General features: G+C 45.6%; 3 protein-coding genes across 5 annotated transcripts; 1 reads left to right on the top strand and 2 right to left on the bottom strand.

Moving 5' to 3' along the window:
• Positions 1-30842: 30842 nt before the first annotated feature.
• On the bottom strand, positions 30843-51921 carry Resf1 (retroelement silencing factor 1). Of its 3 annotated transcripts, XM_048367050.1 has the most exons (5): positions 51721-51920; positions 41825-41961; positions 35268-39748; positions 32826-32903; positions 30843-31593 (listed from the first exon to the last, which is right to left on the bottom strand). In XM_048367050.1, the coding sequence occupies exons 3-5, from the start codon at positions 39712-39714 to the stop codon at positions 31433-31435; spliced, it is 4686 nt and encodes a 1561-aa protein (XP_048223007.1). In that variant the 5' UTR covers positions 39715-39748; positions 41825-41961; positions 51721-51920; the 3' UTR covers positions 30843-31432. The 3 variants fall into 3 exon arrangements, with proteins under 3 accessions (XP_048223007.1, XP_048223022.1, XP_048223014.1); XM_048367065.1 differs by lacking the exon at positions 32826-32903 and having other exon boundaries at positions 51721-51921; XM_048367057.1 differs by lacking the exon at positions 51721-51920 and having other exon boundaries at positions 41825-42108.
• A 227-nt stretch (positions 51922-52148) lies between these two features.
• On the top strand, positions 52149-52739 carry LOC125350049 (translation initiation factor IF-2-like). Its single transcript, XM_048344304.1, has one exon. It carries the CDS (start codon positions 52149-52151, stop codon positions 52737-52739), a length of 591 nt encoding a protein of 196 aa, XP_048200261.1.
• Positions 52740-57902: 5163 nt separating this feature from the next.
• Positions 57903-64228, bottom strand: LOC125350038 (protein NYNRIN-like). Its single transcript, XM_048344300.1, is given in 5 exon segments — positions 57903-59444; positions 59447-61521; positions 62194-62469; positions 62563-62745; positions 64189-64228. Coding segments are annotated over 5 exon segments (4116 nt in total).
• Positions 64229-71023: the final 6795 nt, after the last annotated feature.

Below are 71023 nucleotides of genomic sequence, written 5' to 3'. Positions count from 1 at the left end.
TCACCCTAATCAATCCCAAGTTTCCCACGAGAGTGGGTTGGCCCCAGCAAACCACGGGACCCTATGGGTCAACTCCTCCCAAATTCGTATAGCACAGGATTCCGAAATACTCATCCCAGAGTTTTGGAGGGTGAACCTCAGGATTTTAAGAGGCGAATTATTCCACCTACTCTGAATCTGTCCCATTGTCTTTGCTGACCTGATGGGAGAACCACGTGTCCCGGAGACTCTGCTCTAATTCCCTTAGGGCTTGTCGGTAGCTGCCGGACTCCCTCCCTCAGGTTCAAGCCCCACATTTGGGCCGCCAATTGCCGGGCTAGATTTACCTCCCCCGGTGCGGGGATGCTAAGCTTACTCCCTTATCAGTGCTCCCCTTTTCACCCTCTCCCCTGGGCACCTGACCAGCAGGCGGCCAAGGTGCAGTGAAGGGACACGGGCTAGCCTAAGGTGCACGCGGCCGTATGAGATCCCTTTTCCTCCCTCCTTACCCATGAAGGAAGCCAGGCACACGGAGTCTCGGAGACAGCTTCAAGAGCAAATCTGATTTCATAAGGGAGTGGCTAACAGTTGATATAGTAGGGGTGACGAGAAAAGGGGTGATAGACAAGGAGCTGGTGATAGGCTAGCGAGCTTGTCATAAGACCCCCTCATGAGCTAACGTTACCTGCATAGCATCACCCCATGGGCAAAGCCTGCGAAAATGGGGAGCACATGGGCTGGCGAGAAAGTTGGGGGGCTGGTCGCAAAGCCAGTTCTTTTGGTTCCAGACCCAGAGAATTGTGGCCTGCTTCTGCATTCCCCCATGGCTAGGGGAAGGGCGGTGTCTCGGGAGCGCTCTCCTCCGCTCTTCCCCCTCAAGGCCAAAGCTGAACCCCAACATTTTCCCACTAGGTACCGTGGTCAAAAGAGCTCACCTTGGGGCTGGGGATATGGCCTAGTGGCAAGAGTGCTTGCCTCATATACATGAGGCCCTGGGCTCAATTCCCCAGCACCACATATACAGAAAATGGCCAGAAGTGGCGCTGTGGCTCAGTGGCAGAGTGCTAGCCTTGAGCAAAAAGAAGCCAGGGACAGTGCTCAGGCCCTGAGTCCAAGCCCAGGACTGGCCAAAAAAAAAAAAAAAAAAAAAAAGAGCTCACCTCTCAGATTGAGAATTGCCGCTGAGAGTCGTTTTTTTCTTAATTGTGCCACTCCTGAGGCTTGAAGTTATTTGGGGTAGGGGTGAGAGTCAAACCTCTTTATTGAGGCTTGAAGATGGGGAGGGGTTGAACATGAAGACAGCAAACTCACATCCTCAATGGAACAGGCCCCTGCCAAACCCATTGTCTCAAAAGAGGCTTGAACTTATCAAAACATAAAACAGAAGACAGGATTTCAGGCACGGTGTCATAGCTATTCCATCCAATGCTCCCATTTTACCATTTGAGCCATACCTCCACTTCTGCATTTTGCTAATAATTGTAGACTAGCCAGTTAGTTGGAGTTTCCTGCCTGGGCTGGCTTCAAACCATGATTTTCAGTATTATATCCAAATACCCAGAAATAGGACCCCCAACTCCTGTAACAGGGCAAGGAGTCTTTATTAAGCTGCAGGATCTGCACTCCACTACTTTTTTTCAGCAGGGTTTTTAAAGGAATAGCCATACACAGATGGTGATATGTGACCACAGACAGATTTACAGAAGTAAAGTCCTTAGTTAGTGATTACAGATAGCAGTCCTCAAGGCTACAAAATAACTACATCACAACTAAATACTACAAGTCATTAAGGTTACATAAAAGCTACATCAAGAGTAATGGTTGGGGCTGGGGATATAGCCTAGTGGCAAGAGTGCCTGCCTTGGATACACGAGGCCCTAGGTTCGATTCCCCAGTACCACATATACAGAAAAGGGCCAGAAGTGGCGCTGTGGCTCAAGTGGCAGAGTGCTAGCCTTGAGTGGGAAGAAGCCAGGGACAGTGCTTAGGCCCTGAGTCCAAGGCCCAGGACTGGCCAAAACAAAAAGAGTAATGGTAACAAGACCAATAGCTACAAAGTAACATTCGAGCAAGTTTACCTTTTGGGTTCTCCCATACCTTATCTGGTTTTTGTATTTGAGATTTATTCCTGTTGACCAAATGGGATTTATTGCTCTTGACCTCTCCCAAAGGTGCCTGCCATAAATCTGTCTGTTTTGAGGATTTTTAAAGGCCTATCTCTGCAATGTTCTTGTAATGGCTGGTCTGGAGTTTCCTTCACTATTCATTCTATTTCTGATATTCAATATTTTTATCCTGCCTCTGATTTCACACTCAGATCTCAGCTTTCTAAGTAGCTAGAGGATTACAGTTGTGAGCCACCAGCACCTAGCTTGTAGATTCATTCCTCTACAAAATCAATACAAAGGCCTGATATAGATGTTGCTGCTTTCCAGAACCACCAGTGCCCACCTTGCTCTGGGTGAACTTCAATTTTCTGGAAGTTGCAATGGAGCTTTACCAACCTATCAGTTCTGAAGTGATAGCTTTTCACATTCCTAATTGCTAGCTTATTGCCAGCAAAGATTTATCTCTTGTCTCTGTCTCCTGGCTCCCAGACTTTCTGGGTAGGTTGCAGAGGCAAATCTTTTACAGTTCCATTCCCTTATAGCAGCATTTCCAATTCTGTACTCCCTAAGCCAGGACAAGCGTGGTCCATGGGACATTTATATACATTGTCCACAAAAATGCATGAGAGGGGGCTGGGAATATGGCCTAGTGGCAAGAGCGCTTGCCTCGTATACCTGAAGCCCTGGGTTCGATTCCCCAGCACCACATATATAGAAAATGGTCAGAAGTGGCGCTGTGGCTCAAGTGGCAGAGTGCTAGCCTTGAGCAAAAAGAAGCCAAGGACAGTGCTCAGGCCCTGAGTCCAAGGCCCAGGACTGGCCAAAAAAAAAAAAAAATGCATGAGAGGCTGAGAGTGTGGCTTAATGGTAGAGTGCTTGCCTAGTATGCACAAAGCTCTGGGTTTGATTCCTCAGTACCACATAAACAGAAAAGGCTGGAAGTGGCCCAAACCCTAAGTTCAAGCTGCAGAACTGTCAAAAAATAATAAAAATAAATGCTTGAGATCCTACAGTATTTGTCTTCATAGATGGCATATTTCCAAACATGTGCCTATGTGTGTGTATGTGAGTGCACTTGTGTGCCATGTCTGGGGCTTGAACTCAGTGCCTCATGCTCTTGCTCATAGATGGTACTTTACCACTTGAACCATGCCCCCCGTCCAGCCTTCTGTTGGTGAATTGGAAATGGGGTCTCTCAAAGACTTTTCTGCTCCACATGGTTTCAAACTGTGATTCTCTGTGTCTCAGCCTCCTGAATAACTAGGACTTGCAGGCCAACCTATGATGTGTCAGGTTCTTGTCTATGCAGTGTACAATCAGGATCAAAAGTATTGTCTGTTAGGTTTTTTAAGTAGGTAGCCGGTAAAGGAGACCACCATGCGGTATTCAGGCAGGAGAGAAAAGTTTATTACCAAACTGCTGGCCTGTGGTGGAGATGATACATGGCTAGAGAGAAGGGAGAGAAAGGGCGACCCCCACCCAGCCCTGTCTTATCTGGAGCAGGGGCTGGGTGTGTGGCCAGGTGGATTAGGATGTGAACTCAGGGAAAGGGGAGGTAACTGCCTCCAGGTCTGCTGGTTACCCAGGTGACTGGGTGGAGACTTAATAGGAGGGGGCATCTGCATGGAGCCCTCAGGGGACAGATCTTACGTTGCCCAGTCTGTCAGTCTTCCAGAATGAAAATCCCAGCACTGCCACTTACTCCTGTGTGAGTTTGGACAACACCTTCAGCTCTCTGTGCCTCCTTTGCTCTAGCTATGGGAGAAGAATAAAAATTACCATTACTAAGCCAGCACCAGTGGCTCACACCTGTAATATTTTCACTGGACACAAGTGAAAAATTAGTGAGGTTTTCCTTTAAAAGAGGGACTCTTCACTTAGGGTCCTTGACTTCAATCACAGAATAAGAATTTCTGGACAAGTCACAACAGTAAGAAAACCTGGTGGAGCTTTATTGAGCAAGTAGGTAACTAAAAAGGCAGACACAAACCAGACAGACAAACAGAAGGGCAGGGGCACACTCCAGCAGAGCTTGAGTGCTCTCACAGGGAGATAGAGAGACACACAGCTCTTTGGCAGTTAGGGGGCATTTGTAGGGTAAAGGGGGTCTGGCTTCAAAGTCATGCACACATAGGTGTTTGTCTTTGCTCAAATCACTCCTGGTGTTACTTCCTGAGTTTCTGGATGTTTGGGGTAAGAATGCATCCTGCCATAAAACAGAAAGTCTATATTAGCTGGCTGGGACCACACTGGGCAGTCAGGTGCCCAAATCTATTTTCAGGGCCCCATTAAAACAGAAAAGCACCTCCTTATTCGTTCAGAGGTGGAAAGTCCTAACAGCTCTTTCCTGTAGTGCAAGCCATGTGGAGAGTTACAGAAGCCAAGCACAGCATGGAGCTAGGGTAGCATGACCTGTTTCTATGATCCGCCTCTATGACCCATTATCTAGGAACATAAACAGAACAGTGGACACATATATCTTTAAATGTCAAACCATAAGGAACTAGTCTCATGGGTGGGGTGCAGTCCTTTCTTTAAGATGGAGTCACAAAAGCAAAATGGAGTTACAGAAACTAAGAGTAAACTCTGATGATGAGGTTGGTAAGCCCTATCACACAGAACCTCTCTGTGCTCAAGGCTACTGTTCTACCACTTAAGCCACAATGCCAATTCTGGCTCTTTCTGAGTTGTTTATTAAAAATAAGAGTCACACAGACTTTCATGCCTGGGCTGGCTTCGAACCATGATCCTCAGATCTCAGCCTCCCAAATAGCTAGGAATATAGGGGTGAGCCACTGTGCACAGCTGGCGTCTTATTTTTGTTGCTGTTGAATAAATTAAATAGGTGCTAGGAACTGAAGCCCACTTCCTATTTGCATAAACTAAAAATTTTACAGAACTCCTAAACGTATTTTATAATGGAGGATTGTGAAAGGGGAGAACCAGGAAAAATAAATCAGCCCAGAGGATGAAGATTTAGTGTGGGGAAGGTGGCCAGGGGTATTAAGAGGCAATGATCTATGTAGTTCCGGGTTTTTGTTTTTGTTTGTTCTGTTTTGGTGATGGGGCTTGAACTCTGGGCCTGGGTGCTGTTTTGAGCTCTTTTGTTCAAGGCTCTTTTGCTCTACCACTTTGAGCCTCAAAGCAACTATGGTTTTCTGGTGGTTAATTGGAGATGAGAGCCTCAAGGATTTTCCTGTAGGGGCTGGCTTTGAACCATGGTCTTCAGATGTCAGCCTCTTGCGTGACTAGGATTACAGGCATGAGCCACCAACACCCAGCATAGTCCTAGTTTTTGAGACCACTGCAAGTCAGATTCGTCTAATTTCATCCTTAATGTAGAAACTGTGGGCCATCTGTGTATAGTGTCCTATCAGGGCATTTTAAAGGATAATCAAACTAAATCAAGTCTGGCTGCATAACTGCAGGAATAGCTTCTTACATGAGTGGAAGGGCCCTGCATCCCCTTCTGGTAACAGGAAGCCAGGATTTAAGTCTTGCCTTTTTCCTTTCTTTTTCTTTTCTTTTCTTTCTCTCCTTCTTTCTTCCTTTTCTTCTTCTTCTTCTTCTTCTTCTTCTTCTTCTTCTTCTTCTTCTTCTTCTTCTTCTTCTTCTTCTTCTTCTTCTTCTTCTTCTCCTCCTCCTTCTTCTTCTTCTTCCTTTTTGGCACTCCTGGAGCTTAAACTTGGGCCTAAGCTTCTTTTTGCTCAAGGTTGGCACTCCACCACTTGAGCCACAGCGCCACTTCTGGCTTTTTCTGTGAATGTGGTACTCAGGAATCGAACCTAGAGCTTTGTGCATACTAGGCAAGCACTCTACCACTAAGCCACAGTCCCAGCCCAAATTTTTACTCATTTCATTTCTGTGGTACCTAGGAATTGAACCCAGGGCCTCATGCTTGCTAGGCAAGCACTCCACCAGAATATCCCCAGCCACTTTTCCTTTCTTTTTTTGTGTCAGTCCTGGGACTTGAACTCAGGACCTGGGTTTATTTGGGGGAGAGGAAACTGCCAGTCTGCAGGAGATGGAGGTGTGCAGAGACAGGGGAAGGAAGAAGAGAGCCAGATTATATAGGGAAAGGGGGGAGGCAAGACCACAGCAGATGCGGAAGTGATCTCAGAGCTTGAGAAACCTCTCACTATTCATGGAAGGCGTGGCCAGCACAACCCAGGAAATAATATCAGCAGATGAGGAAGTGACCTCAGAAGCTGGGGTCCTTTACTGTCTCACAGTCAGGTGATTGACAGTAAGGTGATTACTGGTTTCCAGAAGGTGAAAAGGAAGGGGGAGGGGCTGTTCTGGGCAGACCTAACACAGTCAAGATTAGGATTCCATCCTTTGAGCCACAGCTCTGCTTCTGGCTCTTTGCTGGTTAATTGGAGATCAGAGTGTCATGGGCTTTCCTGCCTGGGCTGTCTTTGAACACTGATCCTCAGATCTCCTCAGTAGCTACGGTTATAGTTGTAAGCCACAGCACCCAGGCTTCTGACATGTTCTTTATGTGATCTTCAGCCCTTGCAGGAATTGTGCTTGAGAAAGAAGAGAGAGAAAGAAGAAAGAGACAAAGAGACATAGAGAAGGGAAAGAGGGAGGGAGAGAGAGAGAAAGGAAAAAGGGAGAGATGGAAAGAGGAAGGAAGGAAAGAAGGAAGGAGGCAAAGGAAGAAAGCAAGGGAGAGTGAGAGAAAGGAAGGAGAAAAGGAAGGAAGAGAGAGCAAGAGAAGGAAAGAAAGAAAAAAGGAGAAAGAGAAAGAAAGAAAAGGAAGGAAGAGAGAGAGAAAGGAAGGGAGAGCAAAAGAAATAAAGACAGAAAGGAAAGAAAAAGAAAGGAAAGAAAGATAAGATGGAGTATGTATAGATACTGATAGATGATGGGTGGATAGGTATGATTGTAATGGGGTCCCTCCAAGGGAGGGGATTCCCCATCCCTCCAAGAGTCTACCACTCAAACAGTCTTCAGCAAGAAGATGATAAAAGAATGAATTTATTGGGGAAGTAAAAAGTGAGCTGACCGGCCAGGGCCACAGCCCAGACTTGGGAGGTGGGCCGTACTTGGGGCCGGGTTATAAAGGCACATGGTCAAGCCTGCCACACGCAGGTGGCCAATGAGGTTACAACACTTACAGAGCATGCCAGGCCACTCACAGTGGCCAATGGAGTTACAGTCTGCCTCATAGCAACTGTTTGAACCAACCTTGGCGCTTGGATTTGGCAGGGCTCACATGATGAAGGCGGATATGCCTGCCTTGGGAGGTCACAGGTTTAACCTTGGAAGTTCCACAACTCAGGTGGTCAAGTTTACACAATCTTATCACAGCGAAGGGGAACTTCCCTGGATTCCGAGCAGAAGGGCACACTCCCAACCCTGAGACTCAGGGGCGGGGGAGATCGTAGTGAAGATGGGGTCAGCTTCTGCTCTCTTTAACTAATCTGTGATGGAGTCAATCTGATACCCCTCAACAGGTAATGATGGCGCTGGCCAGATCTGACCTCCATATTACATGATGATGGACTGATATGATAGATTGATAGAGATGGTAAATAGAAGATGGATAGAGACAAAGGTATAGGCACACGTATATATCAGAAAATTAGCATATGAATAATTTTTTTTTGCTATTCCTGGGGCTTGAACTCTCCACCCCAGTGCTATCCTGAACTTTTGTGCTCAAGACTAGTGCTCTACCATTTGAGACACAACTCCATTTCTAGGTTTTTGTGATGAACTGGGGATAAGAGTCTCACATGAAGAACTTGCCTCTCTCCTATAGGCCCATTTCTTTTATGTATCCAAAGATGAAATATGAAGGAGTGACTCCCACCCTATTGCCTCAGGCCCACACAGACACCAGGCAAAACCTCAGGTATGAGCGTACCTGCTTTGATGTGCAGGCAGGGCATTGTGAGCCAAATGGAAAAGCCCCAGCTTCCTAGACCTAGTGGCTCCTTCATTAACCTCTGCCTCCTTGCTCAGACCCCATATAAACTTGGTCCCAAATTCACCCCCTCACACAACCTCCAAACCTGCAGGAAGGTCTCTGCCCCTCCTTGTTCCTCAATAAACAGTCCTAGCCTGTTGAGGATCAAGTCTGGTCTATCCCTTTTTGGTTCTCCTCCATTTTCCCAACATATGGTGCCTGACACCAGGGAGAGGAAAAAGCGCCTGGAGTGACTGGGTCCCTCCACCCACCTCCTGGCGGCCTCTCATGGAGCCTTTTTCCTTCTCTTTCCGAGGCCTTTCTCCATCGGGACCACAGAGCCCACTGAGCTTACTGTGGGCTAAACATCTGCCTGAACCGACCTTGTGGCCTTTGCCTCTGTAAGCAGTGCAGGCCTCGTGGATAGCCACCCCACATTGCTTGAGGTATTATTGGCCCCCTGCGTAAACCCAGAAAAGGCCTCATCTTCCCCTGTTCTTTCGCCCTCACCTGTCCCCAGACTTCACCACCACTCAAAAGCCTTCAGGATGAGGTAACCAGCCGGATCTGTGGTGAAGGCACCCCAACTTGGACGTGAGGACCCCAGGAGTCCCCCACCTTTCTGTCCATAGGGTCCCCAGAGACTCCAGGAGTCTCATCTATTGATGACTCTCTGATACCCTTTAATTAGGACCTTTGGGAATGCCCTCTCCTAATTATTGGGATCCTTCCTTCCATTCACCTTCCCAAAGCCTCAGGGATGCCTGAAGCAGCGGGACAGGCTCCATTAGCCCTACCAAAATTTCCAAATTGTCTCCCAGAGACACCCCATTGACATGCCTGAGGTCTAACCTTGAGACCATTGGCTGACTGATTTACAGTCAAAGAAAACTGACTTGTTTACCTACCACAATCTGGCCTCGCTAAACCATGACCACCATTGACCTAAATTCCAAACCTTCGATTTTACTCTTACTGATTTAAACACTTCAACAAAATGGTGAGGGGTCTGAGGCCCCCTAGACCCAAGCCCTCTTCTGCCTCCACTCCAGAGACCCCCCTGCTCGTCCTATTCTGCCCACCAAGTCCATCCCCTCTGCTCCCCTGCCTGGCTCACCAAGTCCTTCCCTGCTGCAAGCCTCCCAGCTCTCTTCTCTAGAAAGGGAACTTTCCTTGCTTTGTAGTGAAATGATGTAAATGTAGATAATTGACCATCTACTGCAACTAACTCTTAACAACTATGATTGATTGGTATTGTTTGGTGTAACCTGGCCTGAGCTCACTCACCAGGCTTGTTTGCCTAGCACTCCCCACACCTATAAGCCCTGCCCCTGCCCCCCATGTTTCATCCTGTTTTATCACCTGATAGTCAGATGGGTTCCATTATGGTCAAGACCTGTTTGTAACTGGTTTCTGGACATATATCAAAAGAAGTGAAGTGGTTCTGGGACATTTGTTTTATAACACCCGGTGGCCACTATTGGTGATGTTGTCTGTTACTGTCCTATTTTTGTGGGTTTGTCTCTACTCTTCCCAATACCAAGCAGGGCATCTGGGTTCCTTGAAGCCGCTGGCAGGTGGCCTCAACAGACTGACTGCCAGGGGATGGAAATCTCCACAGGGAAGGATGCTCAAGACATTTCAGGGCCCTGTGGTCTTTCCATCACTGGCAACCAGCCGGTTGATGTTGGACATGCCATCCAAAGATCTTTTTGAGAGTTACTTACAAATCTTTAGGAAGTAAGACTGTTTCTCTGTTCTGTCTTGTCTTGTTCTATTTTTAGACTTGGTACCATTTTAAATGAGGATCCTTGTTTCCCATGTTTTTTGTTGTTCATTTGGACATCTCTGGGGAAGTAAAAATTCCAGTCTCTGGCTGAGCCTGGTCACAGGCCTGCTGTGTCCCCTTCTGCAAGAAAGCAGCTGAGGACCTGGTTAAGACAGCTGGCTAAAATTGGCAAAAGACAATCAGGCCACCAAGTGGGCTAAGATCAGTTTCAGATAACCACCTTCTTCCCCCAGCTGAGGTATTCAAAAGGTAAATTGAAATTTTTAAATGCTTTAGTCAAAATTGGGCTAAAACTAGAGTACTAGTGGTGGGCTGAGTGTAGCTCCAGGGGATCCCTACCTGGCTAACTTCAGCAGAAAAGTATTTGGTGTGTTAAAATGCCTTGCTAACACAAGCAAGCCCTGGTAAATGAGGCTGGAGATAGCTGTGTTCAATGCCTCCTTACCTTAAAAACCTGTTCAGCCATCCCTCTCCCAATTCTCTCTACAGGCCTTGGTGACTGACACCTCGGAAGAGACAAAGGACACATGGAGGGGGTTCTGCAACTCCCCACTCTTCCACCGAAGCTTACTCTTCTTCTCTCTTCTAGGTGTTAAAATATCCAATTCATATACTAAAGTGCCTCAGCATCAAAATTGTTTTAAAGGTTTTCTGTTTTTGTTTACCAATGTTTAAGCATGGAGATTCTGTTAAATTCTGTTTGTTGTTTGCTAAATCTAAGTTATGTCTCCTGGGCTGGGGATATAGCCTAGTGGCAAGAGTGCCTGCCTCGGATACACGAGGCCCTAGGTTCGATTCCCCAGCACCACATATACAGAAAACGGCCAGAAGCGGCACTGTGGCTCAAGTGGTGGAGTGCTAGCCTTGAGCGGGAAGAAGCCAGGGACAGTGCTCAGGCCCTGAGTCCAAGGCCCAGGACTGGCCAAAAAAAAAAATAAATAAATAAAATAAAAAATAAAACTAAGTTATGTCTCCTATTTTGTTTGGTATTGCCTGTTTGTCTAAAACTGACAACGTGGTTCTATCATATTGGGCAAAATAATATTTGCCATTGGAATTCCAAGAGAATTTATAGCCAATTTTCATTTTTTAAAAAAATTTTTTTGGCCAGTCCTGGGCCTTGAACTCAGGGCCTGAGCACTGTCCCTGGCTTCTTCCCGCTCAAGGCTAGCACTCCGCCACTTGAGCCACAGCTCCACTTCTGGCCGTTTTCTGTATATGTGGTGCTGGGGAATCGAACCCAGGGCCTCATGTATACAAGGCAAGCACTCTTGCCACTAGGCTATATCCCCAGCCCCCCAATTTTCATTTTTTAAACCTAGATGTGCCTTAAAACTTTTATACATGCATACATATATGTGTGTATGTAAACATGTTCAAAATTATCTCATTGTAATGCATAAAAATTATCATAATGATGTAAAAAGTAATCTTTTTTCTACATTTTTGGTATTGATACTTCCTGAAAGTATTTGTTCCTTGACTGCAATTGTAAATCTTGTAACAGTTAATCATCAAATGTGCTGTTTCTTAAAGGGAAACATCTTTCTCAAGGGAAATAGCAAAAGGAATGAGGCCCAGCTCCTCTACTAGACAGCAGAGATGAAGAAAACCATTAAGGAGAAATGTAAACTCAAAAGGAAGTTAATAAAGAAAGCTTTGGGGAGGGAATTGAGAAGTTCTCTGGATAAGAAAGGATTTGGAGGGCTGGGAATATGGCCTAGTGGCAAGAGTGCTTGCCTCATATACATGCCCAGGGTTTGATTCCCCAGCACAACATATATAGAAAATGGCCAGAAGTGGCACTGTGGTTCAAGAGGCAGAGTGCTAGCCTTGAGCAAAAAGAAGCCAGAAACAGTGCTCAGGCCCTGAGTCCAAGCTCCAGAACAGGGGGAAAAAAATAAGGATTTGGAAAGTAAAGGTGTGTTCATGAAAAAAGGTAGAAATTAAGACAAAACGCAGAAACTTGGAGTACGTCTTAAAAGCCAGAGCTTGAGTAAAGTTGGTGTGTAATTAAGTTGACTATGATTTATAGTAAAAACTACCATCTCATTCATTATGACCCATCTATGGAAGTAATTATTTGTATAAACAACTCACTTAAGCATTTGTTTATGTCAAGGTCCTTCAAATGAACACCTTTTAACTCTGTAAGCCTGATAGCTCCCTCTCCCATAGCTTAGCATGCTCGTTCCCTAGGCAACACGAGGCCCATCTAGTAAAGGCAGTAAATAACTGGCCTCCACCCCCTCTTCCTTGAGATAGCATTCCTCTAGGGTAATTATGACCATGTAAGGCAACAAGATAACCTTACAAGTGACCTCCAGGGACAAGGCAGCTGCAGGACCCCCTACCCACAGCAGCTATCAATTATAGCCTGGCATGGTGAAGCCCCTGGGCTGCTCGTCCACACTGAGGTCCCTGCCTCTAAGACCTCCTAGGTTATTTAAGTCACCCCAGACAATAGACCACACTTCTTCTCACTTCTCTCCAGTGAAAAGGGGTCTTGCCTCCCTTTGCTGGCAATAAACCTTTCCTTTGTTCTCTTGTACCTGGATGCCTGTGTGGTTTCTGGCAATGTCTAATATATTCTAACAAACTCAAATGCTATTTTTCCCTATTTAATATGTAAGCCACCTTGGATACAAAGCTAAAAGGACACTAGCTCCTGCATTCTTTCTTTCTTTCTTTTTAAATTTGTTTTGTTTTGTTTGCCAGGCCTGGGCCTTGGACTCAGGACCTGAGCACTGTCCCTGGCTTCTTTTTTGCTCAAGGCTAGCACTCTACCACTTGAGCCACAGCGCCACTTCTGACTTTTATCTATATATGTGGTGCTGAGGAATTGAACCCAGGGCTTCATGTATACGAGGTGAGCACTCTACCACTAGGCCATATTCCCAGCCCCCTGCATTATTTCTTGTAATCACCTTTTCTTGAAATCTTGAAATCACCATTTCTTGTAGTAACACCTACAATGTCTTAACCTCAATTAGTATCTTAATGTGGTATATGCAATTCAGAATAACTATTTCTATTTGATCACCTTGTTGCTTTAGTTGGACATAAAAAGTTTTGTTTTGGGGCTGGGAATATGGCCTAGTGGCAAGAGTGCTTGCCTCATATACATGAAGCGCTGGGTTCGATTCCTCAGCACCACATATTTAGAAAAGGCCAGAAGTGGTGCTGTGGCTCAAGTGGCAGAGAGCTAGCTTTGAGAAAAAAAAAAAAAAAGAAGCCAGGAACAGTGCACAGGCCCTGAGTTTAAGGCCCAGGTCTGGCAAATAAATAAATAAATAAAATTAAAATAAAAAATAGTTTTTTTTTTTTTTTTTGTGGCAAAGGTTGCAGTTCAAAGCCAGCTGGGGCTGAAAAATCCCTCTAAAACTCTATCTCCCAACTAACCAGCAAAGAGCCAGGCTTGAAGCATGGCTCAAGAGAATTAACCAGCCAAACGCTGGAAGTGGCACTGTGGCTCAAAGTGGTAGAGTGCTAGCCTTGAGCAGAAGTGCTCAGGGACAGTGTCCAGGCCCTGAGTTCCAAATGGAATGAACCATCTCACAACAAGCCATCCCAACAACATCTTCAGGCCAGTCCTGACAATAAGGGGCCCTGGAGAGGAGTTAGAGGAGATGTTGTCCCATCCTACTTTGTGCTTGCCCTTTCAAAATTGACCAGAGCCAGGAGATCAAATGAGAAATAGTTGCTTGCCCATCTAATGTCCACACCTGTCTACCTTCAAATTGGACAGGAACTTCCTTTCTTGCCTTTTTTACCTGTTATTTCTGTTTCCCATCCATATTACATAGTCCAGACATCTATAGTTCAATTATATGGAAATTCCTCCTTCTTTGTAATAGGCCAAACTGGGATTATGCTCCCAATGGAATTTTCCTGGCATGTGCCTGGGTGTGTTTTTCTGTGTCATTCTTATCAACCAGTCCTGCCACCTTGTTAGCCTTTTGCCTGATCTCACCCTTTTCAAGTTTCTCTTTAACAGGATAACAGCCCTCACTCAGGACACTACCTGGGAGCACATCAAGGCACTGCAGGCAACTGGACACTGCCCTTCCCTGCCCAGCGCAGACCTGCACCCTGAAGACCCTAGCCCCTGTGCCTCCTCGAAGCCCCCATGTCAGCAGGAAGTAGCCAGAAAAGACCACGACTTCCCTCAACATTTTATACTCCTTCAGGGTTTCAAATGATGGGAACCTGCTTTGTTCTCTTAACTCCATGTTGCTCTCCTCTAAGAACATTCCTTTTAAATATCCAAAGATCCTACATGAAGGACTTGCCTTGCTTCTCCCCTCTAGGCCCATTCCTTCCTTCTATGTATCCAAAGATGGAATATGAAGGAGTGACTCCCACCCTACTGCCTCAGGCCCACACAGACACCAGGCAAAACCTCAGGTATATGTGAACTTGCTTTGATATGCAAGCAGGGCAATTCACCTAGGCCAGCTGTAAACAATCCATTGTGGGCCAAATGGAAAAGCCCCAGCTTCCTAGATCTAGTGGCTCGATTAACCTCGGCCTCCTTGCTCAGACCCCATATAAACCTGGTCCCAAATTCACCCCCTCCCACAACCTCCAAACCCAGGGGCAGGTCTGTGTCCCTTACTGTTCCTCACCTGTTGAGATGAGTCTGGCCTTTTCCTTTTCCATTCTCCATTTTCCTAATGAAGTAGAGTGAGGGTTCACTACAATGAAACAGGGTCCCCCCCACAAAGGGAGGGGATTCCTGGTTCCCACAAGAGTCCACCACACAGTCTCCAGCTACAAGATGACAAAAAGACAGATTTATTGGAGAAGTAAAAAGTGAACAAGAGAGAAAGATGGTGCCGACAGAATAGGGAGGCACCCTGACTCGCTCCAACTGAATAGCGAGCTGGGAACTCCAACACCCAACACCCCATCAAGAACCCAGCAAAACCAGCAGCCAGAAGCAGTGGAGATACGCAGGAAAACAAAAAGGAGCAAAAAAGAAGAACCGAAAACCGACATGGAGCTGGAGAATCTCCAGGGCACCCTCCCCCCACCAGCCGACCCTGGCCCAAACAGGGTCAGGCTGTGAAAGGGGAACCCGGCGATCGGCAGACTGGCTGCCAGGAGCGCAGAACTCAGATAGCTGGAGACCCCACGGACAAAAGGCAAGGTGCGGACCAAGACACACACCGGCAGCGACAAGAAGTTCGGGTCCACACCGAGTTCGGACAAGGGAACCCAGCGCGGCAGAAAGAGGGAACTGGGGAAGCCACCACGACACTTTGCCAACCCCTGAAGGGCCAACGACTGCGCGGGACACACACACAAAGCAGCAACTGTGAGTCCCCAATTATCCCCTCCCCCAACGGGAGACCAGCTATCAGAGACCCAAGCCCGACAAAGAAGCTAGATCTCCCTCCCTTCCTCTCCCCACCCCGAGGGAACAAAGAACCCCCAAATCAGGCAGGGAGCTCCCATCAGGCGCTGGGAAGTCAGTCTAGCAGGGGAAGGGCGGAACAGCCCCAAGGCCCCACAGGTTCCTGAACTGGCAGAACTGGCCCCGCCCCCTTCCCAACAGGGGCCGGGGGACGGCGGGCAGTGCAAGCCCCACCCGAGGCACCTGGACCCCGCAGACTCTTACAACTAAAATCACAGGCGCTGGTGGGCAATACCAGCCCAGCAGGGTCACCTGATCCTGATCACGTCCCCCCCTTGCAGCAGAGGCGAGGTCTGAGGGTGCCAAGCCACACCCGGACAGTCGATCCCACTGGGCCCCACACATACTGCCCCCCCCCAACGGACTCGCGGGAGGGCGAAAGCACAACCCAACAACCCAGAGCTTGCTCTAGGAGGCAGATCCCGCTGAAGCGCCTGTTGTAGTCACGCACAGCGCACATGAGGGTGGGGCCCCCGGCGAAAGCGCCTGCTCTGGTAGGCGTACCCTGCACTGGTGGGCGGGGCCACAGCGACAGCACCTACTGCCATAGACACGCCTACACAGAAGGGAGGGAAGATCTACACAGATCTCCAGATGCGCAAATCACAAAGAAACATAACTCAGTTCATCAAAGGGCAAGCCAACTCGCCAGCTCCAAAAAGCAGCATGACTGAAGAAGAGATGGAGACTAAAAAAGCAAATGAGGCCATGTTAACAGGAATGATCGAAAGCATCAGAAATGAAATCAGAAAACAATTCCAGGAGTTTAGAGCGGAAATCTGGAAGGACACCCAGGAAGGCAAGAAAGAAATGGAAGCAAAAATGGATACAATGCAAGCCTCGTTTAAAGAAATGGAAGCAAAAATGGATACAATGCAAGCCTCCTTTAAAGAAAATCTCCACATCCTGAGAATTGAAATGCATGAAAAAATAGATTTAAAATACAACTCTTAAAAGGAAGAAATTTCCACGATCAGAGCTGATATGACAATCATAAATAGCTCTCTGACATCCATAAACTCCGCAATTGAAACCATAACACAAAGAGTGGACCATATAGAATCCAAAATCTCTCGCCTGGACGATGAAGCAGCTGACAACAACCAGAAAATGACCACACTCCAAGAAAAGGTGAAGCTTCAGGGAAGACTAATCCAGGAACTAATGGACAAAGACAAGAGATATAAACTGCACATAATTGGAATAGAAGAAGGAGCCGAATGCCAGGACAGAGGGCTTAATCATGTTCTCAATAAAGTCATTGCAGAAAACTTCCCCAATCTCACAGGGGACCCCATCCAGATAACCGAAGCCTATAGGACACCTGGCAGGCCAGACCCCAGGAAAGCCACCCCAAGGCACATAATATTCAAGACTACAGACCTCAAGATTAAAGAGCAAATTCTGAATTCAGCCAAAGAGAAGAAGGACACTTTCTTCAATGGGAAGAGGATTTGAATAACATCCGACTTATCCACACAAACTTACCAAGCTAGAAGTGAGTGGAAGAACACCATCCAAGTACTTCAGAATAACAATTTACAACCTCGGATCAAATATCCAGCGAAATTGGAGTTCACATTCGAAGGGAAAACCAGATCTTTCCATACCAAAGAGGAGCAAAAGGAGTATGTGAATAAAAAACCAGCCCTACAGTGAATTTTAAGAGGGGAACCCCACCCAACAGAGATCGTAAAAGACACACAGACAGAATCAGAAAGAAACTTCAATAGCCAAAGTCCACCAGAAAGACCAGCTCACTAAAGACAAGGAAAAAAAAAAGAGGAAAAAACAGCCCAACAAGAAAATGGAAGGAGAAAAAACACCCTTATCCTTGATCTCTTTAAATATAAATGGTTTAAACTCCCCGATAGAGAGGAGCAGACTAGCAGAATGGATTCGCAAAGAAAAAGTTGACAGCTGCTGTCTACAAAAGACCCACCTTACAGCAAGGGACAAAAACAGGCTTCGAATGAAAGGATGGAGCAAGATCTACCAAGCAAATGCACCCACCAAAACAGCAGGTGTAGCCATTCTGATCTCAGACAAGCTGGACTTCTCATTAAAGTCCACTCAAAAACACAAAGAAGGACACTACATATTAATACAAGGAAAAATCCAGAATCAAGAAATCACGGTGATGAATGTATACTCACCGAACAAAAGAGGCCCTACACATCTATCCTAAACAGCAAAACCCAAGATATCAAAAGGACATTTGTACTTCCATGTTTATCGCGGCACAATTCACAATAGCCAAAAATTGGAAACAACCCAGATGCCCCTCCACAGACAAATGGATCCAAAAAATATGGTACTTATACACAATGGAATACTACATAGCGATTAGGAATGGTGAAATATTGTTATTCGCAGGGAAATGGTCAGATCTCGAACCAATAATGTTGACTGAGACAAGCCTAGAACACAGAAAACAAAGGGGCATGATCTCCCTGATATATGACTGTTAACAAAGGGAGACGGAGAGACAGTAGAGACCAAGTCTGTGAACACTGTATATGTGCTTGATACATTGTATATTGCATATGGGTATACCAGACCTAGACAAGGGATGGAAAAACAGGTTGTAAGATATCCCAAGAAATGTACACACTGCCCTACTATGTAACTGCACCCTCTTTGCACAACACCTTGTAAAAAAAATTTATGTTCAATTAATCATAAAAAAAATATTTAAAAAAAAGAGGCCCTACCTACGTCAAGCAAATTCTCACAGAATTACAGAGCAAGATAGACGCAAACACAATCATAGTGGGTGACTTTAATACTCCTCTCTCTCCAAGAGACAGATCCAACACCCAGAGGATTAGTAAGGGAGCTGAGGACCTAAATAACACCATTTCCCAAATGGATCTAACAGACCTATATAGAACCTTCCAACCTACAGAGACCCAATACACCTTCTTTTCAGCAGCCCATGGATCATATTCCAAAATAGACCACGTCATAGCCCACACAAAGAGCCTCAGCAAATACAAAAGTATTGACATCATCCCATGTATTATATCTAATCACAGTGGATTAAAGGTAACCCTCAACAACAAAGGAAACCACAGACACTATACACACTCTTGGAGACTAAACCCCATGCTGCTATCCAACACTTGGGCCACAGACCAAATTAAAGATGAAATCAACGAATTCATAAGCCACAATGACAAAGAAATCGCATCACAAAGAAACCTATGGGATACAACTAAGGCAGTACTGAGGGGCAAGATCATTGCACTCAGCACCCACATTAAAAGAATGGAAGCAGAGCAGGTGAATACCCTCACGATGAAACTAAAACAACTGGAGAAACAAGAAATGACAGAATCTAAAACGACTAGGAGGGGAGAGATCACAAAGATTGAAGAAGAGATAAATCTGATTGAAAATAGAAAGACCATTCAACAAATAAATAAGACTAAAAGCTGGTTCTTTGAGAAAATAAACAAAATTGACAGACCCCTTGCAAGACTTACAAAAAAAAGAAGAGAAGAGACTCATATACCTAAAATCAGGGACTCCACAGGAAAAATTACAAGTACACACGATATTCAAACAATCATAAGGAGCTATTTCCAAAACCTCTACTCAGCAAAAAACAATAATTTTACAGAAATGGATCAATTCTTAGAGAAGTACAAACTGCCCAAACTGAACCAAGAAGAAATAAATCAACTAAATAAACCAATAACTTACAGTGAGATACAGGAGGTAATCAAGAACCTCCCTACTAAGAAAAGCCCAGGCCCAGATGGATTCACCAACGAATTCTACAAAACCTTTAGTGAGGAGCTAATACCAATACTCCTCAAACTCTTCCGCGAAATAGAAACAGAGGGAGAAATCCCAAACTCATTCTACGAAGCTAATATCATACTCATTCCCAAACCAGGCAAAGACCCAACAAAAAAAGAGAACTACAGACCAATATCACTAATGAACACAGATGCAAAGCTCCTCAATAAAATATTAGCTAACAGGATCCAGAAACTGATCAAGAAAATCATACATCATGACCAAGTAGGCTTCATCCCTCAGTCACAAGGATGGTTCAACATCCGTAAATCAATCAACGTAATTCACCACATCAACAGATCTAAAATTAAGAATTACATTGTTATCTCAGTCGATGCCCAAAAAGCCTTTGACAAAATACAACATCCATACCTATTAAAAGCGTTGGAGAGAACAGGAATAGATGGAACATTCCTCAAAACAATAAAAGCCATATACAGCAGACCAACTGCTAATATCATATTAAATGGAGAGAAACTTAAATCATTCCCCCTAAACTCAGGAACAAGACAAGGATGCCCACTCTCCCCACTTCTGTTCCACATAGTGTTGGAATCCCTAGCCATAGCAATAAGGCAAGAGGAGGACATCAAAGGGATCCACATCGGCAAGGAAGAAATCAAGTTATCCCTATTCGCAGATGACATGATCTTATATCTGAAGGACCTAAAAAACTCAGTCCCCAAACTCCTACACCTAATAAACCAATTTTGCAAAGTAGCAGGATACAAAATCAATCCACAAAAGTCAGCAGCTTTTCTGTACACCAGCAATAGACAAACAGAAAAGGAAATTATGGAAACAATTCCATTTACAGTAGCCAAAAAGAGAATAAAGTACCTAGGGATCAACTTAACCAAGGACGTGACAGACCTATTCAATGAAAACTACAAAAATCTAATAAGGGAAATCAAAGAAGACACAAGGAGATGGAAAGACCTCCCATGCTCATGGGTAGGCAGAATCAATATAGTGAAAATGGCCATATTGCCCAAATTGTTATACAAATTCAATGCAATACCTATCAAAATCCCAGCCACATTCTTCACTGAAATAGAGAAACCAATCCATAAATTCATATGGAACAGCAAAAAACCTAGAATAGCCAAAGCAATTCTAGGCAAAAGAAGCAGTGCAGGAGGTATCACAATACCAGACTTCAAGCTCTACTACAAGGCCATCATAATAAAAACAGCATGGTATTGGTATAAAAACAGATTGGAAGACCAATGGATTAGAATTGAAGACCCAGAAATAAAACCACACGCTTACAGTCAGCTGATATTCAACAAAGGAGCTAAAGACATACAATGGAATAAACATAGCCTCTTCAACTACTGGTGCTGGGAGAACTGGGCAGCCATATGCAGAAAACTCAAAGTAGACCCAAGCCTATCACCATGCACCAAGATCAACTCAAAATGGATCAAGGACCTCAATATCAGACCTGAATCCTTGAAACTACTGAAGGACAAAGTAGGAAAGATGCTAGAACTTATAGGCACAGGAAGGAACTTCCTGAATAGAGTCCCAGGGGCACAACAAATAGGGGAAAGACTCGACAAATGGGACTACTACAAATTAAAAAGTTTCTGCACAGCTAAGGTCATAGCCACCAAAATAGAAAGACAGCCAACGATATGGGAAAGGATATTTACCAGCACAGCAACAGACAAAGGCCTGATATCTGTCATCTACAGAGAACTCAAAAAACTAAGCCCGTCCAAGCCCAATAAACCTATTAGGAAATGGGTAAAAGAGCTAAAGAGAGACTTCACAAGAGAAGATATAAAAATGGCAAAGAAACACATGAGGAAATGCTCAACATCCCTGCTAGTAAAGGAAATGCAAATAAAAACAACCCTGAGATACCACCTCACCCCAGTTAGAATGGCCTATACTCTGAACTCAGGAAACAACAAATGCTGGAGGGGCTGTGGGGAAAGAGGAACCCTGCTCCATTGTTGGTGGGAGTGCAAATTAGTACAACCACTTTGGAGAACAGTATGGAGGTTTCTCAAAAAGGTCAATATAGACCTACCCTATGACCCAGCCATACCACTCCTAGGCATCTACCCTAAACAGCAAAACCCAAGATATCAAAAAGACATTTGTACTTCCATGTTTATCGCGGCACAATTCACAATAGCCAAAATATGGAAACAACCCAGATGCCCCTCCACAGACGAATGGATCCAAAAAATATGGTACTTATACACAATGGAATACTACATAGCAATTAAGAATGGTGAAATATTGTTGTTCACAGGGAAATGGTCAGAACTCGAACAAATAACGTTGAGCGAGACAAGCCTAGAACACAGAAAACAAAGGGGCATGATCTCCCTGATATATGACTGTTAACAAAGGGAGACGGAGAGACAGTAGAGACCAAGTCTGTGAATACTGCATATGTTCTTGATACATTGTATATTGTATATATGTCTACCTGACCTAGACAAGGGATAGAAAAACAGGACGTAAGATATCCCAAGAAATGTACACACTGCCCTACTATGTAACTGTACCCTTTTTGCACAACACCCTGTAAAAAAATTTACATTCAATTAATAAACAAATTTTAAAAAAAGTGAACATAAAGTGAACAAACCCGCCTTGGTCGCAGCCCAGACTCGAGAGCTGAAACTGCTGACCATGTGTGCAGGATCAGTGCCCAGACTCGGGAGCTGGAGCCGCCCGCACATGTGCAGCCCAGACTCGGGAACTGGAACCGTGTGTGTGTGTGTGTGTGGCCTTCCAGCCTGGTTATAAGGCAAACATCACACACAAACTTGCCACACACAGGTGACCAATGAAGATACAACACTTACAGAGCATGCTAGACTGCACACAGGTGGCCAATAGAGTTACAGTCTGTCTCATAGTATCTGTTTGAACCAATCTATCATTCTAGTTAGAATTGGCACATGGATTTGGCGGGGCTCACATGATGGAGGTGGATATGCCTACTCACAGGTTCTCTGGAAGCTCTCAGTCCTCAAGTGGTCAATTTACATAACTTATCATAGTAAACGGGAGCTTCCCTGGATAGGGTGGGGAAGAGCTTAGTGGAGATGGAGTTGGCTTCTGCTCTAATCTGAGCTGAAGTCAACCTGAAGTTCCTCCACAGCTAATGATGGCACTGGCCAGATCTGACCTCCCTATTACACTGACACCACAGACCTTTCTTGTCTGGGCTGCTGTGAACCATGATCCTTAGAGCTCAGCTTCTTGAGTAACTAGCCTTGCACCAGGCAATTTTTATTTATGTAGTTATTGCTTTTTCTCAGCTTACATTAGATTTTCATTGAGTATGGCCATTTTAACCTGACATAGGCAAGGGATCAGAAGAAAGTAGGTTATAAAGTTAAGATTCCATTGTTGATTTTGTGTTTGACAGATAGTTTTTTTTTTTTTTTAATTTTTGGTCAGTCCTGGGGCTTGAACTCAGGGCCTGTGCTGTCCTTGAGCCTCTACTGCTTCTGGCTTTTTCTAAGTAGTTTATTGGAGATAAGAGTTTCTCTGACTTTCCTGTCCAGGCTATCTTGGAACTATAATGCTCAGATTTCCGCCTCCTTAGTAGCTAGGATTACAGGTGGGGAGCCACCGGTGCCAGGCTTTGATACTTTGGTTTGCCTAAGAATTGTAAAAAGAGGACCAGGGGTGTGGTCCAGCATGTAGAATGCCTGCCTATGTTTTGCTTGAGTTCAGGACCCCCAGAAAGATCACCAGAGACCAAGACTGATATAAACAGCAAAGAGGCGTTTATTGTGAGCTAGCTCGTTCCTCTGCGCACTCAGTAGCAGCTGAGAGGCTGAGGTCCCGAATCAAAATCTAGCAGTCTTTTTATATCGTGAAACAAACAACTCTTAAGCAATCTGGGAAAACTTCCACACAGTTAAACATATGTTTGATTAACAATACATCACACTAAGCAAGCAGAGGGAAATAGGCTAATCTTATCTATAGTTAACTTTGTTAGCAGAGGGCCATAGTTAACTCTCTTAGCGGAGGGCTATAGTTAAACTTTGTTAGCAGAAGGCTAAACCACATTCCTAAAGTTAAACTTCAATCTCTGTTTATATCTAACACATACATCACATACATTCTCCGTTTGAGTCATTCAGCAGTTTTTCCCAAAAAAATGTTTGTGCAGGCTTTCTGTGTAACTTCCTGATTTAGAGGAGAGCAAGCTTAGATTTTTTTTTTTTTTTTTTGCCAGTCCTGGGCCTTGGACTCAGGGCCTGAGCACTGTCCCTGGCTTCTTTTTGCTCAAGGCTAGCACTCTACCACTTGAGCCACAGCGCCACTTCTGGCCGTTTTCTATATATGTGATGCTGGGGAATTGAACCCCGGGGCGTCATGTATGAGAGGCAAGCACTCTACCACTAGGCCATATTCCCAGCTCAAGCTTAGATTTTTAAGATGGAGTCACTTAGGTCTTTTCACCTATCAAATTCAAGGCTCTGAGTTCAAACTGCAGGACCACCAAACAACCACAAGACAGAGAACTGTAACAAGTGTCCAACTTAGTGTTTGCAAAATCTGTCACCTTCTGTATGAAAGACTACCAGAGAATGTACTCAACCATAAACTCCCAAGACAACAATGGCTGTAATCCTAGCTAGTCAGGATGCTGAGATCTGTGGATCTGGCTCACAGTCATCCCGGTAAGACAAATCCATGAGATTTTTCCCTCCAATTAATCACCAAAAAGCCTAAAGTACAAGTGTGGCTCAAGTGTGAAAACACCAGTCTTGAGGGGAGAAAGCTAAGGGATAGGACCCAGGCCTGGAGATCAAACACCAACCCCCCACCCCCAAAAAATAATAAACCCCCCCAAAAACAAGCAAAGCAGAGCTAGGTGGAAATTAATGACATTTCAGAAAGGGGTGAGGGAAGGGGCCAGGCAAGGATGAAGTTGGGGCATCTCAACTGAGGGGGCTCAACCAAGTTCCCTCAGAAGCTGGGTGTGCTTGAAACCTAGCCAAATTTCTGAGAAAAAGAAGAGTTGTCCAGTAAGTTTTGATAAACAGAAAGTTGTGGGTAGGCTGTTATCGAAGCCAAAATGGTTCCCGTGGGTGCCCAGTCCATGCTGGCCAGCCTCATGGCCTTCTGCTTCCTACAGAATGGCCTACAACTTAGAATGAATATTAGCAGGCTTGACATTTTTCTCTTTCTTTCTTTCTTTCTTTCTTTCTTTCTTTCTTTCTTTCTTTCTTTCTTTCTTTCTCTCTCTCTCTCTCTCTCTTTCTTTCTTTCTTTCTTTCTTTCTTTTTCTTTCTTTCCTGTTTGTCTTTTTGTCTGTCTCTCTTCTTTCCTTCCTTTCTTTCTCCCTCCTCTCCTTCTCTTTTTTTTTTTTTGTGCCAGTTCTGGGCCTTGGACTCAGGGCCTGAGCACTGTCCCTGGCTTCTTTTTGCTCAAGGCTAGCACTCTGTCACCTGGGCCACATCACCCCTTCTGGCCGTTTTCTATATATGCTGTGCTGGGGAATTGAACCCAGGGTTTCATGTATACAAGGCAAGCACCATTGCCACTAGGTCATACTCCCAGCCCTGTCCTTGGCTTCTTTTTGCTCAAGGCTCAAGTGGTAGAGTGCCTTGAGCACTCTACCACTTGAGCCACAGCGCCCCTTCTGGCCATTTTCTATATATGTGGTGCTGGGGAATTGAACACGGGGCTTCATGTATACGAGGCAAGCATTCTTGCCACTAGGCCATATTCCCAGCCCCTTTCTCTGTTTTTTTCTTTTCTTTCATTTTGTATCTGTCATGGGGCTTATATTCGAAGCCAGCACACTGTTCTGTGTCCCTGAGCATTTTTGCTCAAAGCTAGTGTTCTACCACTTGAGCGACTTGTCGTTCCGCTTCCAATTTTCTGCAGTTAATTTGTGATAGAAGTCTCAGGGACAAGATGGCTAATTTGTGTTAAGAGTCTCAGGGACTTTCCTGCCTGTATTGGCTTCAAAGTAAAATCCTCAGATCTCATCCTCTTGAGTAGCTAGGATTATTGGTAGGAGTCACCAGTGTCTAGTGCTTATGAACCCTTTGATCTCAAATTACTGTTCTGCAGCTCAGTGTTCTCATATGTATGACAAGGCTTGGGGTAGAGAGATCAGGGAAAAACAGGCATGTAAAACAGCACCCAGGAATTCAGAGACTAACACTGTATTTATTTGAAACAGCTTGACTGAAAGCGCACAAGCACTATTTTCTCTGCTTACAAAATGCAACATTTAGTAAAAAGAGCAAACTATTCCTGACCTTGTTCATTTGTTCAGTGGCCTGAGCAAGACGTTTTAACCTTTTCCTGAATGTGTGTGTGTGTATTTTGGGGGGTGGCCTGGCAAAAAATAAACTAAGAAACCACGGGGTCAGGCAAGGGTAGGGTGACAGGGCAAATTGGCTGCTGATAGGTGAGATTACATTAGGGGTAGGGGTTGCTTAGGCAGTTAGGTTTGCTTGGGTTTTGCAGCTTGTTTACAAAGCAGAAGAAAGAGATTAATCACTGCTGGGGAAGTTTGTGCTGTTTTAGTTTCATCCTCCTTTGTTTTCAGTCCTATCTCTAGGGATTTTCCATATTTGAGAGGCTGGATAGGGATTGGGAAAATATCTCCTTTGGGTCCAAACTGTGTTTGAAAATGCTTTCCTCAAGGATGGTCATCTGCCTTGAGGAATGCATAATGGAGCATCCATTTATTTTTTTTTGTGCCTATCTTGGTGCTTGAACTCAGGACCTGGGCACTGTCCCTGAGCTTCTGCTTAAAGCCAGCACTCTACCACTTGAACCACAGCACCACTTCTGGCTTTTGTTAGTTAACTGGCCATAAGAGTTTCATTGACTTTCCTGCCTGGTCTGGCTTTGAACCACCATCCTCAGATCTCAGCCAGGCTTCATTCAGCCCCGCAGAGGGGCCCCAAGTAACACTAGCAGAATTGTAGAGAGTGGGAGATACAAGGAGCATGGGAAGGGGAGATGCTCAAATACAAGCCAAACAAGAAAGTCAACTCAGGCAGCTGGGAAGTTTCCAGGGCAATGCATTGTTTTGGACTGGTGAGTTTTTTCCAAAAATTGTTCCAAGGTGGGGACTTTGACGACTGGCCTTGGGTTGGGGAATGGGGTCAACGGACAGTGCAGGCTGCCTTGGATTCCGAGAACCGAACCATGCACAGTCCCATCACTCAGTAGCTAGGATTACAGGTGCAGCCACCAGTGCCTGGATTAGAATGCATTTGTTGTTTGAGGGGATTCTCTGACATCTATGACTGACCTTGAAAGCTGCTCAACTAATAAAACTGTCACAGCCCGAAGGATCAGCTGTACCAAGTGAAGGACCTACCTTCCCTCTTGGTCCAATCTTATGTATCTAAAGATGGAACATGAAGGACTGACTCCCGCCCTGTTATCCCAGGTGTGTACCTTATGCACGTCAGGTATGTGTGGATGTGCTGGACGCAGGCAGGACAATCCAACCTGAGCCTAGCCATCCACATCCCATTGTGGGCCTAGGTGGAAATCCTACCTCCCCAGCCCTAAGAGCCTCTCCATAACCTCCATTTCTTGCTGAGACCCCACAAAAGCTCAACTCCAGCCCTACCTCCTTGCACAACCTTCATCCTGTGGAAAGGTTGCTGCTGTGAACTGTAGTGCCTCCACAAACAGTCCTCACCTGTTGAGAACTGAGTCTACCCTGTTTCTCTCTCCTCAAATTTCCTAACACCAACAGTCAGCGCTGTTAGTAAAATGGAGATTAGGAAAATGGAGGAGAATGGAAAAGGAACAGGCCAGACTCCATCCTCAACAGGCAATGACTGTTTATTGAGGACCAGGAGGGACACAGACCTTCCTGTGGGTTTGGAGGTTGTGCAAGGGGGTGAATTTGGGATCGGGCTTATATGGGGTCTGAGCAAGGAGGCAGAGGTTAATGAGGGAGCCACTAAGTCTAGGAAGTAGGGGCTTTTTTCCTTGGACCCACCATGGATTGCTCACCACTGGGCCTAGGTGAGATGTCCTGCCTTCATATCAAAGCAGGTTCCCATATTGAGGTTTTGCCTAGTGTCTGTACGGGCCTGAGGCAATAGGGTGGGGGTCAATCCTTCAAGTACGAAGTTAGGGAGCACTTCTCATAAGGTTGAGGCAGTTTGGATTAAAGAAAATGAGGCCTGGTGAAGGGAAATCAGAAACAAGGTATTTAGAAACATGGGTTCACTATCTTTGCTTCTAAGAGAGACAACAGGAAGCCTTTACCATACTTGGTGGCAGGATGTATCCCTTCCTGAGAGAAATGCCTCCTAAAATTAAAGGGTGGACCCAAAACATAAACAACCAGAATGGTTGTTTATAACATAAACAACCAGACATAAAACATAAACAACCAGAATGGTAAACAAGAGCAAAGAACTTAGGAAGTGAACAACACCGAGGGTGATTGAGAGCGGAGATAGACACCCATTGTGCCTAATGGTCAGACCCCATACCTTTATCATGTAACTACCCCTATCAGTCTCTCCCTTGGAAGCACCCAATCTGTTAGCACACACCTCCTCCTGATTGTCTCCTATCTGTTTGCCTACTCAATAAAGCTTGCCAAGTTCTCTTACACTTATGACTTATGTAGTAGAGAGGTCAGATCTGGCCAGCACCATCATTGGCCACATGGCGAGTTGTACTGTTGGGCATCTTGTCTTGATGGGTGTGCCTGGATTCTTAGAGGAAGGGAAGTCCCACCCCCAGGTGATGGGTGTTCCTGAATCCCAAGAGACAGGGGTGGGCACATGGCCTATAGATTACTGAATCAGTCAGTCAAGTGCTTGGCACTGGGAGCTTCCTGTGACCCAGCCCCCTGGCCTGACCCTATTTAGGATTAGCCCAGCTCAGGTACCATTACACCATGCCACATGTCTCCATGTTCACGTCCTGTGTCCGGTCTGCTGGTTGCCTCCAGTCACCATGGCATCCCAAGTCAGCTTTCCATTGGATATGGATTGGTTTGTTGGTAATGTTTTTGTTCTGTCTTCCCTCTCTGGCCTGTTTCCTGTCAGTGTTAAGTGTATTTGTGGGCTGCAGGCCTTTGTAACAACCGGCTGCCTACAGACTGCTAATGCTCTAATAAAGGCTCCAAGATTCCATCCTTCAACTGTGGCTTCTCAGATAATTTACCTTGTAACAAGAGGAATTTTCACTAACCCTCACCTGCATCTGCTGACCAGGTGAGCTGGAGCCAAATCTCCTCCTCCTCTTCTACCATAAACACCTCTCATGGTTCTTGTCTATAACCCTTGCCTCTCAGGAGGCTGCAGTGAGGACAGGGTTAAAACAAGCCTGAGCAGGAAAGTCTGTGATACTCTCCAAGAACCACCAAGAGAAACTGGAAGTGGATCTGTGGCTCAATGATACAAAGCCCAAGAGTTAGCACCCGTTAGGAAACTGAGTCACACAGTGGGCAAAAGGGGAGAAAGAAGGCTGAGACCCCAGCAAACTAGAGCAGGCTTTGATTGTGGCTGCAGAGGAACTCCATGGAACACAGAGCTGGGTCCGAGGAACAAGCGAAGGGAGTTGCATTTTTAATTCATTCTAGGGTGAGCCATCTTTGGAGTTTCTTTGTCTTGTCCTGTTGGGGACTGATTAACCCAGTTGGGATTTCTGGTGCAGACTGTCCTGTTAGGGTTTTGTGGTAGAGATACTCTGAGGCCCACAGTCCTGTGCTTCCAGACAAGCTCCAGGTGATGTTTTCCAGGAGGGGTCTGAGGGAGGGCAGTCTGTGGGCCAGGGGAGCAACATGGAGTTTGGAAAACAAAAGATTCCCCACCATAACCCAGGCCTTGAGTTCAATACCAGGACTGGTACACACACACACACAAAACAGCAAATGAATATACCTAAACTGGGAGACAGTGACTACACCTGTATTCCTAGCTCCTCAGGAGGCTGAGATCAGGAGGATCAAAGTTCAAAGGCATTAGAAGGCAGAAAAATCTGAGATTTCATCTCCAAGAATTACCAACAAAAAGCTGGGCTGGAAATATGGCTCAAGTGGTAAAACACTAGTGTTGAACAAAACAGCTCAGTGACAAGGCCCAGGCTTCCAAGACTAGCAGAGACATACAGAAAAAGCTGTTAAGAGTTGCTGGGAATGTGACTTAGCAGTAGAGTACTTGCCTAGCATGCATTAAGTAGAAGTGTTGCTGTGGCTCAGGTAGTAGAGTGCTAGTCCTGAGCGAAAGGTCAGGGACAGTGCCCACACCCTGAGTTCAAGCCCCAGGACTGGCAAAAAAAAAAAAAAAAAAAAAAAAAAAAAAAAAAAAAAAAAAACAGGCTTTAGAGATCTATGAATGGGTAGAGACTAGAAACATTTGGGCAAATGCTTGCCTAAATAAACTTATGTGAGAATGGTCCAGACACATCTCCCTATTTCAGAATAATAAACAAGACCCAACTCAGTCTAAGGATAGTTACTGCAGAGTCTGATCACATGTATTTCTTTTCCATGCTCAGCTAGTATAGATGCCAAAGAAATGTAGGAATCATACATCTTTTTTTTTTCCTCCCCAGTCCAGGGGCTTGAACTCAGGGCTTGAGCACTGTCCCTGGCTTCTTTTTGCTCAAGGCTACTACTCTATCTCTTGAGCCACAGGGCCACTTCTGGCTTTTCTGTTTATATGGAACTGAAGAATTGAACCCAGGGCTTCATGCATGCTAGACAAGCATTCTACCAAGCCACATTCCCAGCCACACACTTTTGAATCTTTAACTCATTTCTCCCCAAAGAGAGCAAGAGATGGTTCTCTCTTCTACCATGGTCTTTTGTTACACTGAAATAAATCCTGGCCCAAATTTTCAGTGTCCAACCCTGAAACTAGCAGGGAACTGTTGGCTCATGCCTATAATCCTAGCTACATAGGAGAGGTTGAGATCTGAGGATCAGTTTGAAGCCAGCCTGGAGAGAAAAAAATCTGAGGCTTTTCTGTGATAGTCTCCCCACCCCCCCATCACCCTACTGATTTTCAGGTATAGAGGCACAATTGGGGCTGGAGGCAGGAGGCAAGAGGCCTGCATCACCAAGCCCAGTGGGCTTAGTCAAATGGTTGATCATTATCTCAGCTCTACTCCTGCAGCTTGGCTTCCTCAGGTCCTGGCTGCTGTGGCTTTGGGTTAAGTTTCAACTCAGCTAGTACAGGCATTTAATCTATTGATGTTATCTTTCCCAGAATGCAAGGCAAGTGCAGGAGAGACTTGGCAAAGCAGAACAAATTAAAGCAGGAATGTTAGCGTTTTAGTTCTTTTTTGGTGCCAGTCTTGGGGACCCAACTCAGGGCCAGGATGCTCTCTGAGCTTTTGTGCTCAAGCCTAGTACTCTACTACTTGAGCACAGCTCCACTTCCTACTTTTTGCAGGTTAATTGAAGACAAAAGTCTGATGGGCTTTCTGACAGGACTAGCCTTGGTCCGCAATTCTTAGATCTCAGCTTTGTGAGTAGGTGTGAGCCACTGGCACCCACCTGATTGGGCTTTTCTAATTGCGCTTTTCAGCCTTCTGTTTCTTGGTTTATTTGAGATCTAAGGATGGCAGTTCAAAGCCAGTATTGGCAGCCAAGTCTGTGAGACTTACTGGCACATACACACAACTACCCCCTCCCCGCCAAAAAAACCCAAAGTGTAGATAATGGGTTGTGCACTGTCTTCTGTGAATTCTAACATTTTCCTGAACCTAGTAAATTTCCTCATTTGAATATGGAATGCTCACTACAGCTAAAGTAGAATTCCCATTAAAAAATGTATCCTTTTGTAAGAAATCAGAAAGAAATGGAACCATAAAAATTTCAAGTGTAATTTGTCAAAAAATAAATGTTTATTTTCAAGTATGAAAAGTAATGTCAAGGCAATTTTTATACAAATTTTTATCAAAAAATTGAGTTGACCAAGTATAAAAACAAGACTTCTGGAACCAAAAACAAACAAAACAAAAAATAAAACCCCTCTACAATTAGGCATAAAATACTCAATATACATACTCCGACATTCACAGTGGATACTGCAGAAAAATAAGTTTTGCTAATGTAGCTTATTAACAAAAATACATTTATAGTCCTAGTTAAACAAACAAGTTCTCAAAGGCCAAAAATGTTCACAGACCTGACAGCATTCAGGAACAACTGAACCATCTTCATGAAGAGTTAAACAATGGCTGCACATAGCTCAGCAATGTGGAGGCCAAAAACCTTATGGCTTGCCTTGCAAGTATCTTTTTGTGTTTGTTCATAGTTGTGCCATTTTCCTACAGCAACTCTCAAAAAAGCACATGGACTAAGTGTTCATTGAAGTCTGTGGAGATTTCTTGATCTTGGCCATCCTGAATTACTGTCCAACAAAGATTCCAAACACAAAATGTCAAGCAATGCAGAACGTGAGTGGAGGTCATTTCACAGGACTATCCCCGAGGCTCCTGCTTCGCTTTTCCAAGTACATCTGCTTGTAGGTCTGAAATACTGCCTTTGATGAGTCTTTTGCTGGGTTTTCCCGCGTCTCACATCCATCTGCACTGAAGCTTCTCTTGCACATTTTTGACTTAGCATTGTCTAAGAAGACAGAAGCCTAATGTTACTTGCAATGAATATATAACCAATCAGAATGAAATGGGAGGGCTGGGAAGGTGGCTTAGTGGTAGAGTGCTTGCCTAGCACTCATGAGGCCCTGGGTTAGAATCCTCAGTACCACATAAAAAGCCAGAAGTGGCACTGTGGCTCAAGTGGTAGCATGCTAACCTTGTACAAAAATTCAAGGACAGTGCCCAGGCCCTGAGTTGAAGCCCCAGGACTGGCAAAAAACAAAACCTAAATGTGGGGCTGGGAATATGGCCTGGTGGCAAGAGTGCTTGCCTCGTATACATGAGGCCCTGGGTTCGACTCCTCAGCACCACATATACAGATAATGGCCAGAAGTGGCGCTGTGGCTCAAGTGGCAGAGTGCTAGCCTTGGTCAAAACAGAAGCCAGGGACAGTGCTCAGGCCCTGAGTTCACAGCCTAGGACTGGCCAAAAAAAAAAAAACAAAAAACCTAAATGTGATGGCTTCATGCCTGTAATCTTAGCTACCAGTTGGAAGTAGAGTTGAAAAAGCCAAGTAAGAGGACCAGGCTCTGAATTCATGTTCAAATACTGGTACATACACACAGAAAAACTGAAGACCTGAAAAACCTAAAATATTTACAAAAGAGAAAATGCAAGGCAGCTTGCAACCCCTCTAGGTGTGATGAGGATTATTCTTGATTTTGTTTCTCTGTGTTGGTCCTGGGGCCTGAACTGCAGGCCTGGAAATATTGTCCTTAGCACAATAACACTTGAGCCACAATTCCGCTGCTGGCTTTTTGGTAGCTAACTGGGGATGAGTCTAATGGGCTTTCTTGCCAAGGCTGGTTTTGAACCACAATACCCAGATCTCCGCATAAATCACTGGCACTGAGCTTGTTCTTGTTTAAAGGAAAATACAATGACCCATTATGGTTTGTGGTATGGAAGAGAAAATAAAAGAATGTCCCCTTACCAAGAATAAACACAAATACCAAACAACTGAAAAGAATATGTATAAAATTATACTTCACAATATGTCCAAGTCACATTAAATTGGCTAAAACAAAAATTAAGAGTGGGAGTGAGGGAAGTAGTGACATTACCCAAAAAGAAATGTACTCATTATGTGACTTATATAACCCCTCTGTACATCACCTTTATAGGAGGTATGGTTCAAGTGTGAGTTTGAACCTTAGCACCATCATAAAGAAAATACAAATGAAGCAAAACAGGGGACTTTACCTATCTCTTGATTGCTTTCCTCCATCCTTTTCCTTGTCATTCCACGTTTTAACCAGTCTTCTTTTGTACTTTTTATTCCTGAAATTGTTTAAATATTTATTTTTAGATCTCTAGATAGTTTATTTCTTTTAGTGTTATAATGGTCATAAGCCTAAAATTTATTTTGGAAGACATTAAGGTATGCTGTTATCATGGCATTAAAAAAAAAAAAGGACTGGTTTCCCTCATTGGTTTTACCCCTGATGTCATTGTAACTGACTCCGGTACCCTGGGTATTATATGTTTATTGGAGCTAGGGAGGGGAAGGGGAACATCAAAATGGAGACAAAAGGTAAAGGCAAACCAATGCAACAGCAATACTTACAACATGCTGTAATCCAACTGTACAACCAGGGGTGGGGAGGGAGGAGAAAAATGGAGTTTGAAATGTACTCAGTGCCTTATGGATGAAACTGTAACCCCTCGGTACATAGCTCTGACTATATATATATATATTATACACACACACACATATATATGTATACATATATATGTATATATATATATATTTAAAGGGCATTAAAGTATACATGTGGCTCAAGAGGTACTGTGCCATCCTTGAGCAAGAGCAGGAGGATGTGAGTTCAAGTCCCAGTACTAGCACAAAAAAGTAGAAAATAATTTTTTTTAAAACAAGTTTTATCTTCTCACTGTGTAGTGCTGCCTCCCACCAGAGCTGAGGCAACAGGTTGGGACACAAAGCTCCTCTCATGGGCCCTGCAATACAGCTGTATTGCTCACATGAGAGCTCAGACTGAGGACCAAATCAAAGTGTTTAAACCATCCAGTTTTAAAGCCAACGCCAATGCACCTTGCTGACTATGGTCACCTTACATACTCCAGCAAATACAAGAAAATCACAGAAAAGACAATTTCCCACCAACCCTTCCAGCATCCCAGTGAATATTTCAGCACAAATGTATATGTATATATATGTACATATATACATGTATACACATACTTATGGTATATATCCAATATACAATTTAACATACTGTAAAGACATGTAGATACATGTTTATGTATTCTTATATACACACATATTTTCTTTTTTTCTGGTGCTGATATTGGATCCTGAATTAACTCAGGGCTTGAGAAGTGTTTATTTTCCTTGCTCAATATTGCACTCCAATAATTGAGTCACTGATCCACTTTGGCAGTTAAAAAGACAATTGCCTGGGCTGGATTTGAGCCATTTTTAGAACTCCTGAGTAGCCTCCTGAGTAGCTCTATGATTATAGGCTTCAGCTACCAGCACTTAACCAGAATATATTCTCTATAACTACAACCCACAAACTGTTACCTTAATGCTGTAATAATGATGCGACCATGCAGATTCCTTGAAAAGTCTATACAAATAAGCTATATAATATTTAATTACTATCATCTGGCTTGCTCACTTTATTGATCCTCTGATCTCAGCCTTCTGAGTGGCTAAGATTACAGGTCAGACACTGACACCTGCTTAGATTCATACTCCTGATGGAGCACTTTCTACAAAGCCTAGGCCCTCTACCTCTTCATCCACACCACTTCTGGCTTTTAGCTGGTAAGCTGGAGATAGTCTCTAGGCTGCCTGGGCTGCCTTCAGGGGAATTAAATTTCTTCCTCCTAAGCAGCTAGGATTACAGATGTGGATCATGGTGCCTGGCTCACCATTGTGGCTTTAAAGATGAATTAGTATGGAGTGGTCTATAGTCGTCCCCCCCCAACCATGAGTAGCCTCCATCCTACCTCAGTGACCTTGGTAATAACAATTACCTTAAAATAACAAGCTGGCTCATCTCTGTTACAAAAGGATTTCACAACTACTATACATTTCCAAATATTTGAAACCAAAATTTAAGCTTCTAGGGATGCTTGGATTTACAAAGTGAACCAAAGCAAGACCTACAGTACACATGTATATACTCGATGCCTCTGTAGTTTCTCACAGGAAATATTTTCTTCAAGGTAGCCTTCCAAGTACAAGTATTTGCATTTGACAAATCTTACAGGCTTTGGTTTTCTTTTGTGCCAGTACCAAGGCTTGAACTCAGGGTCTAGGCCCTGTCCCTGAAGTTTGGTACTTAAGTCTACTACTTGAGGTACAGCTGTTTCAGGGTTTTTGACAGTTAACAAAGGTTTAAGATTCTCACCGCCTGATCAGCTAGGATCATAGTTGCAAGCCACCACCACCCAATCTTCAAAACTAAATATTTTATTTCCCCAGTATGACTAATTATATAAACATATCTATCAGTAAGGCCATTATTGCAGAAGATACACTGCTCAAGCATACTGTGTAATGAACAACAGATCCAGGCTGTTCCAGGCCACCCAGGCAGCAGAAGATGCTACCTCATTCATCCATCACCTCTTAACATTGGGGATAAAATTTGCCACCAATAAATCATACTGGACCTTGCACAGGGAGCTGCTCTTTCCTAGGACAGTCCTTCAAGTCTTTGCACTCCTCAGAAGAGGTAGTATTCTTTAATAGCACATCTGGGCAGAATTTAAACTCCAACATGCTGGGTCTTTCAGGAAAGGGAGTCTTTGGCTTAGGTTCCCGATTCTGTTTGTCTTTGGGGTGCATCTGTGGCACACTGTCCAATTTGGAGAGGCAAATGCTTTCTCGCTCTGTGCATTTAAATGCTACACGGTTCAGATAGGTTTTCCTCTGATCCTTTCCTTGCAGATTCTTCTGGTTGGCCTCTGCTTCCTTACTTACATTGCTCAAGGCTTTCTCCAGTTTGCTTTTACCAAGACATGCTTTGTCAGATTCCTTCCTAGCAACCTTTTCCTTACCATTTCTTGAGCTGTGTGGCTTCAGGTCCTTAGGACAGTGGATCTTGAGGTTTCTATCCTGGCTTGTGAAAATACTGGATGGCTCTTTAGAGAGACCGGCACTAGGACTCTTCCTGCTGCTTTCCTCTTGTGCTGAGCATTTAGTGGACCTTGAAGAGTGAGGATCCATAGACAGCACACTTTCCACACAGATCTTTTTGGAAGCTTTATCCTCTTGCTTCTGCTTCTGCCTTTGCAGATACTCCTGCAGTGTGATTACTTTACTTTTACACGCTGACAGTGGATTGGATTCCACCTTGTCTTTCACGCTGGCTTCTTCCTTCTGGCTTGGCAAAACAGTATCTAATTTTGGCGCACTTCCTGCATTTTGTGATTGTTCCTGATGATTCGTTTTTTTCTTCTTTGTTTCCAAATCCAATGTGGTTTCTGGCTCTAATGTCCTTTTTTCCAGATATATTAGTTTTGAGCCACCAGCACGGAATTTCAGCTTTTTTGGTGCTGTGGACTGTATCAAAGAACTGTTCACCCTCTGTGGATCTCTCCCATTGGGAGCGGTTTGTAGTGGCTGTAAAGCTTGTGTGTGGTTCTTCTGCAGCTTTTCAGGTGAAGCTGGCCCACTACATGTCACCACTTTACTGTGGGCGTTAACAGAGCTCTCGTGGAATTTCCATTTTCTTTTTCTTTTATGACTTTGCAAGGAATCTAACTTGCCATCTTTAGATGAAGAGGGACTAGTACCTTCTCGTCTCACCTTTATTGAGCTGTCCTGATTTTTTTTGGACATATGTTTTTGACTGTCACTATCACACCTGGAGGAAACCTGATCAGGTAGTTCTTTTGCTACCCTCTGTGGGCTGTTCTGTTTTGTTCTGGATGTAGTCTCTCTCCCAGTGCCAGGTACTTCAAGAACAAAACTTTTCTGGGCCAGCGGAATCAGTGGAGTCTTTGACTTATTTGAGATACTAATACATTCAACAATAGTGACGTCTTCATCAGGGGTCCCCTCCCCTTTACCGGTGCTGATTTTCAAAGGCAAACACTGCCCTTTGTCCTCATCTTTCAGTCTAGTGGAGCTCTTAGTGGCTTTACATTGACAATGGGGTACTCCTTCATAAAGTACAGAGAGCCAGCCCAAGGCACAGCAATGTACTTCATCTTCTTCTAACTTGTCAGTGATATGATCAAAGCTTTTTTCTCCCATGGGTGTAGATGAGGCACATTGGTCCTCTGCTTCTGGAACAGGCTTTTCTTTCTGTGGTTCTGCTAACGGGTCAATGTCACAAGGTTGACCTTTTTCTTCGGGAAATATCTCTTTCATCTGTTCTGAGCTTAATATGGTAATTTGTATTTGGTCTGTGGACCCCTCAGGATCAGAAGCCACTTTACTGCCAGTTTGATTGTCTGAGGAATTCATCGTTATTGGCTGGCCCACAGAACCTTTCTGTGTGCTCATGGCTTCAATGCCATAGGGGAACTCTTTTAAAAGTTCAGATAGTTGGTCTTGCAGGCACAAGACAGAATTGTGGTCGGTACTCTCATTTATCATGGGATCTCTGGCACACATCTGGCACACATCGCCAGATGTGTGGGTTTCCTGAGGACAAGTATTTGGCTGAATGGGAGGAGATGAATGACACATACCCTCAGCCAGGCCATCTTTCTGAGTGGTACAATCCATGTTATATTTTTCTTCAACTTTTCTGTTTGCTTCACCATACTCACCAGGTAATGACTCATGAGACTGTGGTGGCTTTGACTGGCTGCTTATTTCATAAGGATTATCTGTTCTATGTATAAACTGCTCTTTTTGGAAATCACAGTTTTCCTTTTCACAGGCACGATGTCCTTTTTGCTGTTCACTATTTGTTTCTGAATTGCATGGAGAAGGTTCATGTGCCTCAGTGTTTTTCACAGGAGAAGACTTGAATATGTTTGCTATTTGGGAATCATAAGCTGTATTACCTTCAACAAGAGAACAAATATTTCCAATCTGTAACATGTCACAAGTCACTGAAGTACTGTGCTCTGATTTATACAAAGTTTGCAGATCACCCACAGGAGACTGCTTTCCTAGATCAGCCTTGGGTGGGTCTTCTGAATTCCCATTACCTGGCTCATTCTGCTTTCCCTTCTGAACTAGTGAGAAAACTTTGCTCATAACAGCAATATGTGTATCTTCTGAATTCCCATTACCTGACTCATTCTGCTTTTCCTTATGAACTAGTGAGGGAAGTCTGCTGGATGCACCTGCTCCAGACCCATTCACATCAACATGCAAAGCAGCAGGTACTCCTGAACTTTGTGCTAGTTGATCTTGTAAGCTACAGATGCTACCTTCTTTAATAATTGGATACACTGGCTCAGGTAAGGATTCCAGTGCCGCTCCTTTGACGGACAAAGTTTTATCCTGTGAAAGAATTAGGGGTGACACGACTGCAATCTGAGGTTCTGTTCCCTTTGTAGTATTTACAGTGGGAGACTCAAAATGCTGGTTCACAACATGGGAAGGGCTAGTCATTTTGTTGTGAGAATTTCCCTCAACAGAGCAAAGGCTCTTCCCAGGACCTTCTTCCACAGGCTCTGAGGATGCAATTGTTGTATGTGTTGTGGACACAACACCCTGGTTTTCCATGGATAGCTTTGAAGTGCTTTCATCTGTCACTTGTGCAGGTGACTTTTGCCAAAGAGAAAGACACGTGGCTAGCAGTTCCATAGAACAATGGCCGCTGCTTGTAGCAGGCATAGCTCTGGCAGATAATTCAGAAGGCTGACCTGGGCCAGTGTATGGGGTATTCGTAGTTTTACTACAACCTGCTGCTTGCAAAAGATTTTTATTAATTTTAATCTTCCTTGCAATTTCTGAAAACTTCTTTTTTATTTCTATGAGTGATTTGATATCCCGCACGAGTTTTTCTTTTGTGATATCACTGGAGTCCAGTATTTGACCTGAAGTTGAGATATACGAATTGACTTGCCCTTGATTACTTGCAGCGAGTGTCTGCATATTAATGGCAGATTCAACTGGCTCAGGTAAAGGCTGCTTGACTTGCCAGTTATATAATTTCCTCTGCTTATTTTCATTAGTGCTTTGCCACTGCAGAGGAAGGCCTTTACACAAGTCTTTCCCCATTTCATAGGAGCCCACCTCTGGATTTGGGGGGACATCCACTGGGGACAACTGTTTAATGACAGGTTGAGCATTAGGAAGAGGCTGGCTTCTGTACTGACAACTGTAGGGAGGGGGTGGGAGCTGGGGTCTTTTCTCTGCAGCACACTGATAGGTTGCTATAGTCATAGTCTGCAGTGGCTGTATAGTCTGTGGAGGAGCTGGAGGGAGGCCATTTTGAACTTGCAATGATGTAGATGGCATAAGGGTTGGTTTCTGAATACCAGACTCTTGCGGGAGGCCCTGTGGTCTTGAATAGGAGTACTGCTTCGGAAGTAGCCTGTTATCTGGGTATGCCAGCTCAGGAGACATATACTGCTGTGCATCTAATAGCGAGGGGTTCAGTCTCTCATTCCCTTGAACAGACACAGAAGTTCTTACAGAACTTGAAGGAGCTATTTGTAGTTGCGCAGGATAGCTTTCTGTTGGGACAAGGTGACCCTGTAGGGTGTGGACATTAGGCACACTGGTCCCCAAGTCAGTTTGAGGAGCTACAGCTACATCCTTGTGAGGCAAAGAATTCGTCATGGGTGAGTTCAACCATACATTGTTCATGATGCCAGAAGACATTTGCAAATTAAGATTTGGGGATTGGAGGCCTGAAACATTTATATATGTCCTTTGTTCAACTGAAGTTTGTGGGGCCACAGGTGTCCTGCTGTGCAGATTTGCCCCAAGGAGTTGAGGAGTTTTGTAAGTCTGGATGTTTAGCAGTGGCTGCAATGCTGGATGTGAGTCACTGGAATACATGCATGACTCCCGTGTACTTCTAGGAGAGCTGAAAGAACCTGGAGATGCTGGGGTGATTTGGCTCCTTAGCCACTGATGCAACAAAGATGATTGGTTTTTTGAGTATGATGGAGGTTTCGTATTCCAATTCATAGCTGATCTCATATAGGAGCACTATAATGCTTTGAATGTCATAAATCTGCAAGAAATCGTAAAATTAAGGTATTAAAATGATTTAAAATACTGTTTTGGCCAGGTGCTGCTGGATTGGGCCTATCCTAGCTACTCGGGAGGCTGAGGTATGAGGATCGTGGTTCAAAACCAGCCTGGGTAGGGCACCTGTGAGACTCTTTCTCCAATAAACTACTCAGAAAAAGCTGGAAGTGGCACTGTGGCTCAAGTAGTAGAGCACTAACCTTGAGCAAAAAAGCTCAAGGATAGTGCCTAAAGCCCTGAGTTCAATCTCTGGACCAGCACCAACAGATAGATAAATAAATGCTGCCTTGTCTATATAGAAAATTTATAGTTAGGGCTGGGACTATGGCCTAGTGGTAAGAGTGCTTGCCTTGTATACATGAAGCTGTGGTTCAATTCCTCAGCACCACATATATAGAAAAAGCCAGAAGTGGTGCTGTGGCTCAAGTGGTAGAGTGCTAGCCTTGAGCAAAAAGAAGCCAGGGACAGTGCTCAGGCCCTGAGTCCAAGCTCCAGGACTGGCAAAAAGAAAATTTATAGTTAACCACGTCATTACTAAAACTTCAGAACAGACCAACTAGATTGTTAATCACAGATGAATAGGAATGAGATGTGTAATAATGGGTCAGTCACATTCCTGGATGCTGGATCCTATATAATTATCATCGCTATGTAGCAATCACTTTCAGGTTGCACTTAGTATTACTTTTATTTTCTGTGGTGCTGGAAAATTTAAGCCTAGAACCTCAGGTATGTTAAGCATCTCTTCTAGCAGAGCTAAATCCTTGACTCTGAATTTTCTCATTAAATAAAACTCTTTACGCAATCCATTCCAGCTCTAAAGCAAAGAATGAAACTTGTCCCAAGTTCAAGACCCATGATCAAAAAATAAAATTGGGGCTGGGAATATGGCCTAGTGGCAAGAGTGCTTGCCTCCTATACATGAGGCCCTGGGTTCGATTCCTCAGCACCACATATACAGAAAATGGCCAGAAGTGGCGCTGTGGCTCAAGTGGCAGAGTGCTAGCCTAGAGCAAAAAAGAAGCCAGGGACAGTGCTCAGGCCCTGAGTTCATGGCCTAGGACTGGCTAAATAAATAAATAAATAAATAAATAAATAAATAAATAAAATTGACATGAGAGGGCTGGGAATATGGTGTAGTGGTAGAGTGCTTGCCTAATGTACATGAAAGCCCTGGGTTCGAGTCTTCAGCACTGCATATACAGAAAAAACTTGGAAGTGGCACTGTGGCTCAAGTGGCAGAGTGCTAGCCTTGAGCAAAAAGAAGCCAGGGACAGTGCTCACACCAAGTTCAAGCCCTAGGACTTGAAAAAAAAAATTGACATGAGAGAAGACATTCGGTATTTTTTCCATGTCCATCCATTTTCCTGTAAAATGACCTAACTGCATAATCTGATGAATGAATCAATTCCTCTGTATAGTGTCACACATTTGCTGTTATGCTGGTTACTGAGGCTTGAATTCAAGGCTTCTTGCCCTTTACTTGACACAAGGCCAGTGCTCTACCTTTCAGGCCACAGCTTCATTTCTAGCTTTTTTGGGGTGGTTAAGTGAAGATAGACTTTCCTGCCTGGCCTGGCTTTTAACTGCGATCCTCAGATCTTATACTCCTGAGCAGCTAGGTTACAAGTGTGAGCCACCTGCGCCCAGGTTCCATTTATTTATCTATAAGACAGAGTCCAGCTGTGTACCTAGGCTGGACTGAGACTTGCTCTGTAGTATAGGCTGGCCTCTTAAAAATCCTCCTACTCTAGTCTCCAGAGTGCTGGGACAATAGTGTTGTGCAACCATACTTGGCTACAGATATAGCAATTACAGGACTGGGTGGTGGCTCAAATGCTTGCTAGTTAGTAAGTCTGAGGCCCTGAGTTCAAATACCTTGGAAATATATGTGTATCAAGAGAGCCAGAGAGGTGAGGCAATTCAATAAGATGAAGGCCTCCACTTCTCTGCTGCCAATGAAGAACATAACATACAGAACATGCATCAAGGAAATACAATTCCCAAACACACCACTTTATATTCCTTTCTATAAAACAGAACAAGAAAGCTGGAGTACCTTAACTTGCAAACACGGTGGCTAATTGTCCATTAGGTGTCCTATGTACACAATGCTGTCTTTTTGTCAGTTACTGCAGATTAGACTTCACAGTCCAAGCACAAGTCAAGTGGTACAAGGGCTGGTGAGCAGGACTCCTGCAATGAGATCAAGAGGTGTGACAGTATTCCTTACTCATCCATCGCTGTAACAGGATTAAATAGCATGGTAACTCCATATATGCAGAATAAGCTAAGCAATGGTGGCTATGCCTGTGGCTGAAATCTCCATACACGTTTTGAAACCAGTAGGAGCAGAAAAGTCCTTGAAACTCTTATTTCCAAAGAACTAGCAAAAAGCTAGATAGATGTAGAGGCATGGTTCAAGTAGTAGATTGCCAGAGAGAAAAAGCCAAATGAGAGTACAAAGCCCTGAGTTCAAGGGCCAGCATTAGCAGATTAGGGAATAAGCACCTGTAGCGCTTCAAATATTCATTTTTGTTTTTTATAACTTTCCTACTTTTCTATTTTGAAATACAACACAGAAAAACATAACAAGGTTAGGATGTGGCTTAGTGGTAGACTACTTGCCTAGCAAGCATGAATCCCTGGGTTTGACTTAGTATCACATACACAGAACAAAGAATAAACCAGAAGTGGCACTGAGGCTTAAGCACAGAGAGGCTCAGGGACAGTGCCCAGGCCCTGAATTCAAAGCCCAGGACTGGCAAAATAACTAAATAAAAAGATGAAGTACAAGACTGTTGTGTTGTGACCTAGTTATTCTGCTTGACACAGTAGCTAAATACTGTAATAATAGCACTTCCACAGCTCTACTCCCAACTTCTTGATTAATTGGATATAAAAATCTCAAGGACTTTCCTGCCTCAGCTTTCTTCCAATCACATTGTTCACATCTCAGCCTGCTGAGTAGCTAGGATTACAGGTGTGAGCCACCAGTGCCCTCATTATTTCCTTACAGTATCTACCACAGTTGCCCTACCAATTCAATCTTCCAAGACATCTAGCTGGATTCATCTTGGCTATTAAACACACTGAATTACCTTCTGGGAACATTTTTCCTGTGGCTGGTTATAAGTAGTTAGCCAAACTTGAAAAGTATCAAATATAAAACTCCAGGAATAAAACAAGTTCTGATCACTTATAATTGTGTGCTGTTTGGAGCAGTAAAATGGACTCTCACACTAAATCCTCCAGGACAGGAATCATTCCTTTGTAGATCATTGTATGTGCAGGCTCGTCATTATCCACCTGTAAGTCCCTTAGGAGCTGTCTCAGTGATCTATACTGTGACTACATGTGTCATAGTGCTTATGGACAAGACACTTCTTGGTGTAGATACTGGGGGCTGGAACTCAGGGCCTGGTGGCTGTCTGTTTTTTGCTTAAGGTTGATGCTCTACCATTTGAGACAGAGCTGTGCTTTTGGGTGGTTAATTGGAGATAAAGAGTCTCACGTACTTCCTGCCCCATCTGGCTTTGAACCACAGCCCTCAGATTTTAGCCTCCTCCAGGATTATGGACAGGTATGAACCACCAATGCCCAGGAACAATTGCTTAATTTCTTCATCTCCCTTCCCCAGCTCCTTCCTCATACCAGAGACTTGAACTTGCAGCAAATACTCTACCACAGACCTTATTTAACAAGCAGCCTTCCATCACCCAGAGCAAGACTGGGTATGGTTAGAATTCCCACTGTCAAAGGATCGCTATGAAGTGCTGCTACAAGCAGCTTTGGAAATGAAGACAGAGAAGATCAAAAGCCAAAAGCCCAGGGCTGGGGATATGGCCTAGTGGCAAGAGTGCTTGCCTCGTATACATGAGGCCCTGGGTTCAATTCCCCAGCACCACATATACAGAAAACGGCCAAAAGTGGTGCTGTGGCTCAAGTGGCAGAGTGCTAGCCGTGAGCATAAAAGAAGCCAGGGACAGTGCTCAGGCCCTGAGTCCAAGGCCCAGGACTGGCAAAAAAAAAAAAAAAAAAAAAAAAAAAAAGCCAGTCAAAGTAAAAGCATGAGATACTAAAAGAAAAAGGACTGGAGATATGGCTCAAGTGCCAGTTCCAGCCTATCCTGTTTACCTGGTGCTGAGGAATCAAACTCAGGAATTCATGCATGCATGCTAGGCAAGCACTCTTCCACTAAGCCACATTCCCAGTGACACATGGCTATACTCCTACTTACTCAGAAGACTGAAATCTTAGGATCAAGGTTCGAAGCCAGCACAGGCAGAAAAAGTCTATGAGATTTGCGTCTCTCTGCCACTGCTAGTTGCAAACCACAATCCTCTGGAACTTAGCCTCCTGAAGGAGGAATTAAAGGCAAGCAGCAACCACAGGTGTCCTGCATTTCTAGGTCATTTTCAGTTCTATTTTACCTGGTGAAAGGATTACATGACCCAGGAAATTTTGGCTTATGAACCAGCAAGTGGGCAACAGAGAGTAAGTCAGATCTGAATGAGAGCAGGTGGGAACTAAACCTTTTTTTTGTTTTTGGTTGGATGTGGGATTGAAATCTGGGCCTGGGTGTTGTCCTTGAGTTTCTTTATGCTGAAAGCTACTACTCTACCACTTGAGCCATAGCACTACATCCCGTTAATTGGAGATAAGAATCTCGCAGGGACTTTTCTGCTCTGGGATGCTGTGAACGGAGATGCTCAGATCTCAGCCTCCTGAGTAGGTAGGATTACAGGTGTGAGCTACTGGCACATGGCCAAAATACTTGTTTCCTGAGACCATGTGACTGCACCTGCAAGGAAAGCGTGCATCAGTCCAGCTCCTCCAGGGAAGGAGGGCCAGAGCACAAAGTCCACACTAAGATCTCCTTGCACTTCTATGTGTATTTTTTTCCTGCTGGTAGTTCACAACTGTAATCCCAGCTACTCAGGAAGCAGACATCAGATGATCTTGGTTCAAAGCCAGTCTAGGCAAAAAAATTCCATGAGATTCTTACCTCCAATTAACCAAACAAAAATCTAGAAGTGGAGGTGTACGGTTTAGCTCAAATGGCAGCATGCACACCTTGAGTGAAAAAGCTAAAGGACAACAAGACCAGGCTCTGAGACAAAGCCTCAGAACCAGCACAAAAGGGAACAGACCAGGGAACACTGAGAACAACTCTCCACTGGTATTGGATAATTACCCAAAAATACACAGCCAAACCTGATCTGATGGGATATAAAAATCATCTAGGAATTCCACTAGAATATTAGTTAGCTTTCTGTCACTGTGACAAGACATGTGACATATCTAAGGAGAGAAGCTAGGTCTAGGTAGTAGTGGTTCACACTTCAGCAATCCTAGCCACTCAGGAGGCTGAGATCTTAGGATCCCAGTTTCAAGCCAGCCCAGAGAGGCAAGACAGTGAGACTCTATTCTCCAATAACCTCCCAAAAAAGAAGTAGAGCTGTGGCTCTACTGATAACAGTGCTAACTAGCCTTAAGCAAAATAAAAAAATCTCAGGGACAGTGCCCCATATCATATTTTGAACCCCAGGACCAGCATAAAAAAAAAAAAGTTAAAAAAAAAAAGGGGGCTGGGAATATGGCCTAGTGGCAAGAGTGCTTGCCTTGTATACATGAAACCCTGGGTTCGATTCCCCAGCACCACATATATAGAAAAAGCCAGAGGAGGCACTGTGGCTCAAGTGGCAGAGTGCTAGCCTTGAGGAAAAAGAAGCCAGGGAGGGACAGGCCCAGAGTCTAAGCTGCAGGACTGGCAAAAAAAAGAGTTTATTTTGATTCATGGTTTCAGGTTCCTGCCATCTTGCTTCTGAGCCATAGTAGGCAGAAAATCGTGGCCAAAAGGAACAAAGAAGCAAAGCGTTCATGTTCACCTCATTGCAGACACAGACAGAGGAATAAAGAAAGAGAGACTAGGGCAAGATGGGCAATTGCCCACACCACATGCTCAGTGACCTACTTCTTCTAAGATGATCTACCCCTTAAAATAGGCTCAATAGCTGGGGACACAGATTTAGGATGCAAACTGGCTGACCTTAGAGAAGACATTTATTTCATATTCAAATGATAACAACTAGTAAGCAACCAACCACCCAAAAAGCAGTGTTTTGGCCCAGAAAACTTCTCTATAAAATCATAGTAAGGAGCTATGAACATGGCTTAGCGGAGAGTGTTTGCCTTGCATGCATGAAGCCCTGGGCTGGATTCCTCAGCACCACATAAACAGAAAAAGCCAGAAGGAGCACTGTTGCTTAAGTGTAGAGTGTTAGCCTTGAGCATAAAGAAGCCAGGGACAGTGCTCAGGCCCTAAGTTCAAGCCCAAGGATTGGCAAATAAATGAAATATCATAATAAGATTAAAGAATTAAAACCAATTCCATAGGCCAGATGTGGGATGTGGGATGTGGTGGCCCACACCTGTAAAATTCAGCAGCCTTAGAAGGCTGAGACAGGAAGATCAGGAGTTCAAGGCCAACCTGGACTACAAACTAAAACTCTGCCACAGGCCAAAATCTAAAAACAGCCTAATACTATACAAATGGCTCCAAAAAGATTGGAAAATTATGCAGTTGAATTCTATGTGATTGATATTACCCTATCCCAAAGCAGAAATAAAAAAATAAACTACATGTCAATCTCTTGTGACATAACATTCTGTCCCATTCCCCCCTGACCTTAGTCCTCCACTCATTTCACATTTCCCACTTCAGTTACCACATATACACTGTTCTTACAGTATTTGTCTTGCTCCCTTTTCCATTCATCCACTTCCTCTCATAAACATAAGTCTTTCAAGAAAATACTATCATGCCAAATCCAACAGCATATTAAAGTAATCACATGTCAAATTGATGTAATTAAACACTGTAAATTAATAATAAACAGAACAAAGGGTTTTATAGAAAGTACATAAACCACATGATCTCAAAGGAAGCATAGAAAGCATAAAAATCCAACTCATAATAAAAAATATACAACCTAAACATAGAAATTTCCACTTGGTAACTACAACAGACTTATTGAAACAAGGCACTAGGAACAAAAGAATGTCCTCTCTTTGCATCATAAGACCGAAGTTTCACAACCTATTATGGCTGAAATACAAAAATAATAATAGCTGGGTGTCCATGGCTCACACTTTAACTAGTTTCTCAGAGGTTGAGATCTGAGAATCATGTTTCAAAGCCAGCCCAGACAGGAAAGTCTGAGATTCATGTCTCCACTAAATTACCAAGAAAGCCAGAAATGGAGCTGTAGGTCGAGTGGTAGGGTGCTAGCCTTGAGCAAAGCTCAAGAACAGTGCCCAGGCCCTGGGTTTAAACCCCAAGATCAACACACACACATACAGAAACACAGATTTACAAATATCTTTTCTTAAAAAAACCAGAAGTTTTGAATAGCTAGTGGTGCTTCAAAGATGTCCCCCATGAACATGAGAGGGGTCTGACACTATTAACCACAAGCAAAAGGCAAACCTCAATGCTATCATTTCACACTCACTACAATGGCTATATGTATAAAGCCAAGTGATAAGAGCAGATGTGGGCAAGATGCAACCTGCGAGTCATGGCTTCATAAAGCAGTCATCTATTGTGATAAGCCTTGTACTTCCTTCGAGGGTGAAGGCAAAATACTTACCTAAAAAAACAAACAAAATACCCAAACACTGTATATTAATTTTCAGAGTGGCAATGCTCTTGTTTGTGTGCTAGTCTTGGGGCTTGAATAGAGGACCTCATATTCTTACTTCGCCTACCACTTCAGTTGCACATCCAATTCCAGGCTTTACTGATTAATTTGGGAGGCAAGAGTCAGACTTTCCTGCCCAGGATTGCTCAGAACCATATAGAACTCAGATCTCAAATTTCCTGAGTAGCTAGGATTAAACATGTCAGACACCATCATCCAGCAATAGTGGCATTACTCAAAGTAGCCAAAAAGTGAAAACATTCTAAGTCTGTTGATGAAATCATAAACACAACGTGGCATAACACACAATGGACTATTATTTGTTAATGAAGGGAAAGAAGTACATGTAATACAACATACATGAACATAAATGAACAGATTGTCTTAAGCTGGACCAGTCACAGAATGCCACATATTACAGAATTTCAAGTCATTCAACGTTGTTCAAGATGTACAAATTCAGACACAGAAACTTGATTAATAGTTGCCCAAGAATAGATGAGAAAGTGTAGGTATGACTCAAATGGTAAAGCACAGGTCTTGAGTAAAAATGCCAAATTAGAGCACAAGACTAAGTTTAACCCCAGCACAGGCCAACTCAAAAAGAGGGAAGATAAAGGTGCCTTGAGGGAAGAGTTACAACTGAGATTCCTTTTGAGATCAAGAAAATACTCTCAGGGCTGGGAGTATGGCCTAGTGGCAAGAGTGCTTGCCTCCTACACATGAAGCTCTCAGTTCGATTCCCCAGCACCACATATACGGAAAACGGCCAGAGGGGGCGCTGTGACTCAAGTGGCAGAGTGCTAGCCTTGAGCAAAAAGAAGCCAGGGACAGTGCTCAGGCCCTGAGTCCAAGGTCCAGGACTGGCAAAAAAAAAAAAAAAAAGAAAATACTCTCAGGCTGGGAATATGGCTTAGTGGTAAAGTGCTTGCCTAGCATGCATGAAGCCCTGGGTTCCATTCCTCAGTACTACATAAGAAAAAGCCAGAAGTGGTGCTGTGGCTCAAGTGGTAGAGTGCTAGCCTTGAGCAAAGAAGCTCCCAGACAGTGCCCAGGCCCTGAGTTCAAGCCCCAGGACTGGCCAAATTAAAAAAAAGTATTCTTACATTGGTAACAGTAAAGGTTCCTGAACTGATAGTACACCAAGACAAAATTGTACAGTTATAAATGGAAGTATCAGTGGTATGTTTGAAGGTGTGAACGTGTGTGTATCCTCTCTAGACTATAGTTAAAACTGAACCCTTGCCTGCTGTTAGCACAGAAGAGGGAAAGCATGCTGTGTGCAGACTGAAGCTGAATGGACAGAAATCAAGATGCCAGGGCAACCCAATGGAGAATGTATGTGCGCAAATGGAAATGAGGATGGCTGAAACATTCTTGGGGAGTATCAGATAGCTTATCTGACAAATCCCACTTCCCCTCACAAACACAAAACAGCCTTGAACATCACATAAAGAATGTTACATGGTTGCTGTGGCTCAAGAGGTAGAATGCTAACCTTGAGCAAGAAGCCAGGGGACAGTGCTCAGGCCCTGAGTCCAAGCCCCAGGACTGGCAAAAAAACAAAACAAAAAAATCCCAACCATCTTAAAAATTGTCCTAAAAAAAAAAGGCTTGTCAGGTTAGTGGCTCAGCCTGTAATCCTAACTACTCAGAGCCTAAGATCTGAAGATCACAGTTCAAACCTAGCCCAGGCAGCAAAGTCCCCGAGACTTTTATCCACAATTGATAAAACTCATAAAAAGCAGACTGTGACTCAAGTAGTAGAGCACTAGCTAACCTTGAGCACAAAGAGGTTCAGTCAGGGCCAGCACGCAGGCCATGAGATCAAGCCCCAGGATTAGCACCCCCCCACCCCGCAAAAAAGAAAAAAATGAAAAGAAAAAGAAACTGCTTTATGGTCTTTTTTTTTTTGTCCCAGTCCAGAACTCAAACTCAATACCTGACACTTCTGTTCTTTATATGGCACTCTACCACCTGAGCCATGCCTCCAATGTTTCTTAAAATTTTTCAGGCAGGGAATATGGCCTAGTAGTGGTAGAGTGCTTGCCTCATACAAATAAAGCCCTAAGTTTGATTCCTCAGCAACACATATATAGAAAAAGCCAGAAGTAGCACTGTGGCTCAAGTAGCAGAATGCTTAGCCTTGAGCACAAAGAAGCCAGGGACAGTCTCCAAACCCTGAGTTCAAGCCCCAGGATTGGCCAAAAAAAAAAAAAAAAGGTTTTACTGTCCAAGGCCTTTGTTTTCTCCTTTGAGACAGATCTCCTTTTGTGGCCAGGCTGGCCTGACCTGTGCATGCTCATCATTGGCCTCCTAAGTATTGATTATTAATGAAAGGTAGAGGTTACCACACTGGCTGCCAATGAAGTTTTCAAACACTGTAATTTTACTCATAAGACATTATTTTCCAGTGAAGTCTTGTAACCTGATACATCTCAAGAGAATCTCAAGTTACTGTCATTTAATCTTTGTACTCACTTTTTTATAGCCAGGAACAGAAAACAGTTCTAATTTCACTTGAGACATTTACCTCAACAGGCCAGCTCCAATTCCTTTCATTTACAACATTTAAGCATGGCACAGCTGCCTCCCACCAAGACACTTAAAATTCTTCAAGGCCCACAGGATTGCTTCTTTTTTTTGCCAAATGAGATGATTGATACTGCCTAGCAGAAAGAAAACTATAATTAGGAGTTCTAGACCAGTCTAAGATACAGAGCTGTTAGGAATTACTGTAAATGGTTCATGGGGCTCGAACTCAGGGCCAGGGCACTATCCCTCTTTTGTTCATGGCTAGAGTTCTGCCGCAGAGCCACAGCACAACTTCCAATTTTCTGGAGGCTAACTGGAGATAAGAGTTCAAAGGACTTTCCTGATGAGGCTGGCTTTGAACAGTAATAGTCAGATCTCAGCCTCCTGAGAAGAAACTAGGAATGTAGGTGTGAGCCCGCTAGTCATATCTGGGTCTTATAGAAGAAAAGATAAACTCTACCTGGGTTAGCATCCAGTCATTTCACCATAATCTCTTTCAAGTGGCTATGTTTAAGGATTGAAATTTGAAGCTAGCCTGCGCAGGAAAGTTATTAACTAACCAGCCAAAAGCTGGAAGCGTTGTTTGTCACCATCTTGGTGGTGACCAGACTCTGTACACAGCTAAATAGACTCCTAGCCCAACTGACTGAGTGCTGGTGACTATTGTCGTGGGTTCAAGGGCCACCTGGGTGTCCAATATACAACAGTGTGTATGTGTGCGCACGTGTGTGCACAAGTGCACATACATAACTCAGGAGGAAATGTGGATGTGATGGTGTGCAGTCATCCAAGTCAATCTAGGCAAAAATATAAATGAAAAAGGCTCAAGTAGTGGGGGCACCCACTAGCAAATGTAAGGCCCTGAGCCCAAATGCCAGTGACATCAAGGAAGGAAAACAAAAACAAAAAACCCTAAAGTTCAATGGTACAGTGGTAGAGTGCCTGCCAGCCTGCCTGTTTTGTTTGAGGCCTTGAGTTTGATCTCCCTCAAAAGTTAAAAAAAACAACAACAATGCTACATGTCAGTGAAGCCCTTGCCTACCAAGTACAACCTTCTCTGCTTCATCCCCAGTACCAAAAAAGAAGACAAGCCCGGTCCCTGTGGTTCATACATACCTGTAATCCTAGCTACTCAGGAGGCTGAGATCTGAGGGTGGGGATTCAAAGCCAGTTTGGGCAGGAAAGTCCATGAAACTCTTACCTCCAGTTATCTACCAGAAAACTGGAAGTGGCACTGTGACTCAAAGTGATAGAGCACTAGCCTTGCGCTTAAGAGCTTAGAATAGTGCCCAGGCCCAGAGTTCAGGCCCCATGACAGGCCAAAAAGAGAGAGAAAACATCACCAAAAACCTCTTCCGTCCTTGTTTTAGGACAATTCAATCTTCAGTACTATGCCAACAATCTTATTTCTTTGCAAGCTTTTTTTTGGCCAGTCTTTGAGCAAGGTCCCTGGCTTTTTTATGCTAAAGGCTAGCACTCTACCACTTGAGCCACAGTGCCCCCTTGTGGCTTATTTCTACATATGTGGTGATGAGAAATCGAACCCAGGCTTCATGTATATGAGGCAAGCACTCTATCACTAGGCCATATTCCGGGCCCAGCTATTTTTAACCAATGTTGATTCATCCAGTAATTTTAACCCACCATGATTACTCCACAGTAGAGAGTAGTCGCTTGAGTAAATCAGGGTAGGGAGGGTTCTTATGTAACATACCTTTAAATCTGTGGTTGCTTTTATCTTTTGTGTATGTTCTCCCCTTTTCTCCAAACTTTTTAAAGGAGAGGGTGCTTACTTCTCAGGTCCTACAGACAGCAAGAAACATTGTATGATTAATAGGAGACACATGGCTGTGCAACTGTTTTCCTCAAAGCTGTATTGAAAGCATCAAGAAGATCGTGCTTGAGATAGCCATGTGAAATCAAGAGGGGACTTTGGTTAGAAATCCAATGCGACTCCCCCAGTAACAGTATGTCCTCTCATTCCATAATAAAAACTGTAGCGATTCTGTTATCAGGTTGGTCCGGAGTGAGGCAAGCTTCTAACTCGCCCTACCGTCCGCACCGAGTAACTTCAACCCCGTCCCGCCGCCGTGACTAAGCGCAGCACACACGGATTGTTCAAACCCCTGAGCAGCCCCGACAATGCCCGAACGCGCCCCCAAGTCTCCACACCAAAGGGGGGACCCTCCCAAGCATGACAAGCAAACTGTTTTCATGGCAATCATCCCCGAAAGCCTGCGGCTGAACTCCGGACCCCGAGGAGCGCACTCGGGGGATCGGGGCCGCCCGCTCCGGGAGATAGCGTCCCAGCGGCGCTCCAGTGCGATCGGATGCCTGGAGGGAAGCCGGTCCCGAAGGAGGCCCCGGGACCTCAGCATGTGGGATGCAGAAGCGCTCCGCGCCCGGGCGCCGGCTCGCGGGGGGCGGGGAGCTGCTGCGAGACGGCGAAGGGCGCTGCGCTGTGGCGAAGCAGAAGCCAAAGCGGAGGCAGATGGCGCAAAGCCCGGCCGCCGGCCTCCCGCCTCCCCGCCCCCCCCACGCCGAGACCCGGCCCGCCCCGGCTCCCCACCCAGACCCGACCCGCTCCCGAACCCACCTGCCGAGGCCGCCGCCGCCCGGCTCCCGGGTCTCGGCGCGCACCCCGGACCGCGGCAGGAGCGCGGCCGCCCGGCACCGCCCTCGCGGCCCAGCGGAAGTGGCCGGGTCGCGGCTGCGGGCGGGCGGGCGGGGTAGGCTCGACCCCGTCGGAGCCGGGGCTGGGTTTCTCCGCGTCCGCGCGGGCGGGGGAATGTGAAGGGCGCTCGCCCGGGGAGGGGCAAGGAGGGCTATCGGACCTGAGGCGGCAGGGAGCCCGCGACGCCCGTCCTCACCCGAACAAAAGCGCTCGGCCTAGGTGCGGGCAGCCCCGCCCGCGAGCCCTGCGCCGCCGCGGGCACGCCCGGGACTCCCCGCAGCTCTGGAGGGATAGCGAACGCCCTCCACTCACCGCCGGGGGCCACGCGCCGCTCCGGCAAGTAGAACGCCCGCCGGCCCGGGCCTCGGGGCTGTGGAGTTTAAGTCCAGTCGCGTCTGCTTTCAGGGCGGGGCGAGGATCCCGGCGAGGCCCCGCCCACCGCCGGGCCCGCTCACCACCGGGTCTGCCCAGTGCCGGCGCCAGCCCCGCCCCCGGCCACAGCCCAGCCCCCCGACGTCGCCCAACCCGCCCCCACTCAGCCGCGCCGGGACTCCCCGGTGGGGTCCTAGTGCCACCCAGATAAGCCACGCAGGGTCTTCTCCAGAGTGCACTGACTTCGCACTTTCAGACTCCTCGGGTGCATCTGAGCAGCGCAAAGGTCAAGCACCTTTAATTTGCATTACAATATAAACCTGCAGAGCTTCTTGGACAGGAATGCAAGCAACAGCAACTAAGTTGCTCACTCCTAAGGTCTGAGGTTGGGCTGGAAATAAGCTTTGGAAAGGGGTTGCTTTTCAAATCTTTCACTTTCCCCCTTCAAATTAGCTGTTTGGTAGTCTCAAAACTAGGTAATCAGACAGAAGGGGTTGGCCAACACTTTCTATATGCTTAAAAGTGCACCCAAGAAATGCATAAGAATGTTTTTCTCCAAGACTTTGTGATAGGGAAAGCATTCATGTATGCAGATGAATCTTTATCAAGAAAATAAACCTATGTTTTGTTTTGGTTTCTTACAGGAGAAGGTAATGATGTAAAGGAAACATCTGCAATTGGTAACCGCTAGACATTGATAAGAGAAAGGAAACGTCTGCAAGGAATGTAAAGGAAACATCTGCAATCAGTAGCCATTAGACACTAATAATAGACTAATAATAGAATGTGATAAACAGGATGGACCATTAGACACTAATAATAGGACCAACAATAGAATGTGGCAAACAGGATGAGACTTTACACTGACTCGCCAGATTTCAAGGAAGTGTATTTACTCCACAATTCCCGGTAAAATCGCTCAATGTAATCTGGCCGGACATCTGCTCTTCACCTACGTAACCGTTATGACCTAAAGTTAGACTTCCTCATCGAGTTACTGTATAAAAACCCTAAGCTCTCTGCACTTGGGGCTCTCAGTTACTGCGAGTTCTGTGAGCCCCAGCATGCTGGTCCTGCAATAAACCCTTTGCTTTTGCATGAGAACGTAACGTCTCTTGGTGTCCTCCATTCCGAGGATGCGCTTCTCGACCCTTTCAGTAACAGAATTTTAAGCTGGGCACTAGTGGCTCACTTCTGTAGTCCTAGCTATTCAGGAGACTGAATTCTGAGGATCACAGTTCAGTGCCAGGCCAGGCTGAGAAGTCCATGAGATTATTTCCAATTTATAACCAAAAAGCCAGAAATGAAGCTGTGGCTCAAGTGGTAGATCACAAGCTTTGAACAAAAGAAGCAAAAGAAGTGTTAATAGTAGTGCAGACTCAGCAAACATCAAATCATTGGACAAAAACTGGCATCTGCTTGTCCCTTTGGTAAATTAATTTTTGCCAGTCCTGGGGCTTGAACTCAGGGCCTGGGCTTCTTTTGCTCAAGGCTAGTGTAGTGGGGTCCAAGGATTGACAAGCAATGAGACTGAAAGGTTCTAGGGGAGAAGAGAGCACAGGGAGAGAAGATTGAAAGAGAGTTTATTGGGGTACACTCTTGGTTGTCCCTCTGGTTGGGTTCAGAGAATTGGCACCTGGGCCTGGCCCAGGCAGGGTTTATATAGCCAGGACAAAAGTAGAACAGTTGGTCAGTGGGGATTTTTGGTCAGCATGGTAGTTAGCATGTAGCTTGTTCTGCAAGCCTGGATGGTTTCAGTTGGTCTCGGGGTCTAGGAATGGCTGATGCACATGGTGTTTCCGGATAGGAGGTGGTTTATTCCCAGGGCCTGTGAGCCCTCCAGCAGCCTGACAGAGACCACTTAGACCGGGATGTTAGATCAAAAGAACTTTACTGAGTAAGAAAGTCAGGGCACACCAGGACTGCACTCCAAGCCCAGGATCTCAGAATGCAGTCCCCTGTTGCTGCCGGAGGCTGCTTTGAAGCTGAGAAACCGCAAAATCTGCTTGTTTACGCAAAGTTGGTTTTCAAGAACACATATAGGGGGCTGGGAAAGTAGCTTAGGGGTAGGGTGCTTGCCTAGCAAGCATGAAGCCCTGGGTTTGATTTCTCAGTACCACATACACAGAAAAAGCTGGAAGTAGCACTGTGACTCAAGAGGTAAAGTGCTAGCCTTGAGCAAAAAAAAAAAAAAAAAAAGAATCCAGGGACAGTGCTCTGTGCCTGAGTCCTAGCCCCAGGACTGGCCAAAATAATAACAATAATAATAATATAGGGTACATATAGGTGGGCTTCTGAGAATGACATATAGATCAGTACAGTCTGCATAGTTAGGTCATATAGGGTGCATCTGGCTGCATGAACAAGATGTGCAACAGGATATGCATGGTGGGGGTTGTTTGTCCAAGTTTATCTTGGGTACAGCCTTGTTTCCTATCAATAGCTACCACTCTACCACTTGAGCCACAGCACCATTTCCAGCTTTTTCTTATACTACCAGCCCCCTCCTTTGGCATTCAAAAATATATCATAGGCCTCCCTCCTGTTGAAAGACCCCCAAGCGGTGGGCTGTCTTTCTGTCTGAGGAGACCCCCCAGAGATCAACGAGACACACGAGGGCTGCAACAGCAAGAGGTTTATTGCGAGTTACGGGTACCCGGGCGTCCAAGTCCTCGCAGGGAGGTGGCGCCCAGAGCTCGATGCCTAGGGGTTTTTATGGGGGGAAATCGCGGAAGCGGGCTTACAGAAGCTGACAGCAAGGTTACAGGGATAGGGATTGGTCAGTCCAAATAAGGCAAGGAACAGGGTTACATGACTCTGATTGGTCCACGTTGGTGAGCCTGAATGACTTTTCGTTTTCCTGTTTTTGCAACCCTTGGTTCTCGAAAAACTTATTTTGAACTTATCTGTTTGGCACAATCTTGAAACCGCCTAGTTTCGGTTCCTGGAACTGGCTATTTTTATGGTCTTAAATTCCCAGAACCCCGACCAGGTGTTGGTGTTGACTCACGCTTTCTTGCCCTTTGCTTTCTGCCTGGCCTTACCGACTTTTATCAATCTGGGATCTGGGTAGGGGTCTTTCATCCCCCCCTTTTTCTATGAACTGAATAAAATCCTTTATTCCTCTTCTCGTTGTCTTAACTGATGGTATTGTTGAGTGAGAACCAAGGCGTGGGTGATAGACGTCCTATCTTTTATAAATTGTACAAGCCTGTTAAGGATGCAAGGGCCAAAAAGCAATATAAGCAAAATAATCATAAGGGGCCCCATTAGGGTAGAAAGCAGGGTAGTGAGCCAAGGGGACTTATTAAACCATCCTTCAAACCAACCTTGACCAGATTCAAAGAGCTGCTGTCTTTGCTTTAGTCTTTCTCTAAGTTTTGCCATACTATCTCTCACTAATCCTGTGTGGTCTGCGTAAAAACAGCATTCTTCCTTAAGGGCCGCGCACAATCCTCCCTCTTTTAGGAACAGTATATCTAAGCCTCTTCGATTTTGCAACACTACCTCAGACAGGGATGTCAAAGATTTTTCCAGAGCAGTCACAGACTCCTCCAGGGCCTTAATGTCAGTGTTCATTGCCGCTTGGAGTTGGTGGAACTGTCCAGTAGCTATTAAGGCAGTGGAGCCAGTGGCTATCCCGGCAGTAATGCCTCCAACTGTGAGTCCCCCTAATATTAGGGCTAGAGTTATGGAAATAGGCTCTCTCCTAAAGCGGTTTTGACCTTCAAAGTGACTATATACATATTCGGGGCTATGGTATGTGATTTTGGGCCAAAGTTCAATGGTAACACAGAAATCTGAAGTTGCGTTAAAAATATTAGCATAAACGCAGGGAGTCAATCCAGAGTTACAAGCCCAGTGAGTTCCATTTGGGGGCACTAGGTAGTAGTTTCCTGCCTCGGGTGAGCGAGAGTCATTGCAGAGGCTCTGATAAATTGGAGGAATCTTTCCTATGCAGAGTCCTTCTCCTGATATTTCAGCCAAAGTTAATCCACGCTGGGGGAGATTAGTACATTGAGGCGGAGGGATGGTATAGGCAGTGTATTCGCCTATTACGGCTACTCCCTCGTAGAAAGGAGGCTGTGGGGCCAAGCATAACCAGCATTCTTGGGTCCTACTAGGATAAGTGGCATTAAGGACTGAAAAGGAACTCGTAACCAGATTTATTATTCTATCCCCTGTTCCTGGGACAGGGGGAGTTGGATTTGCAAGTGCAGCTAGGGGAGAGTACGGGGTTGCCCTGGGGGAAGGGATTAGTCCAGAAGGGGGTTTTTGCTCTACCAAAACACGGTTCGGGCCTACTGAGTGTGGGATTAGTGGCATTAGTGGCCGGGCTCGTTGCTGGAGAGTCAGTAGTACTCCAGGATCAGGTTTGTGTGGGTTATATACTCGGAGGCCCCATGTTTTTCCCTTTTCCCACCCGGAAGCCTTTTCACCCTCTGGGGTGAAACTTACTTGAACTTGGGAGTTTGACCTGCTTCCTTTAAAGAATCTGACCAGATCTCTTTTCTTTGATTTCCACCCTGCCCACAAGGGCATGGGCATGGAGGTTACACAGTCCCAGGAGGCGCAGAAGAAATCCCCTGCCCCTCCACATTCCTCTCCCCGCCCTTCCTCGGGGCATGTATACCAAACATCTCCTCCGCATTGGGGCAGCCATTTCCTTTTCCATTCCTCTCCTGCTACCTCACACATGTCAAAGGTTAACCGGGGAAACCAGGTATTTAGGGCATGTTTTCCTTGAGCCAGAGCATACTCCTTTCCTGAGTCAAGATTAATTAAAGTCCAAGTTATATTAAGGACTTGGTAGGGGCTTGCCCCTCCTAAAGGGATGATTCCAAAGAGAACTATGAGGAAGGCCCCCCCTTGATTAGTCTTATCTTTAGTGGGTTTTGAGTGCGTTGGACTCGCCATTCCGGGATCGTTTCTTCAGCAGAAGCAGGTTTGACGTGAGACGCGTGAATCCAAGCAGCTATGCCGTCTACCTTTAAGGCGGTTGGAGTGGTCAAGAGTACGGTATAGGGGCCTTTCCAGCGAGGTTCCAAGTTCTTGGTCTGATGTCGCCGGACCCACACCGAGTCTCCGATCTGGAACTGATGTGGCACCACAGGTCTCTCCAGCTGTTCCTTATAGGCGGCAGCGAGTGGCTCCCAGACCTCTCTCTGGACGGTCTGTAAGGCCTGCAAGTGGGCTTGAAGATTTTGGCTGTTAGCAAAAGTGGAGACATCAGAACTATAAAAACTAACACAGGGAGGGGGTGCCCCGTAGAGAATTTCAAAGGGGGTAAGTCCGTGGGGTCCAGGGGTATTTCGAGCCCGGTAAAGGGCAAGAGGGAGTAGGAGTACCCAGTCCTTTGAGCCAGCTGCAAGCGTTAATTTAGTTAAAGTCTCCTTAATGGTTCTATTCATTCTCTCTACCTGCCCTGAACTTTGGGGTCTGTATGAACAATGTAACTTCCAATTAATCCCCAGTAACATGGCCACCTGCTGGTTTACCTGGGAGACGAAGGCTGGCCCATTGTCCGACCCCAGAAATTTAGGCATGCCATACCTGGGAAAAATTTCTTCCAGTAGTTTCTTGCTGACTACTTTGGCAGTTTCTTGCTTTGTGGGGAAGGCTTCCACCCAACCGGAAAAAGTATCGACAAACACCAGCAAATACTGATATCCGTAAAGCCCAGGTTTGATTTCAGTAAAGTCAACTTCCCAATGGACTCCAGGGCGATGCCCTCTCATTCGGACATTTCCTAATCCCGATTTTGTCTTCCCAGCATTTACCATGGCACATGCACGGCACCTGTCATATATTCTTTGCAAGATGTCTTCCTTGCCCAAAAAATAAACAAATCTTTCGTCTCGATCAAGGAGGGCTTTTATCTTTCTGGGGCTTAAGTGTGTTAGCTGGTGTACTTGTTCGATCACTTGCTGGGCGAAATTCCTGGGCAATACAGTCTTATTGTCAAGGATCCATATTTTTCTTTTGTCGTCTTTTCGGGCCCCTAGGTTTGTTAGGAGCTCTTCATCTTTTTTAGGGTATACAAATGGTCCTAAGTCTGCTCCTTTCTGACCTGCATTAGACTGAAGGCACATTGCTATAGGCTTTGTCTGGCCTTCGGGTTCAATGCTAGCACTCTGCCATTCGAGCCACTGCGCCCGCGCCTCTTTGTTGGAGACGGGGTATGGAGGGACCGAGATCACAGCTGCCCTTCGAGCTGTCTCGTCAGCCATCCTGTTGCCCCGGGCAATAGGACTGTCTCCCTTTTGGTGCCCCGGGCAGTGCATGATGCTGAGCTTACGGGGTAAGAATAATGCGTGCAACAGGGCCAAAATTTCTCTTTTGTTCTTAACTTCCTTTCCTTCAGAAGTCAAAAGCCCTCGTCGACTATATATATTTCCCCGTGAATGTGGGCAGTGGCAAAGGCATACCGGCTATCTGTATATACATTGAGTCTTTTCCCGCTTGCCATTTTGAGTGCCTGGGTGAGGGCAATCAGCTCTGCCCTTTGTGCTGAGGTCCCTGGCGGAAGGGTCTCTGCCCAGATTACCTCAGTCTCGGTGGTTACGGCTGCTCCCGCCTTCCGTTCCCCATTCAGCACCAGGCTGCTCCCATCAGTATACCAAGTAAAGTCAGCGCCCTGGAGCGGTTGGTCAGTCAGGTCGGAGCGGGTCCCGTGCACTTCTGCTAAAATCTCAAGGCAATCATGGGGAACTGCTTCCTCATCCGCCGAGGGAAGTAGCGTGGCGGGATTGATGGTCATGACGGGCCCAAACCGGACCCGATCTGTGTCCAGGAGCATAGTTTGATAATGAGTCATTCGGGCATTGGACAGCCAACGATCTGGCGGCTGCCTAATTAGTGCCTCCACTGCGTGCGGGGCCAGAATGGTCAGGGATTGCCCGAAAGTCAACTTGCTGGCGTCCTTAACCAGGACGGCAATGGCAGCCACCATCCTGAGACAGGGTGGCCATCCTGAGGCCACTGGGTCCAATTTCTTGGAGAGGTAGGCCACCGGCCGCCTCCAAGGCCCCAATTTTTGAGTTAATACTCCCTTCGCATGTCCTTTGCTCTCTGCTACATACAAATCGAAGGGCTTAGTCAAGTCTGGGAGTCCTAGGGCTGGGGCTGTTAGGAGAGCCTTTTTAATGTTCTGGAAGGCCTTCTGTTGTTCTTCTCCCCAGGCAAACATGGTACCCTGTTTGGTGAGGGGGTACAGGGGGCTGGCCATTTCGGCAAAGCCTGGTATCCACAGCCTGCAAAACCCGGCGGTTCCCAAAAATTCCCTTAGCTGCCGGGAGTTTTGGGGCTCGGGTATGTTCATGACTGTCTCTTTTCTTGCATCCGTCAGCCACCTTTCTCCCTTTTTAATTAAATAGCCCAGGTATGTCACCTGTTGTTGGCAAATCTGGGCCTTTTTAGCGGAGGCTCGATACCCTAGGGTCCCGAGGGCATGTAGTAAGTCTCTGGTTCCTTCCCTACATTCCCGTTCAGATGTCGCGGCTAGTAACAAATCATCGACATACTGGAGTAGCATCAAGGCGGGATGCTGGACCCGAAAATCTGCCAGGTCTCGATGTAGGGCCTCATCAAACAGGGTAGGGCTATTTTTAAACCCCTGGGGGAGTCTAGTCCAGGTCAATTGCCCTGAAATTCCCAATTCAGGATCTTTCCATTCGAAGGCAAAAATAGGCTGGCTGTCTGGGTGGAGCCTTAGGCAAAAGAAGGCATCCTTCAAGTCCAAAACTGTATACCAACAATAGGCTGGTGACAGTCCGCTTAACAGGTTGTACGGGTTGGGCACCGTGGGATGTATATCTTCTACCCGCTTGTTAACTTCTCGTAAGTCTTGGACCGGTCTATAGTCTCCTGTCCCAGGCTTTTTGACGGGGAGCAGGGGGGTGTTCCATGGGGACTGGCAAGGTTTTAAAATCCCCTGGTCCAGAAGCCTTTTTATGTGAGGTTTAATTCCTATTCTTGCTTCCTGTGACATTGGGTATTGTTTAATCGAGACAGGTGTAGTATTTGCTCTTAAAGCTATAACCAGTGGAGCTTGTCGTCTGGCCAATCCCATGCCTCCTGTTTCTGCCCATGCTTGAGGGAAATCATTTAGCCATTCTAGATTAAGGGGGAGTTCTTTTCTTTTATTATTTTCATACAGTCTGTATTCTTCTTCCAGACTCAAAGTTAACACCTGCAGAGGTTGATCTTTGGGGCCAACTACACGCACCCCAGACTCCTCAAAATGGATTTGGGCTCTCAATTTCTGGAGCAAATCTCTTCCCAATAGGGGGTATGGACAGTCAGGAACATGAAGAAAAGAATGAGTCACCTTACCGGTAGCCAAGTGGACTCTTCGATCAGTAGTCCATCGATATCGCCGTCCTCCGGTGGCTCCCTGGACCCATGCCGACTTGTCGCTGAGAGGTCCTGGGTCACGGTTCAGGACGGAATGTTGGGCTCCTGTATCAACTAGGAAGGTGACCGGTTGCCCCCCTACATCTAGAGTTATCCTGGGTTCAGGGGGGGGCTCCTGACCCCGACTTCCCTAATCGTCCAGGGTCAAGAGAGATGTTTTAGGTCGAGGCCGAGGACCCCGGGGGTTCTTCGGGCAGTCTTTTGCCCAGTGCCCTCTTTCTTTGCAATAGGCACATTGGTCTTTTTCCACTCGGGGGGTTCCCCTTCGTTCTCCCTCCTGTCTATCCTGTCTCTTTCCTGTCACTAAGGTGGCCATGAGTTTACTAAGGTCCCTACTCTTTCTTCGATCACGTTCCTCTGCCTCTCTTTTTAGCCTCTCATCTCTCTCCTCCACTGTCTCTCTTTTATTAAATATCTTTTCCGCCTCCTTGAGTAGATCCTGTAGAGAACTTTCCCTTAAGTTTTCCAGTCTTTCTAATTTCTTTCTAATATCCGGAGCAGATTGCCAAATGAAAGACATGGAAACGTTAGTTGCCTGTCCAGGGTCCTCAGGATCATAGGGAGTGTATATTCGATAAGCCTCCTTTAATCTCTCTAAGAAGGCAGAAGGAGTTTCCTCAGATTTCTGAATAACCTGTTTCACCTGAGCCAAATTTGTGGGGCGCCTAGCTGCCCCATGGAGACCCGCCATAAGCAACTGGCGATAAAGGATTAGGTGGTTCCTACCTTCCACAGTGGTGAAATCCCAGTCTGGTCTCTCTAAGGGAAAAGCAGCATTAATCTCATTTGGCAGCTGTGTCGGCCGCCCATCTGCCCCGCGAACATTTTTCCGAGCTTCCAGGAGGACTCTCTGCCTCTCTTCAGTAGTCAGGAGAACCTGTAGCAGTTGCTGACAATCATCCCAGGTAGGCTGATGGGTAACAAGTATGGACTCAATCAAGGCAGTTAGCATGGCGGGGTCTTTTGAGAAAGGAGGATTGTTGTTCTTCCAGTTATACAAGTCTGAGGCGGAAAAAGGCCAATACTGAAGTTGTCCGGTAGCCCCTGCTCTTAAGGGAAAAGCCTGGGTAGTGGAATCCGCAGGGGGTAAATTACCGTCCCTCCTTACCCTAGTTCTAGTGGCAATAGGGGAAGGATCGGGCCGCTGCACGTCCTCCCTAGAGCCAGTTTCCGCCGGGTATGGTGGGGGCTGAGGTAACCGAGAGTCCTCAGTCATCAGGTCCAGGAGGAGGTCGTCCCCAGGGGGCAGGACCTTGGGGGCTTTTGCCTTAGGGTCTTCTGCGGTTAAGGGAGACTTGGTGACGGCGGGGAAAAGGGATGAATGGGAAGGGGGAGCGGAGGGTGTAAGAGGGTGTGTTGGGGGAAATAAAACAAAGGGCCTAACCCATGGAGGGGGGTCAGACATTAAGGCTTCCCAAGTAAGAATATAGGGAACTTGGTCTGGGTGCCCGCGTGGGCCGGGAACCATGATCCGTGCCTTGACCTGTAAAATAAGAATTGAATTAAAGGACCCATCTCTGGGCCAACTTAAGTCAAAGGTGGGCCACTCTGAGGAGCAATACGTGATCCAAGGTCGCTTGTGGACCTCGAGAGAGAGATTACTGGCGATCTTCCGAACCTCTGACCAATGCTGTAAAGTCAAACTTAAGGGGGTGGTAACAGATTGACCCATTATTTCAAAAACACAGAGTCCTAGGACAGACAACACAAAAACTACGGAGACAAAAGTGAAACAGATTTTCGCAGCGCGGCTTCGGTTGAAAACCGAAAGGAAAAGTTCAAATGGAGACTGTGTTCGTGAGAGTCCGGATCTCTCGTCTCCTTCACAAATCACGTAGCCCTCGGTCACCGGGGCAGCCCCAAAGGGACTGACTCTTTTCCAGGCTACGGAGGACAAATGGGCCAGGGTGGCCTCCAAAGACCACTGGGACGTCTCCCAGGGCTGCGGTCGGGAGTATGAGTTCGTCAACTCCTCCACGGAGCCGCCCAATACAAATCTAGTTAGCTAACTAGTACAAAAACAAAGCAAACGCAAGCGCAGAACACCAAAACAAAGACACAGACAAGTGCGATCGCTGGCCAGCTTACCTCCCGTCGGTGGGTCGGTGGTCCCTGGGTGGGGGTCTCCGATCCCGGACGAGCCCCCAGATGAAAGACCCCCAAGCGGTGGGCTGTCTTTCTGTCTGAGGAGACCCCCCAGAGATCAACGAGACACACGAGGGCTGCAACAGCAAGAGGTTTATTGCGAGTTACGGGTACCCGGGCGTCCAAGTCCTCGCAGGGAGGTGGCGCCCAGAGCTCGATGCCTAGGGGTTTTTATGGGGGGAAATCGCGGAAGCGGGCTTACAGAAGCTGACAGCAAGGTTACAGGGATAGGGATTGGTCAGTCCAAATAAGGCAAGGAACAGGGTTACATGACTCTGATTGGTCCACGTTGGTGAGCCTGAATGACTTTTCGTTTTCCTGTTTTTGCAACCCTTGGTTCTCGAAAAACTTATTTTGAACTTATCTGTTTGGCACAATCTTGAAACCGCCTAGTTTCGGTTCCTGGAACTGGCTATTTTTATGGTCTTAAATTCCCAGAACCCCGACCAGGTGTTGGTGTTGACTCACGCTTTCTTGCCCTTTGCTTTCTGCCTGGCCTTACCGACTTTTATCAATCTGGGATCTGGGTAGGGGTCTTTCACTGTTGTCCATGTAGACAGCCCCACCTGGTCTCACTGCAGCCGCATTGGGGTGGACACAGCCCCATCTGCCACATCCTGTTAGAAAGCTGCTGGGAAGTCCTTTGCCAGAGGCAATTTCCAAGGTCCAGGTGCCAGAAAGTGGCCAGGTGAGGCTGTTCATGGAAGGTGGGGGTGGGGATCCAAAAGGTGGGGTTGTCTGAATTGAACCTTTTGGCTCTTTTTGTTATTTTGATACTCCTGATTGATGGGAATCTGTGTTGTTCTCATAAGTCCTTGTTGCTTCCCTCTCAGCCCATTCTTTTTTTGTTGTTGTTGTTGCCAGTCCTGGGGTGTGGACTGAGACTGTCCCTGGCTTTTCTGCTCAAAGCTAGCACTCAACCACTTGAGCCACAGCGCCACTTCCAGCTTTTTTCTATATATGTGGTACTGAGGAATCGAACCCAGGGCTTCATGTATATGAGGCGAGCACTTTACCACTAGGCCATATTCCCAGCCCTCAGCCCATTCTTTTTATATATCCAAAGATCCTATATGAAGGACTTGCCTATCCCCTCTAGGCCCATTTTTCTATGTATTCAAAGATGGAATATGAAGGAGTGACTCCCACCACATTGCCCCAGGCCCATACAGACAGGCAGAATCTCAATATTGGAACCTGCCTGGATACGCAAGCAGTACATCTCACCTAGGCCCAGCTGTAAACAACCCTTTGTGGGCTAAACTTAAAAACCCCAACTTCCTAGACCTAAATTCACCCCCTCACACAACCTCCAAACCCTTAGGAAGGTCTGTGCCGCTGGCTGTTCTTCAGTAAACAGTCCTCACCTGTTGATGATCAAGTCCGGCCTATTCCTTTCCATTCTCCTCCATTTTCCTAATACTGATAATCAAATTATTTTCTTATAGGCCTACAAAAAAATCTGTCTAAGTAAGAAAAAAGGCAAAAGTGCTTTCTTCTCATAACTTGAGGTTGCTCCCCTGGCTGGACCCACTGACTGCCCCCTCACCCCCACTTTCTCCAAATGCTCTAGCTTAGAATCTTAATCTAAATGTGAAAACCTGCCCCACCCCCACCCATCAGGTGACAAGCACCTGACTTCCTCCAGTCAGGCCACACCTGGCTCACATTCTTATGTACAATACGCCCCAGAACCAGGCCAATTCAGACCTCCCTAAAAACTCTCCAGATACATCCCCAAACTCTTGGGCTACCCATACATAACCTTACCCACATCCCCCCTCCCCCCGCGGCTTTACTTAAACACCCTCCACCCCTGGCCCTGGTTCATCTCACCTCTGACTCTACTCAGGTCACCCTGGCATCCCACTTCAACTTCCATTAAAGTTGATCTGGCCTGTTGAATTTGGTGCCTTCTCGACTTTTTAATCCGTTTCCCTGAGATGTTTGTACTCTTTTTCCTTCTGCCCTGTACTGGAGCTTGAACTCAGAACGTGGGCATTCTGAGCTTTTTTGCTCAAGGCTTGGTGTGCTACCTTTTGAATCACAGCTTCACTCTGGGTTATTGAAGATAAGAGTCTCATGGACTTTTCAGCCTGAGCTGGCTTTGAGCTGTGATCCTCTGATTCTGCTTCCCACCTAGCTAGGATTTCCAGCCTGAGCTACCAGTGCCCAGCCCAGTAAGATTTCAAGACCAGGATGTTTCCAGCTCTGGGATGTCATTCTTTTCCTCATTAGATAACAAAAAATGTTTCCAAGAGAGAGTGAATTGCCAGACTTTGAAGTCAGGCCCCACTTTACCACGTGAACCCCACTTTACCACGTGAACTGGCGATAAGCAGGCCCTGTGAGCAAACCCAGGACAAGCTTATTAGGGCCCAGTCGGTTAACCACTGGGAATGCTTAACTCTAACTGCCCCCAGAATGCCTTGAGCCCTGAGCCAATCAGATTTGTACCTGTGTCCTAATCTTGCTTGCTTGCACACCTGATTGTTGTAACTTAGTTTTTTGCCTTTATAAGCCCTGTGTAATCGCAGCTTGAGGCTTCCTCCTAACCTCTGCTGTGTCGGTGGGTAGGACGAGGCCCGAGTTGCAGCTCGCTTGAATAAAGCCTTGCCTTGCTTTTGCATTTCAGAATGTCTGAGTCTCGGTGGCCTTCTTCGTGGTCGTTTCGTGGCTTGGCATAACAAGAGGTGGTAGGGAGAAGGAAGAAGAAAGGAGGAGCAAGAAGAGAGAAGGTGTAATATGGAGGTCAGATCTGGCCAGCACCATCATTGGCTGTTGAGGGGTGTCAGATTGACTCCATCTCAGATTAAGGAGAGCAGAAGCTGACTCCGCCTGTTATGCCCAGATTTTGGGGTCCTCAAAGACCACCAAGGAGCCGAAAGCCAATGTAATCACACAAGAGTCCTTATTGCAAGCTCAAGCCTGGGCTCACGATCATCACTGACACAGCAGGTCTGAATGGAGAGCCCCGACCCTTCAGCTAACAGAGTTTTTATAGGGCTTGGGGGAACATTCCATGCATCACATCATCACACAGCAAATCATATCATACAGCGGGAAAATCATAAAACAGCATAGCAACTTGCAGCAAATCATTTCGTACCGCGGGAAATTTAAAGAATTCTTAAGAATGATTGGCATAATCAGTGGTGTGAACGGGCCTGGTGAAGGTGCTTGGCTAGCTTATGGGGTTGAAAATGATTGGTTTAGACAAATGATCTGGGTTGTATCCTTAACTTGAGAGGACATCTGGAACTTCAGGTATTTCCTGTTATTTCTTGATTACTGGTTATTATGAGAGTTTCACTGACCAAAGGAGTTATTGACACTTCTCCTGGAATCTCTGCACTTCTGTATTTTGTCACGGGCAGGTTTATGGCCTTAAGTCACACACCTGATGGGAGTGGGCCTTATTTTTCAGAAGTGGCTACTCTCATTTATGAGGGACACAACACATTAACCATGTTTCAGGAACACAAAACACACTGGCCACACTTCAATACATTTCCTTTGTGTCACCATGGCTAAAGCATTCTAACTTTAACTGACCTCTGGTCAAATCAAGTCTCTCTGGCTACCTTGGTTATTTTAGACTGTGTTTTGTTCAGGCTCTTCACATTGACATGTTCTGCAGTTATTCCAGGAAGCTTCAGGGCCCGGTCAGGCCCAAGCTACAAGATGGAGGTGCAACTGCTGCTCAGGTTCTTCACACCTTCACTAAGATCTCCCCCGCCCTATCCAGGGAAGTTCCCCTTGGCTGTGATAAGATTGTGTAAACTGCTTGACCACCTGAGTAGTGGAATGCTCAAGTTTAAACCTGTATCCTCCCTGCATCATGTGAGCCCCGCCAAATCTGTGGGCCAAGTCTAACTATAATGATAGGTTGGTTCAAACAGTTGCTATAAGGCAGACTGTAACTCCATTGGCCACCTGAGTGTGGCAGGCTGGACCATGTGGTATTGGCCTTTATAACCCAACCCTGAGTGTGGCCTGGCGCATAACTCCCAAGTCTGGGCTGTGGCCCTGGCCGGTGGGTTTGCTTTTTACTTCCCCAATAAATCCATCCTTTTATATCTTTTTGCTGAAGACTGTCTGAGTGGTGGACTCTTGGAGGGATGGGGGACCCTCCCCCCCTCGGACTCCGTTACATTGTGGTCTCCTCCCTTGGGGGGACTCCATTACAAAGGAAAAAGAAGAAAGAAGAAGAGGAGGAGGATGAAGAAAGAAGTGTTGCAATCGCCATGTGGCTCTCTAGTCCTTGACAAGGAGCAAGGCAATAACAGAGCAGATTGTGGAACTGAGGTTCAGGGCACCAGGGGACCTATAGCCTTCTGCCAGCTTCAGATCCCAAGGTTCCATTAACTAATGCTTTTACTGGTCTTGTGCAAGGAAGTAAGTTACAAACTTACCTGTGACTATAATATGGAAGTCAGATCTGGCCAGCGCCACCATTGGCTGTTGAGGGGTGTCAGATTGACTCCATCTCAGATTACTCAAAGAGGGCAGAAGCTGACTCCATCTTCACTATCTCCCCCACCCCTGAGCTTCAGAGTTGAGGGCCCTGCCCCTTCTGTTCTGAATCCCGGGAAGATTCCCCCTCACTGTAAACAATGGTACTCCCCCACCCAAATCCACTGGCCAATTCCAACTAGAGTGATAGGTTGATTCAAGCAGATACTAAGTAACAGGTTGTAACTCCATTGGCCAACTGCTTGTGGCAAGCTTCACCAAGTGGTATTTCTAGCATCTTGTCTTGATGGGAGTGCCTGGATTCCGACAGGAAGAGAAGTGCCATTGTTGTGCCAAGTTGTAAGACCTACACCAAAAAGACCACCGAGACTCAGACATTCCGAAATGCAAAAGCAAGGCAAGGCTTTATGTAAGCGAGCTGCAACTCGGGCCTCGTCCTACCCACCGACACAACGGAGGTTAGGAGGAAGCCCCGAGCTGTGATTACACAGGGCTTATAAAGGCAAAGAACAAGGTTACAACAGTCAGGTGTGCAAGCAAGATTAGGACACAGGTACAAATCTGATTGGCTCAGGATTTAATTCTAAAATGGGGTTCACGTGTCTGGCACTTCATTTCCCCCTTTTTCTTTTTGGTACCTTGGGAGCCAATCATGGCTCCATTCTGTCCATTTCAATGACTTGCATGTCTAGGGGATGATATAGAGGTAAGGCATGGGCCAGTAGGGCCCAATGTAGTAACCAAAGGGCCTGTCACCATTTCTTACAAGAATAGTCTCTGTACCTCTGTTTTGCACGTCTCTAGTTTATCCTGCCTCATCTTCCCAAAAACAACTCTGGTCCCTTGATTTTAAAGGGGGGCTGATGGGTGAAGATCATCCATCTTCTGTAACTTCTTCAGGCTGACTCAGGGGCATTGACCTTACCTAGCCAGGAACCTATAACCTTAGTCTACTTTACCAAGGGACTGCAGGATTACTGCAAACTGAAAATTAACTTTCAGCTATACAGACTTACCATTTGCTGTATAGTGTTTAGTATACAAATGTAAGCAACAAAATACATAAACTTCTCAGCTATGCTCTAAGGGTCGGGTGGCTATACCCGTATTCCTGAGCAAGCCCAAAACTACCTAAGATAAGGGGGTCACCTCACTTTGGAGTGAGCTGCCAAAATAACATCAACACTAGCGAGGGTAGTAGGGAAAGAAGGCAAAAAGAAAATTATAACAATATTCAGTCTAACTTTCTTTTCTTGAGGCGAAGGCAAAGCGGCTGAGTTGGGTGCTTGGAGACCTCCCATGTTCCATCATGGTAGTTGTCATCCAGGGCAAAGGGGTCAGCTGGCCTGGTGTGGAAGCAATGAACCCAAGTGGCGATGCCGTCTAGGGTCCCTTCCACCGTGGTTAATCTGTTGATTGGGGGCATTGGCAAGCTGACAGGCCTTTAACAGATCTCAGTAAGGAGACAACACAATCTCAGGTCTACAAGCTTTCTTTCCTAAACAGATGTATCAGCTTAAAATTCTTACTGCCAGTCAGGGCTTTGAGTAAATGCGGGGGGTGAGATTTTAATCTATCCTCTTATTTGACAAACTTACCCTTACTAACTACTATCACAGATGACTGGCAAATTCCTGCCCAGTAGACAGACATGGGCATTGGAAAGGCATGCTTATGAACTATTCTTCTAGGACTTCCCGGCTTTAACTTTTGAAAGGCCAACAGTAGTGACTCTAGGATCTGACACCATCTCTGCCATCCAAGCAGTGGCTTACTGCCTCTGGATGCTCCATCACTTTTGTCCCAGGAGGAGTGACTTTCAACTTGGACTCAGGGCCTGAGTGCTGTCCCTCAGCTCTCCAGCTCAAGACTAGCACCCTACCACTTTTGAGCTCCACACCACTCCGTTCCCCGCACTCTGCTGGCTGATTAGAGACAAGTCTCTCACAGGGACCTTTCTTTGCCCGGGCTGGCTTCGAACCGCAGATTCAGATCAATGAGTCTTATAAGGGGCCACTTTACTCCAATTATAAGCAACAAGGTGGTCCACACAGAAGTAGTTTTTAAGCATGCTCTCTTACCTGGAACTTATTAAGGGTAAGTATTAGATCTTGACAAACTTGTAGGAATCACCTGTGCTTCTCTTTGGGCCTGCTGGAAACTATTACAAAAAACCTACAAAGAAGCTGAAATGGCAATTAAACATTTTGGTAGCCATAATTCTCCTTTTCTCACTTTGCAATAATTATTTAGGACAATTTTACTTCCAAATTTCTTATCTAGAAATGTATTCTTGATTTCCAAAGCCTTTTTAACACTAACACAACACTTTAGCTTTTATCTGCATGGGAAAAACTGAAGCTCACAGGCAATCTGAAACCAGGTGCTGCCCTTTGCTTACGGGCTGCTTGTTTCAAAAGAGCCTCTTTTTTTTTTTTCTTCAGTCCCAGTTACTGCATGGCATGAAGACCTTTGAATTTAAACTTAGTTTTGCATCATACTGCAGTCTTGAACATGTTCACACTCACACATGCACACACATATACATTTTCAAAAGATCTTAAAGCGCGCTGAATAAGCATCGGCCGTACATTTTAAGACAAAAACCTTTAACAAATGATTTTAGCATTCTCCAGCCTCATTTTCCAGGGCTTGATAGTTTTAGTAAAACATTTTTAGTCTTAGTAAAACATTTTAGCGCACCAAACAATTTTCTGCTTAAGAAGGCTGGGTGGGGGTCCCCCTAAAATTCTTTTTTTGCGGACATTCTCACTTCTTGACTGATTGTGGGCTGTCACCTGTACATCTTTCCAGTGAGCTAAAGTCAAGTCCAGGGGAGTGGAAGGAACGTTCCCCATCATCTGTTTGTCAGTCAGACACAGTGCAAGAAAGAAACACACAAAAATAATCACAGGCACAAAGACCAGACAACACT

This window comes from Perognathus longimembris, chromosome 1 (genome assembly GCF_023159225.1).
Source record: "Perognathus longimembris pacificus isolate PPM17 chromosome 1, ASM2315922v1, whole genome shotgun sequence".
Lineage (NCBI taxonomy): Eukaryota > Metazoa > Chordata > Mammalia > Rodentia > Heteromyidae > Perognathus > Perognathus longimembris.
Note: the sequence above shows the minus strand (reverse complement) of the source record. Positions and strands in the feature narration are given on the sequence as shown.

What these genes read in the sequence shown, in the direction of transcription:
- Resf1 (XM_048367050.1), bottom strand. Translation starts at nt 39,714, where the DNA reads ATGAGATCAGCTATGAATTGGAATACGAAACCTCCATCATACTCAAAA. An exon ending in AGAGCAGCTCCCTGTGCAAG is followed by an intron (nt 32,904 to 35,267) that starts GTCCAGTATGAT and finishes AAACAATTTCAG; the next exon opens with GAATAAAAAGTACAAAAGAA. An exon ending in GGAAAGCAATCAAGAGATAG is followed by an intron (nt 31,594 to 32,825) that starts GTAAAGTCCCCT and finishes CTGTCTTCTTAG; the next exon opens with ACAATGCTAAGTCAAAAATG.
- LOC125350049 (XM_048344304.1), top strand. Translation starts at nt 52,149, where the DNA reads ATGCCCGAACGCGCCCCCAAGTCTCCACACCAAAGGGGGGACCCTCCC.